Here is a 72,089-nt window from a genome sequence, read left to right as displayed (position 1 = left end):
AGCGACTCCCCTATTATAGGAGGGGGGGTCAAACTTAGTACAAGATACGTTGCGTGATAAAAGAAATGGGATGCTACAACCGACTAGCTTTATGACGTATGCTTGGGCCGATGTCGAGCTACTCAAATAGACATGATCGACCCCAGATGCATTCCTTGAGAGATTCTTGCGTTCATCGGGACTTCGGTTGACATTATCCTTGGTAGGGCATCGACAGATCTTGAAGGAAGTGACCGGCTCGAGATCCCGGGCCTTCGGGGTCACCCTCCGAAGCATTTTGTCAAGGAGAAATTGGCCTCCCAGATTTCACTACACACAAGTTTCTTCCTATCACTCAGAGGGAGAACTATAGGAGGCAGTTTGAGCGTCTCCAGTAGGGTTCTATGACTTTTACTTAGTACGAGACAAGATTTATTGACTTGGTCTGTCATGCTCTTCTTATACTTCCCATTGAGAGGGAGAGAGGGAGGAGGTTCATTGAGGGACTCATTCAGCCTATTCGATTGCAGATGGCTAAGGAGACAGGGAGCGAGATTTCTTTTCAGGAGGCGGCCAATGTGGCCAGGAGAGCTGAGATGGCCCTATTGCAGGGGAGTGGTCAAGGGTCTGACAAGAGGCCCCGTCATTCGGCAGGTTCAGTGGTGCCTCATCTGGAGGCAGGGATTCTTTTGGTAGGGGCCATCCTTCCAGGCCGTTTCATTCAGCGTTTCAGGCTTCTCATGGTGCTCCAGGTGGTCGTGGTTCTCATATGCAGTATTCTGATTAGCTTCCCTACAGTGCACCGCCAGCTCCTATTAGTGCACCACCGCTCCAGAGTTTTCAGAGTGATTATTCAGGCCGTCAAGGTCAGTAGTCTAAGTAGCCGAGGGCTTGTTATACTTGTGGCGATACGAGGCATATTGCTAGATTTTTCCCTCGAGCATCGAGCAGCTCTCAACACCAGGGTTCCTGTGCCATGGTTTAGGCACCGAGTGTTCCACCGCCCGCTCAGCCAGCTAGAGGTGGAGGTAGAGATTCTAGAGGAGGAGGTAGAGGTATTAGAGGTGGAGGGGCCGCTAGAGGTGGTGTCCAACCAGCAGGAGGCCGTCTTAGAGATGTAGTTCAAAGTGGTGGGGCCCAACCCTGATATTATGCTCTTCCAGCTAGGTCTGAGGCTGAGGCTTCTGATGCGGTTATCATAGGTACTGTTCTGGTTTGCAGTAGAGATGCTTCAGTTCTATTTGATCCAGGGTCTACATACTCCTATGTGTCATCTTATTTTGCACCGTATCTGGTCATGCCTAGTGATTCTTTGAGTGCTCCTGTATATATGTCTATACTGGTGGGTGATTCTATTGTGGTAGATCATGTTCATCGTTCATGTATAGTCATGATTGGGGGTCTTGAGACTCGAGTAGATTTGTTACTTTTGGACATGGTTGATTTTAATGTCATATTGGGGATGGATTGGTTATCACCTTACCACGCTATCTTGGATTCTCATGCCAAGACTATGACAGTAGCCTTGCCAGGTTTACCTCATTTAGAGTGGAGAGGGACTCCTGGTCATTCTACCCGTAGGGTTATCTCATATATGAAGGATCGGCGTATGGTCGAGAAGGGGTGTTTGGCTTATTTGGCATATGTTCGTGATACTAGTGTTGAGGTTCCTTTTATGGATTCTGTACATGTTGTTCATGAGTTTCTTAAGGTATTTCCTTCAAACCTACCGGGTGTGCCACCCGATAGGGATATTGACTTCTGCATTGATTTGGCTCCGGGCACTCAGCCCATTCTATCCCGCCATATCGTATGGCCCCGCCTGAGTTGAAGAAATTAAAGGAGCAGTTGCAAGACTTGCTTGATAAAGGCTTTATTAGACCTAGTGTCTCGCCTTGGGGTGCGCTGGTGTTGTTTGTTAAGAAGAAGGATGGATCGATGAGGATAGTGTATAAATTACCGGTAGTTGAACAAGGTTATGATCAAGAATAAGTATCCATTGCCGAGGATTGATGATTTGTTTGATCAGCTTCAAAGTGCCAAGGTATTTTCGAAGATTGACTTGAGATCTGGCTACCATCAGTTGAGGATTAGGGCATCTGATATCCCTAAGACAACTTTCCGCACTTGATACGGGTATTATGAGTTCTTGGCGATGTCATTCGTGTTGACCAATGCCCTAACAACTTTTATGGATTTGATGAACCGAGTGTTCAAGCCTTACTTGGATCCATTCGTGATAGTCTTCATTGATGATATTTTGATTTATTCCCGCAGTCGGGAGGAGCATGAGCAGCATCTGAGAGTTGTTCTTCAGACTTTGAGAGATAGTCAGTTGTATGCTAAGTTTTCAAAGTGTGAGTTCTGATTGAGTTTAGTTGCATTCTTGGGTCGGCGTTGTTTCAACAGAGGGTATTCAGGTGGATCCGAAGAAGATAGAGGCAGTCAAGAACCGGCCTAAACCTGAATCAACTATAGAGATCCGGAGTTTTTTGGGTTTGGCAGGCTATTACCGTCGGTTTGTGGAGGGGTTTTCATCTATTGCAGCCCCGATGACTAGGTTGACCCAGAAAGGTGCCCAGTTCAGGTGGTCGGACGAGTGTGAGGTGAGAATTCAGAAGCTAAAGACAGTTTTTACTACGACGCTGGTGTTGGTTTTGCCCATAGGTTCAGGGCTATATATAGTTTATTGTGACGCATCTCGTATTGGACTTGGTGCGTTGTTGATGCAGGATGGCAAGGTCATTGCTTATGCTTCACGACAGTTGAAGATTCTCGAGAAAAATTATCCAGTTCATGATTTGGAGTTAGCAACCATTGTTCACGCATTGAAGATTTGGAGGCACTATATATATGGCTTGTCATGTGAGGTGTTCACGGATCACAAGAGTCTACAGTAATTTTTCAAGCAGAAGGAGCTAAATTTGAGGCAGAGAAGGTGGTTGGAGCCATTGAAAGACTATGATATCACCATCTTATATTATCCGGGAAAGGCCAATGTGGTGGCCGATGCTTTGAGTAGAAAGGCAGCCAATATGGGCAGTCTTGCATATATTTCGATTGGTGAGAGATCGCTTGCTTTGGATGTTTAGGCTTTGGCCAATCAACGGTGTGGTAGGCGATGTAGGTCGCCGATTGGATGGTTTGAGCCGGGAGAGACTCGGTTGTTGGGTACGGATCTAGTACAGGATGCCTTGGACAAGGTCAGGATTATTCAGGATAGGCTTCGTACAGCTCAGTCCAGGCAAAAGAGTTATGCCGACCGCAAGGTTCGTGATGTGGCATTCATGGTCGGCGAGCGGGTGTTGCTTCGGGTATCGCCTATGAAGGGCGTGATGAGATTTGGGAATAGGGGCAAGCTTAGCCCTAGATTCATTGGCTTGTTTGAGATTCTTGATCGAGTGGGAGAGGTGGCTTACAGACTTGCATTGTCGCCGAGTTTATCAGCCGTGCATCCAGTGTTTCATGTGTCCATGCTTCGGGGCGATTCATCCCACGTGTTATATTTCAGCACTGTCTAGTTGGACAAGGACTTGTCCTATGAGGAGGAGCCGGTAGCTATTCTATACCTGCAGGTTCATCGGTTGAGATTAAAATTTTCCCTTCTGTTCGTGTTCAGTGGAGAGGTCAGCCTGTTAAGGCAGCAACCTGGGAGTCTAAGTCCGATATGCAGAGGCGATATCCCCATCTTTTCTCCGACTCAGGTACTTCTTTTCTATATCCGTTCGAGGACGAACGGTTGTTTTAGAGGTAGAGAATGTGATGACCCAAAAGGTCATCACTTGTTTTGCAAGTCGATTCTGTGTTTCGAGGCCTTAAAAACCTCTTCTTGTCTCACCTCGATTTTGCGTGCACAGTCCGGGCGCATTTCCGGAAAGCTTTTGAGTGAAATCTAAGTAAAATAAGGAAATTGGCTTTTAAAATTGAATAAAGATGACTTTGGTCAACATTCTTGGTAAACAAACCCGGACCCATGATCCAACGGTCTCGTAGGGTCGGTAGTAAAATTTGGGACTTGGTCATATGCCCGGAATCGAATTCCGAGGTCCCAAGCCCGAGAAATAAATTTTTAAAGAAAATTATTTTCTGGAAAATATAAGAGTATTTGGAAGTGAAAAGATGTTTGAAATTGATGGTATCGGGCCCGTATTTTGGTTTCGGAGCCCGGTACAAGTTTGAAATAATAATTAAGTTGAATCTGTGAAGTTTGGTAAGAATCGGAGTCCGTTTAGTATAAATCGGACCTTTATTTGAGAAAATTGGAAATTTTGATGTTCTTGAGTGATTTCATGAATTTGAGGCTTAATTCATAGTTGTTGATGCTATTTGAAGATTTGATCGCACGAGCAAGTCCGTATGATGTTTTTAGGTTAGGGTGTATGTTTGGTTTGGAGCCCCGAGGGCTCGGGTGAGTTTTGGATAGGCCACAGAGTGAAATTGGACTTAGGAATAAGTGTTGGTATCTAGTATTTGTGCCCAGGCCTATGATCTCGCAATTGCTAGATCAGGCTTCGCAATTGCGAAGTTCTCAGGCTTGGTAATTGTGACCCAGGCATCGCAAATGTGACCCAAGCCTGGGCATGCCCTTTTCGCAAATGCGAACCCATGGTGGGAATTGCGAAGCCCTCCTTTTCGCAAATGCGATGTTACCTTCGCAAACGGATTTTTCCTTGGTCGCAAATGCGACAGATTCTTCGCAATTGCGAAGATAGCAGGTTCCAAAGGGGTTCGCAATTGCGAACCCTGGTCGCAATTGCGACATCTGCGACCTGCTAAATCATAACTTAGCTGAATATTCTTCATTTTTCAAACTTTCTCAAAACCTAAACTCTCTTGGGCGATTTTCTAAAGAAAAGTTCTTCTCCAAATCAATTGTAAGTCATTTCTAACTTATTTTATTTAATCTATAATATCTTTTTACATGATTTCAACTCAAAATCAAGGGTTTTCATGGGGAAAATTAGGTGTTTTGGGTAGAACTTAGGATTTTCAAATTTTGGGGATTTGGACCTCGATTGAGGTCCAATTTCAAAATAAATTATATATTTGGGTTCGTAGGTAAATGGGTAATCGGGTTTTGGTTCGAACCTCGGGTTTTGACCATGTGGCCCGGGGTCGATTTTTGACTTTTTGGGAAAATCACTAGAAAACCTATTTTCATACATTAGAATTGATTCATTTAGCATTTATTGATATCGTTAAGTAAATTGTGACTAGATACAAGTGAATTGGTGGTGTAAACAATAGGTAAAGCAATAGTTGAGGCTTGAATTATGTTCGTGGCATCGAGGTAAGTGTTTGGTCTAACCTTAGCTTGAGGAATTAGGAGTTGTGTCTTAGTTGATATGTGTTAATTGTTGAGTACGACGTATAGGCATGTTGACTAGTATCTATACGTTGGTGTCAAGCATGCCCGTAAGTCTTATACTATGATTAATGTGACTCTATTTCGTATTGTTCATGCTTTATATGATGATTTCTATTGTTGAACAAGGCTTGTGGAAGTACTATTGGTAATTGGACATTGTAGAGCGTTGGCTCAAGTTGAGAATTAAGTTGTGAAGTAAATGTGGAAAAACGAAGAGGTTTATGATATTGTCTCCCTTGCTGGGATGTTATTATTCATGATATTGTTTCCCTTGCCGGGATATTGTTGTTATGATATTGTTCCCTTGCCGGAGTTTTATTGAAATATTATTGATTCCCTTGCCCAAATTGCTTTGTGATTGTTGTTTGAGTGAGGAAGAGTGTAAAACACGAAAGGTGATGCCGTATATAATTTTTGAGGATGTTAATGCATGAAGGGTGATGTTGTGCTAATATTATGAGGTAAAAGCACGAAAGGTGATGTCGTTCTGTACGATGTACAATGTTGTGGCATGATATGAGTGATAATGCACGAAGGATAATTCTGTGCCATGATTATGTGAGGTAAAAGCACGAAGGGTGATGCCATGTCGATTATATTGATTCTTATAGTGAGGACGAGAGTAAAAGCACGAAGGGTGATGTCATGCACTTGTCTTTGATTTCTGATTCTTGTTGATAATTGAATTATGGTGTTCTTTACATTTATCTGTTGTCGTTCTGTTGTTACTTGTTGTTCCCCGCAGCATGTTTCCCCCTCCCATCCTTAACTGTAAATTTTTGCCTTTACTTTTTTGATGTATATGATTTAACTGCACAGGTTTATTTCGTAGTCTTGTCCTAGTCTCGTCACTACTTCGCCAAGGTTAAGCTAGGCACTTACACGTGAGGTCGGTTGTGCTGATACTACACTCTGCACTGTGTGCAGATCCCGGTGCTGCAGCTTTTGGACCACAGTGAGATTGTTGCTTCAGTCCATCAGGCGACCCGAGGTAGTCCTGCAGGCGGCCGCAGGCCCTGACGTCTCCTTCTATCTTTCTATACTGTTTCTTCTATGTATTTCTGAAACAGTTTGTATTTATTTTTCGGACCCTTATTTATAGTACTCTTACACAGTCTGTGAAATTGTGACATCAGATCTGGGTAGCTTTTGGTTTCTGGATTTGTATCAGTACTAATATTAAATTGTTACATTTCATTCTCCGTTTTATTATTTCTGCTGATTTTGCAAATATTAATTCACAACTGCTAAAGGATTTAAAAATGGAAAAGGTAAATAATAATGGTTGGCTTGCCTAGCTTTCACTAGTAGGCGTCATCACGACTCCCGAAGGTGGAAAATTCGGGTCATGACAATAACTACGTGTTGTCCGTTCTTTTCCTTATACTTACTAGCTGGTATGAACTATATTAGGACACTTGCATAGGCATACACGTAGCTAAGCACCCTTATCTGATAAGAGGTTTTCTTGATATTGCTGAGTATAAACGCATACTCTTGTTTACTTGCCTTCCATGTGAGAATGGCTCTATTTGGCACGTGAGTCGTCGGTGCGGTTACGAGGTGTGAAGAGGGCACAGGATGCCACGTGTTAGGGTTCAGGTATTGAAACCCGTACTATATGATTATGAGATGAGGTGTCACAGGGTGACTTATATTCGAAAGATATTTATTTGAAAGGATTATATTCGAAAGGTATTTATTTTGAAAGAATTATGTTTGAAAGATATTTATTTGAAGGAAATATATTCGAAATATCTTTATTGGGAATGATTATATTCTAAAAATTTCTGTTCGAAAACTTATGGGTAAAAGATTTATACTTGAAGGATTTGACTAATTGATTGGAGTTTGTTAGCTAAGACATGATGTGAAAGTTATCGTAGTTGCTGAGTTAGTACTTGTCTTTATTGTATTTGTGATTTTAGATTTGGGTTGTATTTTCCGTTCACTCTTCTGTGTCCTTATTATGGTGTTCCGCGGTTACTTGTTGTTTCCTTTATTATTGCAATTACTGTATTGCTAGCCATATCGCGTAGTCTTTATGTAGAAATCATGCATTGTTGTCCCTATACTTATACTTGCTCAGTTTATTAGACCAGTAAGTGTCTTGACTGTTCCTCATCACTACTCCACCGAGGTTAGTCTTGATATTTACTGGGCACCGCTATAGTGTGTTCATACTACACTTCTGTACATTATTTGGTACAGATCCATGTATTGATCGTTAGTAGCTGTATGAATTCTTTCCAAGGAGACTCAAGGTAACCCTGTTGTTGCGTTCACAAGCTTCAGAGTCACCTTCCTATTTTGTATTCACACTGTTTTACTTATTTCCAAACAGTTGTATTTAAAAGTTGTAGCGAACTCTGTAGAGCTTATGACTTGTACCGCCGATTTTGGGAATTGTAAATTTTGTGGAGATTTCCCTTTCAAATAGATTATTCTGAAAATGTTAGGCTTACCTAGTCCCTAAGACTAGGTGCCATCACGATACCCAAGCGGAAGGAAAGTTGGGCCGTGACACAATACCAGCTGATCCATGTCAAGCCAGGGACTAAATACGATTTTGCAACACATGAATTATAAAGAAAAAATGGTAAAATAAGAATATTGCATTTCTTTCAAGGAAAAAATTAAATCAACACTTTTAGTCAAACATCTAAATGAAATATAAAATTAAAGTATATTTCAACAAAGTAATACCAAAAACTGTTGGGCAAAGATAATAAGAAAGTATGGAAAAAAATAAAATCTTACCAAATGTTGCTTGTGATGCGTTCTCACACTCTGATAAGCATTCAAATGGCTAATAGATTAGAAAGCAATATGGTGTTGTGCTACATGAGTTATGCAATAAACCAGACACAAAAATAACCACTTAGTAAACAACATACTCAATTTCTTCCCCTTTTTTGTCCATCTCCCTATTTATGGTACAAGATTCTTATTACTCCCTTCCTTTTAAGGTCCCCTTAGGAATTTTTTTCCATCAAATAGCAAAGAAGCATGCGTTTTGCAGAAGCAGATAAACATGGACTCTTATTAATGGTTCTCAAACTCCTTTGTAGGGTCACATGATTCACATCTAATTGATGACTCCAACATCATACAGAAAATTAATAAGAGTATCAGGGAATGCAAAACTTCTTACTTCTTTATGCCATTCCACTGCCAATACAGTTGATTATGTGTTAGTTGTGATTATCAGCGATCATTTTGATTGCGATATCCATTCCCTAGGTAATGCACAATAACTACTGATAATAATGGATAGGCACAACAAATACTCTTAGAATGTAACTATCATAGCAATTTGTAGTTCACGCCAGTATTTCAGGGAATACAACTTAATTAGCACAACAAATTCATACCTTCTACATATCTATCCATCTACACAATTTTCATAGAACTAACCTAGTTGTGAACAATTTTAATTGAGAATTTATCAGTGTATTTTAAATCCAAACACAAATTATCTTCTAAGAGAAGAACACTATAACTTCTCATGCATCCAAAGATTGTCAGGAAAAAAGTAGCCTCAGTAGATTCTACATTGAATTAATCATGTGTATTACACTGAGGTCAAAGCACAATGAGCAGTCATAAAAGAACCAGTGAAGATATATGTATGTGCCATGAAAAATGAATGAGAAATTCATCTAATTACATGCTTCACTTGGATTCATTCTTTAATTTTTTTCAACTATCAAAGATCGTATATCTTTTGACAGATGATGAGGTACATGTATAAATAGAGAACTGGACAATTCTCAAAGTTTAAATTTGAACATGAATAAAGATAGGTCTAGCGTTAGCTACATAAATTAAGTCAATGGTTCACAGATAGGAAAAAAATAAAGATAGAAGCATCAGAAAAATAATAATGCACCAACAAAAATAATAAGGAATTGAATACATCTGTTTCCTTGGTATTAAATTATATTATTATTTTTTCCAAAGACGTATTATATCAAGTATTGAGTTACAACTACCAGCTTTTATTTTTAGCTCACTATTTATGAAGTAACCTCAAAGTTTGAAGCAAATTACTCATTTGAACATGAAATTATTTCTTTGGACTCATAATAATATTGCAGAATGCGGTTCCAGAAAAACTTATGCATCCTAGCTAGCAAAAGAGAGAGAGTAAGTGGATTATGAGCTTTGGGTGAAAGTGGTTGAGACGGTGCAGAAAGTCAAAGTCTCTCCACAAAGGCTCCAATCTTAATCCAAAGTGCTAAATGAAAATAACATATTTTTAAAATATAATATATTAAAATCCAACAACCAAACATGATCTCAAAAGAATCGATTTCTTTAGCAAACCTGCATGAGTCAACAACAGGTGAAAGAAATTTAGTATAATAATAGTTTTTGAGAAACTATATGTATTAGAAAGCAACTACAAGAAAATCAGAAGGCCATGATCAAAAAAAAAAAAAAGAGCAACTACAAACTTAATTATATTATATCTCCACATTCAAAGGTATTTTATCTTTCTTTGAATAACTCTTAGCAAGAATCTAATTTTTCGGCACATATAACATTGATGCACAAATAACCAAACTTCTCTTTATCAATCTTCAAAATTCAAAAATACAAAAAGTTAGCTTTTAAAATATTCTTCCTCTTATGTTGTCTTGCCATAATTAAAATTTACTTTTCTGGATCATTTGCATCCAACTTTACTGAAGCAACTAAAGATTTTTAAAATCTTACGGGGCAATTAATATGCCTTTAAGATTCTCGGAGTGATGTATACTTACAACTACCATAAATCGTTACTCCATCTAGCTATCCCAAAAACTATGCCTATAAATAAGAAAATAGATAGAAAGTTTAAAAAGCAATCAATAAAATTACAGACACGAAAGCACATAAATCGATTTCCAAAAAAAACACAGATTAAAACCTATAAAAGCAAAAGCACAATATAAAATCAGTCCTAATTATTGTTTACTTCGATTCTTATTTCATTTTTTCACGAAAAGGGATATCGACTATGATCGTACAACATTAAATTTAAAAAGAGGTAAATCAATGTAAATAACTTATCATACCTTTCATTTCACAAACACTATGCTCGAAACAAAGGGTTGAACCCAGATCTTTTAGTCATGGATTCCTATCTTGAAGTTCCAATGTAATATGCAAGCTGAATCTATAAGCATTCACAAAGAAAATAAAGGACCGAACAATAGAAAAGTTACACAGAGTAAATAACAAAGAGAAAATAGGCGTAAATGGCATTGTAATCATCGGAGAAGATGAAATCTGGAACACTTTAGAGAGAGGTGGAATAGAAAAGCAAGATGGTACAGTGGCTGTTCATACCAGACATTTACGTAGTTTACGCGATATGATCTATTTTGAACTTCTGAAAATAGAAGCACCATTCATGTCTTCTAAATCTTAAGAGAAGAAGACGAATGGGATATAACCACCCAAGTCTCTATTTACAGTAAAGCAACAAAATTGCATTTGGTCGTTTAAGATATAAGATAACCTTACTTGAAACCTCCTCAAAATCTCCAATAAACATTTTTGTCATGTTTGAGTCTACAGAATGTGAATTCCTGAAGTCTATTCAACAAAAACTAACTACAAATCCATCTCGTAGTTTTATTTATATATATATATATATATATATATATATATATATATATATATATTTATGGGTCCAGTTCTAATAATATATTGAAAATCTCCAATAGGAGAGAGCACAAGACTGGGATAGCCGAATAGAAAAGCTCACTTTGAGAAGGTTATAAGGTCTGGTCTTTCTTCAGCATTAAGAAATTATTCTTAATTAATATGAGAAATCAAAACCATTTACTAAAAACGAAAGAAACAAAAACACCCCAATCAAATTTTTTTGCCACAAAACATAGAGGTAAGCAGATGATGTGTTTATTGGATACGGTTTATGACCTTTTAAATACAAGGGCTTAAGAATAGTATTTTTGTCACGATCCGAATTTTCTACCGTCGGGGCCGTGATAGCGCCTAACATTGTACTCACTAGGCAAGCCAACTTTACAGAATATTCACCTTTTTCCTTTTAATAATTAAAACTTAACAAAAGTAAATCAACGAAAATAAATGCGGAAGAACACAGTTTAAAAGATTATCTTTATGCTAAAAAAGAAAACCGAAATAAAATCCACCCAGAACTGGTGTCACAGCTCATGAACCGTCTATGAATACTACAAATAATGGTCTGAACGAAAAGTTTACATCTGTCTCGAAAGTAGATAAAATAGAAATGAAGCAGGATAGAAGAGGACGCCAGGGCCTGCGGACGCCTGCACGACTACTTTGGGTCTCCGGAATGCAGCAACAACAACCAACCTCTTGATCAACCACTAGCTCCGAAATCTGCACATGAAGTGCAGAGTGCAGTATCAATACAACCGACCCCATGTACTGGTAAGTGTCGAGCCTAACCTCGGCGAGGTAGTGACGAGACTACGGCGGGGCATCACAACATATACAACCTGCAACAGTTTATACTAAAGCGAAAAGGAAATACAGAATGAAACATAACAGAAACCTGCATTAAATGAATACAGACACCAGCCGTTCTACCAGTACTCAGCTATAACCAATCCTTAAGGAGTTTCAACATCTTAGTAATGAACTTCAATATAAATGAATGCTAAAACAATAACTGATGTGGCGTGCATCTCAATCCCACCATATAAACAATAACAATATCAATATTCACCCTTATTGCTTCTTGTTACGGCATGCAACCCGATACCACCAAACAATCACATTTACCCTTATATATATATATATATATATCAGCACCAATCACAAGAATAAAAACAAGTATTTCACAAGTTAACTCAAATCCTCCAGAACACTTATACCTCAATCCACACAATGGAATATCACTACGATTATGAAACTTCATAAGTGTAAACTACTCAGCGAGACCAACCAAGGTGTACCATAAGGCTCCAATAAACCAATATATGCCAAAAAGATAATAAAACGAAACCATGAAACAAGTAAATACTTCAATAAAAAGAATAACAGTTAATATTAAGCAATTAGACGTGAAAACATTTAGGAGCAAGTAGCAATTAAGGCAAGAGAGCAATTTATAGGGAAATAGGGAAGAGAACAAGCTAAAATGATAATTTGGTGGCGCATAGGTACTTATCACCACACCTATATGCCACACACATGGAATTTCATATAGCAAATAAGTCGGGGATCCCTAATCCCTCAAGTCAAGGTTAGACCAAATACTTACCTCAAGCCAACGGGTATTTCAAAGCTCAATCACCACTTTACCCCTCGATTACATCACCAATTCACTCGTATCTAGTCATAATTAACTCAATAACATCAATAAATGCTAAATAACTCAACTTCAATGCATAATTATAGGTTTTCTACCATTTTCTCCAAAAAGTCAAAAATTCAACCCCGGACCCGCTTGGTCCAAACTCGAAATTCGGACTAAAATTTGATTACCCATTCACTTTCGAGCCCGGATATACAATTGGCTTTGGAATCTGACCTCAAATTGAGATCTAAATCCCCAATTTATAAAAATCTCTAATTCTACCCAAACCCCCAATTTTTACCATAGAAATCTTAGATATTTTATTGGAAATTCATGAAATATGATGGAAAAGTGAAAGAAAGTGGGTTAGGATCACTTACCAAAGTTTTAGGGAAGATTTGTCTTGGGAGAATCACCTCTAGGGTTTTAGGATTTGAGAGATGTGAAAAATGGGTGAAAATCTTGTCTAAGTCCCAACTTAATAGCTGCAGATGTCGCAATTGTGACTGGAGCTTTGCAATTGTGAAGCTCGCAAATTGCGATCAGGGACATCCGCAAATGCGATAAAAGGATCGCATTTGCGATCACACCCCTTCCCAGACTTCCTTTACAATTGCGAAGATTTGTTCGCATTTGCGAACTCTGCTGGCCCATGCCTTCTTCATAATTGCAATGAGGCCCTCGCAATTGCCATGCCTGATATGCTCACATTTGTGAAGTCTGATCTCGCAATTGCGAGATCAGAGGCCTACAACAGAACTGAATACCTACAACATTTTCTCCAAGTCCAAAACACTCCGCAGCCTATTCAAAACTCACCTGAGCCCTCGGGGCTCCAAACCAAACATGCACAAAAGTCTTAAAATATCATATGAACTTGCTCGCGCGATCAAATCTCCAAAATAATATCTAGAACTATGAATTCAACACCAAAACTCATGAAATTTTCAAGATAGTTTAAAATTTCTAACTTTTCAACCAAAGATCCGAATTACATCAAATCACCTCCGTTTTCCACCAAATTTCACATATACAACTTAAATACTATATCAAACCTGTACTGGGATCCGAAATTTAAAATACGGGCCCGACACCAATGAAATCACACACTATTCTATTTCTAAAATTTCTTATATTTTCCAGCAAATAATTTTTTTCAAAACTTCATTTCTCGAGCTAGTGACCTCAAAATTCGATTCCGAGCATATGCCCAAGTCTCATATTTTACTACGGACCATTCGGGACCGTCGGAATACGTGTCCGATTCCGTTTACCCAAAATATTGACCGAAGTCAACTAAAATTATCTTTTTAAGCCAAAAATGATTATTTCTTAAATTTTTACACAAAAGCTTTCCGGTATTGCGCCCGAACTGCGCATGCAAATCGAGGAGAAATAAAAGGAGGTTTTTGAGGCCTCAAGACACAGAAATGAATTCTAAAACAATAGATGACCTTTTGGGTCATCACAATTTTACCTTAGCTGAGATCTTCAGTACTAAAGTTATCCCCGATTATTACATCTTGGATTACTAAAATCAAAAACCAGATGAAGATAGATGTACGCAAAGCAAACACAGAGGGAAAAACCACAACGAAGAACGAAGAATATGGAAAGAATAGAGAGGAAGGAGCAAGGAACAATACAATCAATAGAACTCACCGGAAATGTTTAAGTCGGAGCAAAGCAACACTAAATCCTAAACGGTGAAAGAGAGAGAGAGATGAAAGAGAGAGAAAAGGAGATGGAACCGAAGAAAATAGATAAGACGCGGCTTTTCAGCTTCGAAGTAGTAGTTACGTTTTCTTAGATATTGTAAAAAGTCAACAATGCCCCCAACTATAAAATTAATGACACTAAGCACACATGTCAAAACTCTAGTTTTTTATAATAACTAGGTAAGGATAGCCCGTGCCAGCACATGCCCAATATATTAGATTTTTAGCCTTTTCTTTTTCAATTGCAGCAATGATAGTAAACAAATTGAAATAGATAATCATAATCAAAAGAGTTTTCCATACAACATGAGCATTTTTTTATTTTTTTATTTACAATATGTGAAGAAGGACATAAGAACGATGCCTTTTAACAACCAATCAAGAGCCTCATTTACTGCATCTTTTTAGCTTGCTACTTAATGGAAGACTGTCATGGTGCGCATTCCGTCGAACTCTGTTGTTTCTTACTAGTTTGTTATTAGATTGCTTTGTCTTTTAGGTTAATATTGCATATACTGATCACAAGTCATTCCGACTTCTGGCCCATTGGTGTGAGTAGGCAGAGGATTGTTCATTATATTATGAGCCTCTTCGTCCCGAAGAACGATTCTTCCAGCTTCAATCAAGTCTTCAACTGCCCTTTTGAGGGTCCAACAGTCCTTCGTACTGTGTCCCACTGCTCTAGAGTGGTATTCACATCTAGCATTAGCTCGGTGTGAGGGTTACTCAGGGTTCGGCTGGTTCGAGGCTACTGGCTGCATAGACCTAACCTGATTAACTTTTGGAACAAGCTTGAATACGATTCACCGATAGGGATGAATTGATTCTTTTTTAGGGGATCTCTTGGGCGAGGATTGTATTGGGGAACATTTGGTTAGGGATTGTATGGAGCTTGATAAGGATGTGCATTTCTAGGAGGTGGAGTTCGGTTTTGTATATAATGTTGTGGTTGTGTGTAAGGTTGCGCGTTCATCACCGCATAGGAAGGCGGTGCCACGACATAAGGAGCATCTTGATGGGGATAATAGTGTTGTGAGACCTTAAGAAACATATATGATTGGTTGAATATCCTGCGGGCCCCCTACGAGCTCGAAGCCATCATGTCCCCCTACGGAGGTTCAGTAAAGGAGTACGGGTTACATATGTTATTTCTAGTTGAAACTGTGGACCCTAAAGGTGAACGTTGGAGGCTCAACATACGGCCGTGGTATAGTTAGTTGTGATGTGGTGTAGACTGGTGTTGCAGAGAACATTTCTGGCAGTGCCTTTGAAGCCGACGCCTGGGGCGAACCACAAAAAATATTTCGGGAAAGTTAGGCGGCATTGAGGGTATCAACATGGGATGAGCGTATTGGGCATAGGGATGTTGATAGCCCCACCTGACCTCGGGATCAACTTAGGAAACTCAGGGATTGCACTTGGCGGTTCCCTACGATTAGACTAGGCGTCCCACATTTTTATCATGCGGAGACGCAACATCCTATTCTCTTCAATAATTGCTGATTCTGGTTGTGGAATAGCCGATGTCGGGCTATTCTAAGGATCAATATTTGGTAGATGACTGTCGGAAGCCATATGAACCTTACCTTTAGATCTTCTGAAGTATGGATGAGAAGCCATATTACCAACAAAACCTACCACCTGAACATAACCTAATTAATTTGCACACACTATAACCATATTAGTTTTGAGACATTTAACATAAAAAAAAATCGCATGTTGGGATGCAATGCATCTAACAGTTAAACGCTTCTACCATGTGTTTGAATGGTTGTGTGTTTCATCCTTGCCATTAAATGTCCCTTTTCACTCTGTACCTCTTTTCTTTCATTACCACTCTGTTAGTTTTTTATCACCCTTTTCTTTCTTTTCCACTCAATTTTTCTTTCTTTCTTTTTTTTCGATTTATTTTTCACTCAATTTATTTAAATGATCGAATCCGATGGGGATTGCCTATGTATCATGACGCCACATGAATGAGATCATTACGTAGTTCAAGAAACAAATAGCTCCTAATCATGGAAAAATAATTTGGATTTTGAATTTTGAATTTTTATTATTGTTTTTCGAAAGAAAGACTACTAATAATTCTTTTTCTTTTGTTATGAACTTTGAAATTTCAAAAGTAAAAAGAAAAATATTTTGTTTGAATTTCCATTTGTTTTCTCTTTTTCTAAAGAAGAAAAAAAATATTTTTTGGATTTTGAATTTTGCCTCTGAATTTTTTGAAAGGGGGACTTTTAAGAAAATAGTATTTTTTTTACTTTACAAAAGTACTTCTAAAGAAAAGAGAAAATATTTTTAGACTTCAATTTTTTCAATTTTTTATGACATTTAAGAAAGAAAGACTTCTAAAGAAGAAAAAGAATATTTTTAGATTTTTGTTTCTGATTTTTGTTTTGGATTTTTGGAAAAAATAATTTAAAATAAAGGAAACCTTATTTTGGATTTTGATTTTTGATTGATTTTTAATTTATTTTTCGTATGAAAAACTTCGGAAAGAAGAAAAATATCTTTTGGGTTTTAAAATTCCTTTTTTTTAATTTTCTAAGGAAAGACCTCTAAAGAAGGAATAAAATGCCGAAAAATATTAGTATTACATTAGTGTCACAAATCAATTTAGGATCATGACCGGCGCTTAAGAGCAAGTGCTCCCAATGAAGCCTCTTCGGTAATTTACAGAAAATTGAGCAGAGTTTTTCCTATTTTAGGACTATCCAAAAAAAACATGTCTTAGAAATCAACAACACAACCAACCAATATACACCAAAACAAGTCATAATCCTCATTCACGAAGTATTTCCAACACAATAATTCCAACTTCATCTCCAAGTATACGATGGGAAGTCTAATACGAGTCACATGTCTATATCAATAAAAGAATACTTATGACACTCATAAAATGACTATGGAGCGACTCTAAGAGTTCATAAGGAAAGACGATAACAAATAAATAAACTTTTCACTCACGCGAACAAGTACGGGGCTCGCCAGGAACTATCATCTCGTGTGAACACCTAATTTTTGCCCCACAGAGGAATTTACTTCTAAAAATAGTCCAAAATAATTTTTATTGTTGTTATAGAATTTTAGGAGTTTTCTTTTATTTGTTTTGCATGTATTCGCATTGTTTATGCATGTTAGAAATATCGTAAATCACAAAAAATCATATAAAATATTCAAATCTTAATTTTATTAGCATTTTAAATTTTAAATTGTATTTTTTAAGATTTAGTTACATATTAAGTGCATAATTAATACATGAAATCAAAAAAAAAAAAGTACACATCAATCACTCTTGTTGCATTTTTAGATTCAATTAGTTAAATAGGTTATTTTTGCAAAATTAATTTGAAATTGAATATTTTAATTAATGGTTTAATTTTGAAATACAAAGAAAGAAGTAAAGGAGCTAACAAAATCAACCTAGTCGCCTCTCCTCCTCCTTCACTCTCTTATCTGCATCCACCAGTTAAGTCAGGTAGCGAACAAAATCTGAAGGGCTCGGGAGGAAATCCAAGTCGCGAGCATCGTCGTTTGATCCCTTCATCAACTTTTTCACAATCTACTAATACAGAAGGGACACAACGAACTGAAACGACACTCTTCTTAGGCGGCAAACTTGGTTCTCTTTCGCTACTGCTAGGTACCCTTCTTTCTCTTTGACTTTGTTCCTCTTGATTTCTACCCTTATACTCCAAAATTCATCCTTATGCTAAAAGCCCTAATTTCTTTTATTCCCTTAGGATACACTCCAAAATTCATCCTTATGCTAAAAGTCCTAATTTCTTTTATTCCTTTATTACGTGATTTTTTCTGTTTGACATAACTTTTTGGATTGGTTTGAAATTAAGGCTTGATGTAAAAGTTGTTCAAACACTTCATATTCTTCATAAAAAATTGACCAATTATTGGACTTCCTACTGATGTGCTTAATAGAATCAAAAGGTATGTGGTTCCTATTTCTCTTCTTCTGATTTTTTCCTGTACAATAACACATCTGAATAATCCCCAGATAGTCTTTGTATTTAATGTTTGTTGAAGAAGCAGTCAACAAGAAAGACTGATTTTTTGTCAATTAAGTCATTAAAAAACAGAATTGAAAAGACAATTTCTTCATAGGGAAGATCAAAGTGGTGGTTGAAATTGGATTCTGAATTTGGTTTCCCCTTCTTCATTCCAACTTGAGCCTGGAAATTTTGGTTATTTTATGAAGGTCATTTTGGTAGTTGTTATGTTGTGAATTGTCTCTTTTGTCAGTTCATAAACTTGGTAAATTTCATTGCTTAAGATTTTTATGCTACAGAGATAGTTTTTAGAAGCTCGGATATGCTCATATTAGTGAAGTTCTGTCTGATGTAACTAAGTGCTAGCTACTCTGCTCGTAATTTCGTAATATCAGCCTGACATGTTTTATGTTTAATAAAACCTTATCTTATCAATAAATAAAAAGTTTCAACGACTCTGCTTATAATAGGGTTTTAGTATAGGGCGAACGTGTCAAAATTGAATCTTGGGCAGTGAAGTTTATGTATGGGGTGAAGTTTATATATTGAGAGAAGTTTGAAAAACCGAGTGCAGTATTTAGATTGGAGTTGTAATACTAATATAAAAAGTAGAAAGTATTAATATGTTGATTTACCAGTAAAAGGAGAACTACATATAGAACATAGTCAATGCAATGAAAAATTAGTTTGAAGCAGAGAATATATTGCATTGTCTAAGATGAAAGACCTAAAAAGACTTTGACTAAAGTGAGGTCATTTTTAGGACACAAACACAATTGAATTTTTCGGATAATATTCATTATTAAGCTATCTAAGAGAAGGGAATATGTAGGAAAATAGATTAGTAATAATGAGTCAGAAAACAAACTAAAAGTTTATAGTAACAAATTGAACGACTTAAGACAATCATAAATTTCTATGATAACCGTTTTATTGTCGATTTGGGATATCATATTTTTATAACAGTTTCATGGTGATGAATTTGTCTTTCGTAGAATGAACAGGCTAAAATGCAAGAAAACAACAACTATATTAAATAACTGAAATAACATTTAGTCTATATATAGACTATATGTATAATAATATAAGCAACAACAACGGACCAGTATAATCCCACAAGTGGAGTCTGGGGAGGGTAATATGTACGCAGACCTTACCCCTACCCCGAGGGGCAGAGAGGCTGTTTCCAGGAGACCCTCAGCTCAAGAAAGCAACAAGAGACGATATATTAGTACCATCAATAGAATCATAATAAAATAACAGCAATATAAGAAATATGAAATATGTGGAAAGTATAAGAATAGCCAGTAGATAAAGCCCTGCATAAGTAGATGACCAGTAGCATCCTAAGACTAACTTCTAACTGGCTAGTCTCATTCTAGTACGCTGTAGAAATATTCACAACTTCCCCCTAACCTACAACTTTGATGCTCGACCTCCACAATTTCCTGTCAAGGGCCATGTCCTCAGTAATCCTAAGTCGCGCCATGTCCTGCCTGATCACCTCTCCCCAATACTTCTTAGGTTGCCCTCTACCTCTCCTCGTGCCCACCACAGCCAGTCGCTCACACCTCCTCACCGGTGCATCAGTGCTCCTCCTCTGAATGTGCCTGAACCATCTGAGTCTTGCTTCCCGTATCTTGTCCTCCATGGGGGCCACTCCCACCTTCTCTCGAATATCTTCATTCCTAATTTTATCCATCCTTGTATGCCCGCATATCCACCTCAACGTCCTCATCTCTGCTACTTTTATCTTCTGGATGTGTGAGTTCTTAACCGGCCAACACTCAGTCCCATACAACATGGTAGGCCTAACCACTGCTCTATAAAACTTACCTTTTAGTAACGGTGACACTTTTTTGTCACGCAGAACTCCCGACGCTAACCTCCACTTCATCCACCTTACCCCTATACGGTGTGTGACATCCTTGTCGATCTCCCCGATCCCCTAAATAACCGACCCAAGGTACTTGAAACTACCCCTCTTGGGAATGACTTGAGAGTCAAGCCTCACGTCCACTCCCGCTTCCGTCGGCTCGACCCCAAATTTGCACTCGAGGTATTTCGTCTTCGTACTGCTCAACTTGAAACCTTTAGACTCAAGGGCATGTCTCCAAACCTCTAGCCTCTCGTTGACGCCGCCTCGTGTCTCGTCAATTAGAACTATGTCATCAGCAAATAGCATGCACCATGGCACCTCCCCTTGAATATGATGAGTTAGTACATCCATCACCAGGGCAAATAGGAATGGGCTCAACGCAGACCCTTGGTGCAACTTCGTAACAACCGAAAAATGCTTGGAGTCTCCTCCTACTATCCTAACCACAGTCTTAGCTCCATCATACATGTCTTTAATCACCCTAATCCAGGCAACCGGAACCCCTTTAGCCTCTAAGCAGCTCCATAAGACCTCACTAGGAACCCTGTCGTACGCTTTCTCCAGATCAATAAACACCATGTGGAGATACTTCTTCCTATCCCTGTATTGTTCCATGTTGTCACACCTCCTTTTTACCTATACCCCCGGAAGGGAGTATATAAGAGAGTTTTTCCGATTATAGTGACAATCGAAATGGGATTATTTCATTTTAAAAATTCAAAGTCGCCACATGGGATAATTATGGTGTCCCAACTAACCGATTCAAATCCCGATTCGAGGAAAGATCGACTCTGTATCACAGTCTGCGAACACAGAAATCCGGGTAAGGAATTCTGTTAATTCAGGAGAAGGTGTTAGGCATTCCCGAATTTCGTGGTTCTAGCACGGTCGCTCAACTGTTATAATTGGCCTATTATCTGATTTTAATACATGTTTTAGCCTATGGTTCAATTTTAACTTTATTAACCACTTTTAATTATTTTTTAGGAAGATTGCAACGTTATTAAAAACACGCCTTGAACCACGTCACATAAATGCACCCGCGGTCCTCGACATATTTTATCTAACATTGTTGAGATTCGAATTTGGGTCACATAAATGCGCACCCGAGATTAGGAAGGTAAGTTATTAAAATAACGCGCCTAAAGCAACTACGCACTTCAACTTTGCGAGGGCCATGGGAAATTCGCTAAATGGCACGCCTCGATTTCTAAGGATAAAACATTAATTAAATGAGGACCATGCAATTGAGATTTGTTTGGCATGACACACCTCGATTTATTTTTAAAGGGAATTCAAACTAAACTTTGGAGGGCCATAGCTATTTGTGTTGTTTAATGTGGCACACCTCCAATCTACTTTTAAAAATCTAATTAATTAATTAAGGAAAAACTTATGGGAATTCTAATTACTTTTTAACTAAGGGTTCTACCCTACAAGTTTACTAAATGGCATTGTATTAGAGAATTAAAGGCCCAAAGAGAAACTACTTCAATCATACCACTGAACAGACCCCTTTTTAAAAATGTCCTCCAGCTTTGGGCTCAAGCTAAGCCCAATTCCTGATGAAGAAAGGCGCCCAGGGGTCATACCCTTCAGCTGGGCCTGTGCTAAGCTCGATTTCTAGGCTCCAAATTATTATGCGAATCCAGAATGCCAATCAACTAATACCAACATGGAACATGAAGTCGAATTAGCAGGTTAATCCATGGTTTAAAATAATTGGCACAAATTAATTAAACTAATGATCTAATTTTATTTTTAGCAAGCAATTGAATCAGGTCTGCTATATGAAATGAACACAATACAAGCTATTGGGCTCAGCAGACAAGCCCAATGCATCTAGCGTGCCATCTTCTCTTGTAAATGGCCCAGAAATCTAAGGCTTCATGAACCAAAGACTTGCAGAACCAAAATTGGAAATCAGGACTCAATGTCGAGTCCTATCCAACACAAAAGCCTCCATAAGCTATTAGCTCACCAAACACTTCTATCATTAAGTACACTGATAACAAGCAACAGAGGTTCATGCTTGTATTTAATCTCCAAACTAATCCCACAAACAAACATAGGAAATTTAAGCTCACTTAGATCATTTAAAAGGCAGTTTTGACTAAGTACAATACTGCAATGCTTTCCAAATTACAAAGCAGGACCCTGGACAACACTTCAATATGACAAATTCTGATTTCAAACTATAGGAACATTAAACTGACACCCTCAAGCAATCTTCCACTACAACATGTCTAACAGTTCACTCATACACTAGAGTTCAAACATTATTACAATGCCAACATTCCAAATTTAAACACCTATCCTCAATAACTAACACCACCTTAAGCCAGAAACATGAGCAAACAAACCAACATATGCAAAAGAACTAAATTAGTAATGAACTGGGGAATTTAATAACATAAGATAGCAGAAACTAGCAGTAATTACAGCAAGAACTAGTGTTTCCATTTAAATTCCAACTCAAGTTTCCAGATCTTTACACAGATTCAGTCAGGCTTCAATTCCATGACAGTTTCAAAGACATACCTGGAATTTGCAAAGGAAAAAGAAGTGAAGGATCAGCAGTAAATAGTAGCAGAATACAGCCCCAGATTCAATCAATCGAATAATGAAATTAGCCCAGGGAAACCAATGGAACAGTGACCAACCAGCAGAACTTAAACCAAAACTCTTTCCATGACCCAAATTCAATCCATTTCAAATCCCAGATGAGAAGCTATGATTTTTCAGAAGTTTTGTTCACCAAATGAAATCAGAAGACTCCTAAATGAGCAGAGTTTGACCAGTTTTCTGAACAAATAATGTAATGGATTCAGAATTTTCCAAAGGCACTCAGCCGTTTCAGTTTTCAATCTTTTTTTTTCTTCCAAAAATCTCCTCCCATGAATTCCAAGTTATGATGCCTTTATAGGCAAGGCATTAGGGCAGCCTTAAAGAATTCACATTTGCACTTAAAACCCTCTGGAATTTTTGTTTTTTGCTTAGGAGTCCTTTATTTAAATTTCAGAGCTTCAAATTAGTCCCCCTCCCCAGTTTCCTAGAAGCTTCCTATTTAGTTACTAAAATATTCCCTACTTAGATTTCCTAGACTACCCTTAAAACCCCGGTTATTTACCCCTCAATTGTTAACTTGGGTTAAGTTAACCCAAAGTCCAACTAAACTAGCCCCTTTAACTAGGTCAGTGGTGACCATAGTTACTTATGAGGGCTTGAGTACTTAGAACTGACCAAACGAAACCAGAGAAAGAACAAATCCAAAACTTGAGGGTAAACACAAGCACCTCTGATTTTAGGCATGAGTTAATTTTAACTAATCAAACTCAGAATTGACTATTATAGATCATCAATTAAACAAAGAAAATGAAACAAATGAAATTAAACAAATAAAACAAAAAATACTACATTGTAAAAGATCAGTGAGAAAAAAGAGGGGAAAATTAGAAATTTAAACTCTAAAACCTAAGCAAAAATGGGCAGACAAAATCGGGGCACAAATATTAGCAATTTGCGAAGAAAAACCAAACATGAAGGGAAGCAAGTATGAAGAAACAAATTAACCTAAAAGGGAATAAGTTGGGTTCAAACTAGTTTCAGTAGGAAGAAAGCTCAACTACACGAAGAGGAAACGACGAAGAAGAACAGGAGGTGAAATATCAAGAACAAACAAACGACTAAGAGAAACTCACCGATTCAGGGCTCGTACCTGACTGACCTTCCAATTTAAACCGCGAAATAATGTCAATCACCTGTTCTTTGTCAAGAACAGGCAAATAACATTGTTTCATGATAAGATCGGCATTGAACACTCATAAGAAATTGGAGCATTAACCTTGCATGCACTGGTCGGGATTTGGCTTCTAGGGCTTGAGCTCAGATTCAATATTCGAAGAGTTTCAGCCATATTCGAGGGGAATGGAGTAAGGATTTGGGAAGAGAGGGTCTTGGTGGTCATGGGGTGTTATTTTGGGAGTGATTGAAGGTGGCGCCGCCATACTAAAGCGGTGGGAAAAAGGGGCGGCTGCTAGGGTTTCGAGGGTGGTCTCTGAAGAGACGAGGGTGAGAGAGACGATGAGAGTGGGGTGAGAGTTATTCGGACAGTTATATAGTAAACCCACCCCACTTCAGGACCGTTTGATTAAGCAAATTCAACGGTCTTGATCGCCTGTTGCTGAAACGGGGTCGTTTTGGATCGTTTGGTGGGGGACCTGGTTGGACACGACTTATGGCTTGGGCTGGGGCGGGTTTTGGGGAAAACGGATTGGGCCTGGGCTATTCAATTGCCAAAACCCAAAAAAAAGCCTTCTTTCTCTTCCTTTCCCTTTAATTCCTCTTTTTCTTTTCATTTCTTTTATAATAAAATTAAAAATAAACCTAAATTAATTCCTAATCACAATATCCTATCAAATTGAATTAATTAACTTTAACTAATAATTACCACAATTAATTAAAACTAAATTAAAGGAAAACTACTAAAATTCAAAACTAAAGTTAAAAGTGAAAAAATAAACTAATTTTTGTGATTTTTCCATTTCTGTAAGACAACTAATTTGCTAATTAGTCTAACAAGATGTAAAATTAAATCCTAAATGCAAATGCAACATTATTTTTTTTGTATTTTTCATTAATTAAACAAAATTAAGACGCGCAGAGAAATGCAAATAATTAACGAAAAATGCTACAAAAATCTACGAAATTGCAAATAAAGGGAGAAAATTATTTTCTTGGATCTGTGGGAGTAATTTATATAGGGCAAAAATCACGTGCTCACAGCTGCCCCTCTTTGCTCGGAAACACAAAGAGTTTTCGTGCAAAGATAAAGTGAGCGGATACGAGCGATTTTTGCCCGTTTGAATGCTCCTTGGGAAGCATTTTTGAACGATTTGACCGCACCCTGCTTCCAAGGTTGCCTACATATCCTTGGCTATAAAGGAATCAGGTCAGTGTAGTTCGGGAAGTTTTGGTAGCTGGGACTACCATGAAGTTGTGATTTCACTATTGTTGTTGCTGCTGCTACTGATTACTGAACTCCTTATTACACCGTGACAAAATAAAAGAAGCTAGACTAAACTATGATCTAAACGTTACAAAAATCCTATCTATATCCTCAATCTTAATCTTGCGATTCATGTTGCCTTGTTGACTTGTATTCTCCAGGTGAAGTCCCTTTGTTGTCGACTCGAATTGTAATCTGAGATGCTTTCCCTTTTCTCCAGGTGGACGCCTGATTGCTGAACTTGAATCGTCTTCCTCCGAATATTGCTGCTTTCCCTTCGTTCTCCAGGTGGGCTCCTGATTACCAATACTTTGAGTTACTTTGTTCTCCAGGTGGGATCCTGATTACCGACGCTTAAATTGTTTCCCTTCCTTAAAACTGGTGTTGTTCTCCCTTACTCTCCGGGTGGGCGCCTGATTGCCAAAACTTTATCTGTATTCCCTTGCTTTCTAGGTGGGCGCCTGATTACCAAAACCTTAGTTGTATTCCCTTGCTCTCCAGGTGGGCGCCTGATTGCCAAAATTTTAACTGTATTCCCTTGCTTTCCAAGTGGGCGCCTGATTACCAAAACCTTAGTTGTATTCCCTTGCTCTCCAGGTGGGCACCTGATTGCCAAAACTTTAACTGTATTCTCTTGCTTTCCAGGTGGGCGTCTGATTACCTAAAACCTTAGCTATATTCCCTTGCTCTCCAAGTGGGCGCCTGATTGCCAAACCTTTAACTGTATTCCCTTGCTTTCCAGGTGGGCGCCTGATTGCCAAAACTTGAACTGTATTCCCTTGCTCTCCAGGTGGGCGCCTGATTGCCAAAACTTTAACTGTATTCCCTTTCTTTCTAGGTGGGCGCCTGATTACCTAAAACCTTAACTGTATTCCCTTTCTCTCCAGGTGGACGCCTGATTGCCAAAACTTCAACCATATTCCCTTGCTCTCCAGGTGAGCGCCTGACTGCCGAAACTTGATCTGTACTCCCTTACTCTCCAGGTGGGCGCCTGATTGCCAATACAGTCTCCAGGTAGGCGCCTGATTGCCCAAACTTCAATTGTACTCCCTTACTTTCCAGATGGGCGCCTGATTGCTGAAACTTCAACTATATTCCCTTGCTCTCCAGGTGGGCGCCTGATTGCCAAAAATTTAACTGTATTCCCTTTCTTTCTAGGTGGGCGCCTGATTACCTAAAACCTTAGCTGTATTCCCTTTCTCTCCAGGTGGACGCCTGATTGCCAAAACTTCAACCGTATTCCCTTGCTCTCCAGGTGAGCGCCTGACTGCCGAAACTTGATCTGTACTCCCTTACTCTCCAGGTGGGCGCCTGATTGCCAATACTTGAACTGTATTCCCTTGCTCTCCAGGTAGGCGCCTGATTGCCCAAACTTCAATTGTACTCCCTTGCTTTCCAGGTGGGCGCCTGATTGCCGAAACTTCAACTATATTCCCTTGCTCTCCAGGTGGGCGCCTGATTAATGAAACTTTAATTGTATTCCCTTGCTCTCCAGGTGGGCGCCTGATTGCCAAAACTTTAATTGTACTCCCTTGCTCTCTAGGTGGGCGCCTGATTGCCAAAACTTCAACTGTATTCCCTTGCTCTCCAGGTGGGCGCCTGATTTCCGAAACTTGAACTGTATTCCCTTGCTCTCCAGGTGGGAGCCTGATTGCCAAAACTTTAATTGTATTCCCTTGCTCCCCAGGTGGGCGTCTGATGCCAAAACTTTAATTGTTCATCTGAAACTGCTTACAATTAAAGTTTTCCTTACAACAAAACAAACAAAACAAAAGAAATTTTCCTACCCCAGTTTGGTGCTGGGCGCATCTATGAGTGTTAATTGAATCATGTCACCAAATATCTCTATGAATTTGAAAGCTAAATCCCATTATCCAGGAGGGTCCTGAGAACTCCTAGTTAAATGACAGCTTTACATCTAAATTATATCTTCTAAAGGTATGACTCCCACTAAACCTTGTTATCTAAGAGGGTCTTAAAACTACATCCCATTATCCAGGAGGGTCCTGAAAATCGAAAATCAAGTCTTATCTTAAGAGTGACAACTTTTACGGCTGAATTATACTACCCTACAGTAGAACTTACGCTAAATCTTGTTATCTAATGGAAATCTTAAAGCTAAGTCCCATTATTCAGGAGGGTCCTGGAAGCTCTTAATTGAATTCTATCTCAAACATGAAAAAATTGAAGCCAATTTATATTCCTTTGGGGTACATTTATGCTAGATTTTGCTACTCATGATTGTTTTGAATTTTAGACTAGGTCCCATTTTCCAGGAGGGTCCTGAGAATTTATGATCAAACCTGTCTGGTGCTTGTTTTCCTTTACAGAGGGGTTTTCCAAAACAAACAAAATTTCCTGCCCCTATTTCAATCAAAGAAAAATCTTGTCAGTTTAAAATGTGGTGGTTAGTTTGTGGCATTCTTGCTGAAGGTGGCCTCTCCGCTGCCATGCTCTGCTTTGACTGGCTTCCCCAAACTGGCCAAAAACCGTTTGACTTTCTGACTGACTTTCACCCACATGACCTTGGATAACCCGAGTGTTCTATACCCAACTGTTGTGTTGCATCTCTGACCTATCTATCTGCACCTCTGCATCTCCCACGAAATTACTAAACCATTTCACCGATGGAACTTCTGCTAACCTTTTATATCCCATTTCACATAATACTATCTCTAACAATGCTTTGGTCGCGCTGTGCTTTTGTGCAATTTTGGAAGTTGGTAGAGAGATTTGAAATCCTTTCTTATTCGCTTAAACAGAACTGACATTGGAAACATCTTAGAGAAATAAACCCAGAAGAAATGAAATGCAATGACTTTGAGAGTTAGGGATAAGAAAAATCCAAAACTGGAAGACTGTCTGAAATGGAAAAAGAAAAGAAACTTATCTGGGTGGAGCAGTCGGCACCAATGATCATGACATGCATTTCGGATTAATCGGCCCAGTCTGTCCAACCAATCAACTTTCAGTTGTCGTACTTTATGCCCCAAGATCTTCAAAACCCAATTTTTTCACCAAAACCTTGTCCTTGTTCGGCCTGCGGTGCCCCGAAAGATTTTCACCAACAAACCTCTCTCATTTGTTCATCTCTCAACTCACTTTCGCCTTAAGGTGCCCGTGAAGGTTTTCACCAATAAGACTCTTATTTTGATTTCTCTCAGCTTTCATCACCTTATGGTGCCCGCGAGGGTTTTCACCAATAAGATTCTCATTTTCATTTCCTTCGTTTGGACCGAAGTGTTGCCCCTGATATGAATCGCCTCCACTTGCTCGACTTGGCATCTCTCGAAGATTGATCGGAAGGTCTTTCTTTGGACCGTAATGTGGGTTTGGATGGGATTAGAAATAAGGGTATCAAAAGGCTCAAAACAATTCAAATGGCTTCAAGATTACAACTTTCGGAATCAGATTTCTTACAACAACCACAACTTTTGCCCCAGTTTTTTTGCTTGGGGACTTTTGAATTTTTACTTTGATGGGACCGAACCGTGAGGCTACCTACGTATCCTTAAAAGGAATCAGGTCGAACGTAGTTCATGACATAGAAATTGCTTTGTTGTTGTGATTTTCTCTTTTCTTTTTCTTTCTTTTTTCTCTTTTTGTTGTTCTCTCTTTTTCTTTTCTTTACTTCTTTTTTTTTCCTTCTCTTTTCTTTCTTTTCCTTTACTTATCTTTTGCGACTGCGTTTCTGAACTTTGCTACTGATTCCAAAAGAGGGGTATGAAAGAAAATAAATAAGGCTCAAAAGGGGTAACAAAGGATAAAGTGTTTAGATTGCAGAACAAAATGCCTTCGTCATTCCAATCTTCAGAACATGCCAAGTGCAAACAAATACAATTTAAACCAAAGAAATCATACATAATATCTTTTGACTGCATTAGAATTGATAGCCATGTCTACACATTTGCCTTCTATATCTGTTAAATACAAAGTACCATTGGACAACACTCTCGTTACGGTGAACGACCCCTGCCAATTTGGGGCGAACTTGCCTTTTGCTTCAGCCTGATGTGGAAGGATACGTTTCAATATTTGTTGACCCACTTCAAATTTCCGTGGACGCACCTTCTTGTTATATGCTCTTGCCATTCTCTGTTAATACAACTGGCCATGACACACTGCTGCCAATCTTTTCTCATTGATCAAACTCAATTACTCCAGGCGGGTTTTGACCCACTCATCATCATCAATTTTGGCTTCAGCGACAATTCGAAGGGATGAGATTTCAACTTCCGCGGGTATCACTGCTTCAGTGCCATATACCAACAAATAAGGAGTTGCCCCTACTGAAGTGCGAACAGTAGTGCGATAACCCAACAATGCAAAGGGCAACTTTTCATGCCACTGCCTGGAACCCTCCACCATTTTCCGAAGTATCTTTTTTATGTTCTTGTTGGCTGCCTCGACTGCTCCGTTCGCCTTGAGACGGTATGGGGTGGAATTGCGATGCGTAATCTTAAACTGTTGACATACCTCTTTTATCAAGTGACTATTGAGATTAGCACCATTATCTGTGATGATTACCTTTTGTATCCCGAACCGACAAATGATATTTGAGTGAACAAAATATACCACTGCTTTCTTGGTCACAGACTTGAAAGTTTTTTCTTCAACCCACTTGGTGAAATAATCAATGGCTACTAGAATGAACCTGTGCCCATTGGATGCTGCTAGCTCAATCGGTCCAATGACATCCATGCCCCAAGCAACAAAAGGCCATAGTGCAGACATTGTGTGCAATTCAGATGGCGGAGAATGAATCAAATCTCCGTGTACTTGGCATTCATGACATTTACGCACAAAACTGATACAATCTCGCTCCATGGTGAGCCAATAATAACCTGCTCGGAGAATCTTCTTTGCCAGAACGTACCCACTCATATGCGGTCCACAGACTCCAGAATGTACTTCGGTCATGATAGCTGTGGCATGTCTAGCATCTATGCATCTTAACAATCCAAGATCTGGAGTTCTTTTGTACAAAACTCCTCCACTGAAGAAAAATCCACTTGCCAAATGACGAATTGTTCTCTTTTGATCACCTGTGGCTTGTACCGGATATACTCTTATTCTGATGTACTCCCTGATGTCGTGGAACCATGGCTCACCATCAAGTTCTTGTTCCACTATGTTACAGTAAGCGTGCTGATCATGGACCTGAATATGCAAAGGGTTAATATAAGCCTTATCTGGGTGATGTAACATTGACGCCAGAGAGCCAAAGCATCGACAACCTCATTATGGATCCTTGGAATATGCCTGAACTATACTGATCGAAACCGCTGACAAAGATCATGCAAACATTGTCGATATGGTATGAGTTTCAAATCCCGTATTTCCCATTCTCCCTGAATTTAGTGCACCAGAAGGTCCGAGTCTCCCAAGCCCAAGACTTCCTGGACACCCATGTTGGCAGCTAACCTCAAACCTAAAATTCATGCCTCGTACTCAGCCATGTTGTTAGTACAATAGAAACGAAGCTGAGATGTAACAGGGTAGTGATGCCCTGTTTCATAAATAAGTACAGCTCCTATCCCAACGCCTTTCATGTTAGCAGCTCTATCAAAGAAAAGTTCCCAAACTGGCTCTTCAACTTGTTCCAACTCATCAATGTGCATTACCTCTTCACCAGGGAAGTAAGTCTTCAAAGGCTCATATTCTTCATCCACTGGATTCTCGGCCAATGACTGGGCTTTCATCGCAGTCCGAGTCATATAGACGATGTCAAATTCTGTTAGCAAGATCTGCCACTTTGCGAGACTCCCTATAGGCATAGGATTCTGAAAGATATACTTTAGCGGATCCAAATGAGAGATGAGGTAAGTAGTGTAAGATGACAAATAATGCTTCAACTTCTGTGCTACCCAAGTTAGGGCGCAACATGTCCTTTCTAGGTGAGTGTACTTAACCTCATAAGATGTGAACTTCTTGCTGAGATAATAGATGGCCTGCTCCTTCCTGCCGGTGATGTCATGCTGACCCAACACACAACCAAATGAATTTTCCAGGACCGCCAAATACAGAATCAAAGGTCTCCCCGGTTCTAGTGGCACCAACACATGTGGGTTTGACAAGTACCCCTTTTATCTTATCAAATGCTTCTTGACACTCATCTGTCCACTTTACTGTAACATCCTTCTTCAATAGTTTGAAGATAGGCTCACAAGTTGTCGTAAGCAGAGCAATAAACCTGCTGATGTAGTTCAACCTCCCTAATAAACTCATCACTTCAGTCTTGTTCCTTGGGGGTGGAAATTCTTGGATAACTTTGATCTTTGACGGGTCCAATTCAATACCTCGACGACTGACTATGAATCCCAACAGTTTTCCAGACGGCACCCCGAATGCACACTTTGTAGGATTGAGCTTAAGATTGTACTTGCGAAGCCTTTGGAAAAACTTTCTCAAATCTCTGACATGGTCAGACTGCTTTCTAGACTTTATGATTACATCATCCACATAAACCTCGATCTCCGTGTGTATCATGTCATGGAATATGATCGTCATTGCCCTCATGTAAGTTGCCCCATCATTTTTCAAACTGAAGGGCATGACCCGGTAGCAGTATGTTCCCCATGGCGTGATGAATGCCGTTTTTTCTGCATCCTCCTCATCCATTAGTATCTGATGATAGCTCGCATAGCAATCCACAAAAGACCCAATCTCATGTTTGGCAAAATTATCAATCAAAATGTGGATGTTTGGTAGTGGGAAGTTGTCCTTTGGACTTGCCTTGTTGAGATCACGGTAATCAACACACACGCTGGTCTTACCATCCTTCTTTGGCACAGGCACAACATTGGCTAACCAAATGGGATACCGCGTGACTCGAATGACTTTTGCATCGAACTGCTTTGTGACCTCTTCTTTGATCTTCACACTCATGTCGGTTTTGAACTTCCTCAACTTCTGTTTGACGGGAGGAAATGCCAGGTCAGTGGGCAATTTGTGAATCACCAAGTCAGTGCGTAGACCCTACATGTCATCATATGACCATGCAAAAATATCTTTGTACTCAAACAATGCTTTAATCATCTCTTCCCTGAGTTGCGGTTCAAGATGGACACTTATCTTAGTTTCTCTGGTATTATCTGGGTACCCTAAATTGATTGCTTCGGTATCACTTAGGATGGGCTTGGGTGTTTCTTCAAAATGGCTTAATTATGTAGTAATCTCTTCAAAGGCCTCATCCTCATCGTATTCTGATTCATAATTACACTCTATTTCTTGAATTATTAATTTAGAATTACATTGGCTTTTAAGACTGGGACGAAGATTCCTCATGCATGTCATGTCATTGAAATCAGCATAAAAAGAACTGTACAAGGAAGAAAAAAAAACAAAAATAAAACTATCAGGAATGATGAAAAAAGGAAATTGCATTTCATTAAATTTAAAGGATAACAAGGTTTATACATCCAAACAGACGGAACATAGAATCTGAATTACAACTATGGAATAATCCAGATAAACTGAAAGAAAATCAAAGCAAACTACCAAAACTCCTTCCGGGTAGGGAGAGGAGTAGCTTCCCAATTGTTGAGCTTTGCAATGGGCTCGACAAATTGTACATCCACCTTGCTGGAACCTTCTCCAACTTCCACCATATTTACATCGTCGAACAACCTTTCAAACCTTTCAATCAACTCTTTATCAAGACCAACCACAAAACTAGGAACTATTGTTACTGGGCGCTTCTTGGTGCCAGGCTTGACAAACGATCTAGAGAGACGTGGGACCGGCTTTGGGAGGACCCATGCCCTCTGTTTCAATTTTCTAGCTCTTTTCACGTCTGCGGCTGTGGGCTTGAATCCCAAACCAAATGTATCCAAGTTTTTAGGGAGAGACACCGACTATACTATACCTTGCAGAGATGCACCCAAACCCTTACCAGGTACAAAACCATTTTTCAACATTTCAAAAGCCACCATGACTGATGCGGCAGTTACCCTCGACATTGGAACGCATTTCCTTTCTGGAATTTTCTCGATTGATATTGTGTCGAAAACCCGATAGACCCAAGGTCCCTTGTCGTCTTCAACCTTAATGAACGGAACAATGGCATCACTGGGAACACACAAATTATTTTCGCCGTGCACAACAATTTCCTGTCTATCCCATTCAAACTTGACCATTTGATGCAGAGTAGACGGGACTGCTTTGGCAGCATGAATCCACGGTCGACCTGACAGCAGATTGTAGGAAACAACCACATCCAGCACCTGGAATTCCATGGTGAATTCAATTAGTCCTATTGTCAACTCAAGGATTATATCACCAACTGAATCTTTCCCTCCACCGTCAAATCCCCGCATGTAGATACTGTTCTTGTGAATCCTTTCATCATCCACTTTCAACTTGTTCAAAGTGGAGAGAGGGCAAATGTTCACACTAGAACCATTGTCAACCAATACTCGAGTAACCACGGAATCTTCGCATTTCACTGTAAGATAGAGGGCTCTATTGTGCTCAGTACCCTCCACGGACAACTCATCATCAGAAAAAGTGACTGTTTACCTCAAATATCTTGTTGGCAATCTTTTCCAAATGGTTTTTCTGAGATTTTGTCAGGAACGTGGGCCTCATTCAAGATTTTCATCAATGCCCGTCAATGCTCGTCTGAATGGATTAACAATGACAACAGTGAAATCTGAGCAGGCGTCTTCCTCAACTGCTCCACAATGGAATAGTCTTGCACCTTCATCTTTCTCAAAAATTCTTCTGCCTCTTCTTCGGTCACAGCTTTCTTCACTAGCACTGGGTTATCTTGGAGGTTTTAGCTTTTCTTAACTCCTCGGGGGCAAAGCATCTCCCCGACCGAGTCAATGCATGGGTCTTATAGACTTCTTCTTTTCCTTTGTAAGTCATTGTCACCCGTTCATAATTCCACGGGATAGCCTTGCCATTGACTATTGATAACTGGGCTACAGTTTTGATAATAACCGGATCTGTGCGGGCACCTTCCACAATTACAACAGGCTTGTTCGCCACTCTTAGCACAACCACTTTTGCTTTTTCTTGTTTTACTGCAACATCACTTGAGGACCCCTTCTTGACTACCGCAGATGGCTCACTGTTTGTCCCGTTCAACTTGATCACTAATATCTTACTTGTTAATTTTTCAACCGGCTTTACCTCACTGGACCGGATCATCATGACGGTCTGCGAAGGCTTTTTGGGCTCCCCTTCTTTATGCACTATCTCGATCATGTTTGTCTCTTGATGGGTCGGAAATGGGTTCTGGTTGATATTGGGTGCCTCCACAGCTTGGACTTCAATCCGATTTGTATCAATGAGCTCTTGGATAACATTTTTCAATTGCCAGCATTTCTCTGTGTCGTGCCCTAGAGCACCAGAACAATATTCGCAACTTACAGAATAATCAAGATTTCTCGAGGGAGGATTTGGAAATTTTGACTCGATCAGCCTCAGCATATCCAATTGTCTCAGCCTTTGGAACAAACTAGTATAGGACTCTCCCAATGGAGTGAAGGTTTTCTTCTTCTACAACCTCTCGTTCTTAAATGCTTGATTGGGCCGAAAAACTGGTCTAGTAGGGTTTTGGTAGGCTCGTGGGGGTGGGTAGGCATTTTGTGGAGCTGGGTAGGTATTTTGTGGGGTTGGCGCACGCCATTGTGCGTAGGCAGGGGGATGTATGCTTGGGCATGGTGGACAGAAAAATGGGGGTCTGGTGGTGGGTAGTAGTGTTGGGGTGGATCATACGGGGTATGGGGGTAGGTTTGGTGGTGAGGTCGAGGATGATTATAGTGGTGAGGAGACCCCTAGGTCCGAACCAAGCTCCTTAATCAATTGTTGCTACATTCTCTTTCTTCTTCTTTCCAAGCACTCCCCCAGTTCCGCTTTGAATGGCCTGGGTGGTTGCCTTAATAGCCGAATAGCTCATGATTTTGTTTGACTTAAGTCCCTTTTCTACAATACCGCTCATTTTCACCACTTCATTGAAGGACTTGCCTATAGCTGATACCAGATGACCGTAGTAAGTATGTTCTAAGGCCTGTAGAAAATAATCCACCATTTCACTTTCTTTCATTGGAGGGTCAACCCTTGCTGCCTGTTCTCTCCACCGAAAACCATACCCCTGAAGCTTTCATTGTGCTTTTTCTCAGTCTTTGTCAAAGACAACCCATCCAGAATAATCTCGAGATTGTACTGGAAGTTACAAGCGAATGCTTGGGCTAGATCATCCCATGTATACCATCTTCCGTGATCCTGTCGAGTGTACCACTCCAGCGCCGAACCACTCAAACTCTAATTGAAATATGCCATTAGCAACTCGTCTTTCCCTCCAGCTCCCCTCATTTTCCTACAGAAACCTCTCAAGTGCGTCACTGGGTCTCCATGCCCATCATACAAATCAAACTTGGGCATCTTAAATCCCACTGGTAGCTGAACATCTGGGAATAAACATAGATCTTTGTAAGCCACGCTTACCTGACCTCCCAACCCCTGCATATTCCTGAAGGACTGTTCCAAGCTCTTAACTTTCCTAAACATCTCCTCTAGTTCAGGATTTTTAGATGGTTTCTCAGTTTCCACAGGGAGATCAAAACGAGGAGTGTTGGAATAGGGTTCTGGATCTTTGAAAATGGGCTCCGGGGGGTAATATTGGTTATCATGGGCCTGGAATAGGGCTCGCTAGAGGATTGGTGGAGTGTAGTGGGTGGGGGTGCCACGAAAACAGGAGTGGCTGGTGGAGGAGGGTATGGAACTGGTTTGGGTGGTGGAGCTTGTGGTGTTTGGGAAGTAGTGCCCTAATAGTGGTGGTCAATGGAAAAGCCCGGGGATGAATCGGCCGTGAGAGGTTCCTAGGACTGAGCCAATGGCGGGACAAAGGCAGGGTTGGTGGGGTAAAGTGGTGGCAGGTTCCCTTTTACCCATGCTTGGTACATCTCGGCCATCTTGTTGTTTCAGCTTATACATCTCTTATTTCAAATTAACATCCGACTCTTCCCCTCTCTCGAAGGATCGATAACACTCGCATCAAGTTCCTGGTTATCCATGATCGACTTATTTTTGGACCGGGTGTTGTATGAGTGAGTTGCCAGAATGCCAACAAACTAACCGCCATCCTGTACTGATTATCAACAACAAACTTGTTAGCAGTTAGAGCTTAATAGATAGGCAACCGCACATTTGGGAGAATGTAATGCACCTAAGCCGTTAACCATTTCTATAATGCATTTGATCGGTTTCTTGCGTCATCCCGACTTTTCTCTTATTTCTATTTGCAACTTCTCTTTTCTCTCTCTTTTTTTCTTCCTTCTTTTTTTTTTGCTTGGTTTCTCGTTGTTCTTTATTCTCTCATTTCTCTTTCTTCTCACAGTTTCTCATTTTCTCTTTCTTTTCTTTTTCTTTTCTCTCTCTTTTTCTCTTTTGGTTATGATCGAATCCTATGGAGATTGCCTACATATTATGACCCCGCATGAATCAAATCTTTGCGTAGTTTTGGGGGATAAGTGTAAAAATAAATAACAAAAATATTTTGGGATTTTAAATTTTTTCATAAAATAAACGTTTTGATTACAAAGATTCAAAAACCAACAGACTCGAAAAAGAAACTAACAGACTCCAATGGAAAGATGAAAATACAGACTCGAAAACAGACTAACAGACTCCAAGATGAAAATACAGACTAACAGACTCTAATGAAAATCATGAATACATCAATGCCTCAACTGCTCCTGGGGCCCGCAAGACATCATTCGGTCTCGCCACGGGCCTATGCGCCAAATCCCCTTGGAGATGGTAGAGATCTTCCATTATCTGGCGGACAAAGATCATCACAGTGGAGAAGAACATGGATCTAGTCATGTCCTCGCACTTACTGCATTTCATTGTGATGTAGTCGGCGATCCTTCTGACCCTTTCTCTTATGACGCCCTTTTCTTGCAACAAACGCCCAATCTGTTGGGCCCTAGCTTCCAAAGTTTGTTCAGCTATATGATTCTGTTCTTGAAGTTGTTGCAGATCTCTTTCTAACTATGCCATCGCTGCATAACAGTGTTCTCTTTCTGCCTTAAAAATCTTTTGCTTGCTTGATCATTTTGTTCCCAAAGATGGTGACCCTTTTCTTCAACCCCACAACCTCATTGTCATATTTTCCTTTTAACGCTTTAACCAAGCACTCTCGTTCTTCCGCATTCTTAGCCAATTTTGTTCGAGCCCTTGCTAATTCACCCTCCGCCTTGTTCAAATCAAAACCATACTCACTCACCTTCTGCCTAAGGTTCTTTATAAGCTTTTCATCTTTTGCACTTCTGGCGGGATTTTCAGCTGCTATTTTCACTTCCCGAATCTGGGCTCGAAGGGCTTCATTCTCCTTGGCTAGCTTTTTCTTCTCACCCTCATCTGCGGTGGCTTGCAAACCATTATTGAATTGAAGGTCCTTGACTTGCTTTTCCATCTTGCTTATGGTAGCCCTATATTCATTTTCTTTGGCCAACCAATCCCATTGCGCTTGTGACGCCTCGACAAATTCTTGAAGATGGAGTCTTTTGGCCGGCCTTCCAAACTCAATTTACCTTTTATACCAAGCAGGTACCCTGATGAAACTTCACCTTTGGATAGATCGCGCACGCAGGTATTTGCCGTCAGGTACTGACACTCGCTCCAAATCTGGCGGACTGCTGCTTCATGAAACTGACCATCAAGACCAATCTCGACTACCTGAGCACTAAGGTCTTCATTTTTTGGAACTATTTGACATCTCCCCAACTGTCTCAAAACCCGGTAGGGGCATAAGGCTGGATACTTTTGAAACCCATCAGGAGGAAGTGAGGTCCGGTAGCTGGTATGTATACGATTTCATCTATAGGAAGCCACCCGAACGTCTATTCTATTTGGTCTGCAGTGATGGAACGGAGATGTGATAACCATTCTGTGACCCTTTCTGGCAGGATAAACCCGTCGACCCTTGTATAAAATTCTTTTATGCAGTTTTTCTCTGTCGACCCATAGCTCATGTATTGAGGACGATGACATAGATGTTCAATCATCCACATCTATAGCAATAAGTTGCACCCTTCAAAAAAGTTTCCTCCGGCTTTGTAGGCTGTGAGAGCGCGGAAGATTTCAGACACTATCATGGGTGCGAGGGTGCTTTTGACCTGAGTAAGCAAAGTGCTGACGACCCCAGCTATCCGTATATCGATATTTCCATCTTTCCTAGGAAACACCAGAAGACCCAAGAATACCACCATAAAAGTAAAGCACCTGTGTTCTTCCCATTTGAGGCGATTCCCTTTGCTACAAGTTTTGCTTTCTGTATTATTAAACCCTCCTATGTGTCTGTATTGCTAGTATATAAACTGCGGAGTAGAAAAACTAGCTGCCAAATCTGGGCTGTGGATCCCCCTGCTTATCTTTAAGGAATCTAGGAACCTGTGCACAACGACGACTCTTGGAGCAATCAGATATTTGTGTCTCATAGAAACCTCAGTGCTCCCAATATACCCGGCTATTTCTTCCAAAGTTGGGGTGAATTCAAAATCTGAGAAATGAAACACGTTGTGGGCCGGGTCCCAGAATGTAACCAACGCCTTTATGATGTCTCCTCTAGGCCTGATCTTCAATAACCCGGTGAGACCTTCCAAGTATAGATTGACTTTATCTTGCGCTGATTTACCCAGATCTTTCCACCACATACACAGCTCCAAAGGGATCTTGTTCATGACTGTTATTGGCAAATTTTGACTTGTGCTCATTCTGTACATTTATTAGGGTGATTAAGCAAAATCATGACTCATTTGACTCAAGAAAAGTTAATATTTTTTTTCAAATTGTCATTTCAAAAATAAAAACCGGCTTTGCAAATACGGCCTTTCAGCACTTCCGGGGAGAAGATTTTAATGTGCTTGCTAACCGGCCAAAAATTCGAAAAAGAGACCAAAGTTGGTTGTTCTTGCAACAACAGTCTTCCAGCGTCCTTTTGGGGATATTCGGCTATTTTAGACAAAAATGGCATTACCCTGCTTATTTAAAATAAAAATAAATTTTTTGTTCTTTTTGGGCTATTTTTGCAAAAGGGAAGTTGGACCCGATGGGGGTTGCCTACGTATCCCACATTCGGTAAGAATCAAACTGGCGTAGTTCGGCCAATTTTGACGAAACAAAACCAACTATTTTCAAAAAACCTTTTTTTTCGAAATTTCGGCAGAGTTTCAGTATATTTAGGACATTGGTTTTTCAAAAACAGACAATTATCTCTCTCAGCCCTCACATTGACTTTCCTTCTCTCAACTTTTCCCCTATAAGCCGGTCAACATGCAAATCTGAAGCAAATGAATGCACAAGTAGCAAGTAAGATGCATCAGGATAGTCTTTTCATTTCGGGTACACCTGTCCTAGACAGACCCAACCCCTGTGTTGAGTCTCCAAAGTCAAATGTACATGATGCAAACAAACACTCCTACTAGGGGTTCGACATGAGGCTGAGTTATTTCTAGGTTCAAAACCTGGGTATTTGTTCTAGACTTGTGTACCCGAGCGGACAACTCGAGCCGAGGAGGGGGCTACGTACATGAAACCAAAAGGCCATCCGGCTTAGTAACTTGTCCGAGCCTCTTTCTTATTTCAAGATATGACACTAACAGAATAGGGAGTCACGACCAGCGTGCACATCCCCGAAGATGAGAAGAGAAGGGTTTCGGAACAGTTTATATACAGTTCACATAGTATCAAAGCGGTAAAAGCAACATTTAGCACATTAGGCCCAAACATGTAATAAAATCAGATAATAGATAAAGCCAAATATAACAATTAATCTAAGCTCGAATTTTGAACCCTGAACCAGAGATTCTGGGTTCGGTCCCTAGCAGAGTCGCTAGAGCTGTCACACCTCCTTTTTACCTATACCCCCGGAAGGGAGTATATAAGAGAGTTTTTCCGATTATAGTGACAATCGAAATGGGATTATTTCATTTTAAAAATTCAAAGTCGCCACATGGGATAATTATGGTGTCCTAACTAACCGATTCAAATCCCGATTCGAGGAAAGATCGACTCTGTATCACAGTCTGCGAACACAGAAATCCGGGTAAGGAATTCTGTTAATTCAGGAGAAGGTGTTAGGCATTCCCGAATTTCGTGGTTCTAGCACGGTCGCTCAACTGTTATAATTGGCCTATTATCTGATTTTAATACATGTTTTAGCCTATGGTTCAATTTTAACTTTATTAACCACTTTTAATTATTTTTTAGGAAGATTGCAACGTTATTAAAAACACGCCTTGAACCACGTCACATAAATGCACCCGCGGTCCTCGACATATTTTATCTAACATTGTTGAGATTTGGATTTGGGTCACATAAATGTGCACCCGAGTTTAGGAAGGTAAATTATTAAAATAACGCGCCTAAAGCAACTACGCACTTCAACTTTGCGAGTGCCATGGGAAATTCGCTAAATGGCACGCCTTGATTTCTAAGGATAAAACATTAATTAAACGAGGACCATGCAATTGAGATTTGTTTGGCACAGCACACCTCGATTTATTTTAAAGGGAATTAAAACTAAACTTTGGAGGGCCATAGCTATTTGTGTTGTCTAATATGGCACACCTACAATCTACTTTTAAAAATCTAATTAATTAATTAAGGGAAAACTTATGGGAATTCTAATTATTTTTTAACTAAAGGTTCTACCCTACAAGTTTACTAAAACGCATTGTATTAGAGAATTAAAGGACCAAAAGGAAACTACTTCAATCATACCATTGAACATACCCCTTTTTAAAAATGTCCTCCAGCTTTGGGCTCAAGCTAAGCCCAATTCCTGATGAAGAAAGGCGCCCAAGGGTCATACCCTTCAGTTGGGTCTGTGCTAAGCCCGGTTTCTAGGCTCCAAATTATTATGCTGATCCAGAATGCCAATCAACTAATACCAACATGGAACATGAAGTCGAATTAGCAGGTTAATCCATGGTTTAAAACAATTGGCACAAATTAATTAAACTAAAGTGTTGATTTTATTTTTAGCAAGCAATTGAATCAGGTCTGCTATATGAAATGAACAACAATACAAGCTATTGGGCTCAGCAGACAAGCCCAATGCATCCAACGTGCCATCTTCTTTTGTAAATGGCCCAGAAATCTAAGGCTTCATGAACCAAAGACTTGCAAAACCAAAATTGGAAATCAGGACTCAATGTCGAGTCCTATCCAACACAAAAGCCTCCACAAGCTATTAGCTCACCAAACACTTCTATCATCAAGTGCACTGATAACAAGCAACAGAGGTTCATGCTTGTATTTAATCTCCAAACTAATCCCACAAACAAACATAGGAAATTTAAGCTCACTTAGATCATTTAAAAAGGCAGTTTTGACTAAGTACAATACTGCAATGCTTTTCAAATTACAAAGCAGGACCCTGGACAACACTTCAATATGACAAATTCTAATTTCAAACTATAGGAACACTAAACTGACACCCTCAAGCAATCTTCTACTACAACATGTCTAACAGTTCATTCATACAATAGAGTTCAAACATTATTACAATGCTGACATTCCGAATTTAAACACCTATCCTAAGAAACCAACACCACCTTAAGCCACTAACATGAACAAACAAACCAACATATGCAAGAGAACTAAATTACTACAGAACTGGGGAATTTAATAACATAAGATAGCAGAAACTAGCAGTAATTACAGCAAGAACTAGTGTTTCCATTTAAATTCCAACTCAAGTTTCCAGATCTTTACACAGATTCAGTCAAGCTTCAATTCCATGACAGTTTCAAAGGCATACCTGGAATTTGCAAAGGAAAAAGAAGTGAAGGATCAGCAGTAAATAGTAGCAGAATACAGCCCCAGATTCAATCAGTCGAACAATGAAATTAGCCTAGAGAAACTAATGGAACAGTGACCAACCAGCAGAACTTAAACCAAAACTCTTTCCAAGACCCAAATTCAATCCATTTCAAATCCCAAAATGAGAAGCTATGATTTTTCAGAAGTTTTGTTCACCAAATCAAATCAGAAGACTCCTAAATGAGCAGAGTTTGAGCAGTTTTCTAAACAAATAATGTAATGGATTCAGAATTTTCCAAAGGGACTCAGCTGTTTCAGTTTTCAGTCTTTCTTTTTTCTTCCAAAAACCTCCTCCCATGAATGCCAAGTTATGATGCCTTTATAGGCAAGGCATTAGGGCAGCCTTAAAGAATTCACATTTGTACTTAAAACCTTCTGGAATTTTTGTTTTTTGCTTAGGAGTCCTTTATTTAAATTTCAGAGCTTAAAATCAGTCCCCCTCCCCAGCTTCCTAGAAGCTTCCTATTCAGTTACTAAAATATTCCCTACTTAGATTTCCTAGACTACCCTTAAAACCCCGGTTATTTACCCCTCAATTGTTAACTTGGGTTAAGTTAACCTAAAGTCCAACTAAACCAGCCCTTTTAACTAGGTCAGTGGTAACCATAGTTACTTATAAGGGGTTGAGTACTTAGAACTAACCAAACGAAACCAGAGAAAGAACAAATCCAAAACTTGAGGGTAAACACAAGCACCTCTGATTTTAGGCATGAGTTAATTTTTACTAATCAAACTCAGAATTGACTATTATAGATCATCAATTAAACAAAGAAAATGAAACAAATGAAATTAAACAAATAAAATAGAAAATACTACATTGTAAAAGATCAGTGAGAAAAAGGAGGGGAAAATTAGAAATTTAAACCCTAAAACCTAAGCAAAAATGGGCAGACAAAATCGGGGCACAGATATTAGCAATTTGCGAAGAAAAACCAAACATGAAGGGAAGCAAGTATGAAGAAACAAATTAACCTAAAAGGGAAGAAGCTGGGTTCAAACTAGTTTCAGTAGGAAGAAAGCTCAACTACACGGAGAGGAAATGACGAAGAAGAACAGGAGGTGAAATATCAAGAACAAACAAACGACTAAGAGAAACTCACCGATTCAGGGCTCGAACCTGACTGACCTTCCAATTTAAATCACGAAATAATGTCAATAACCTGTTCTTTGTCAAGAACAGGCAAATAACATTGTTTCGTGATAAGATCGGCATTGAACACTCATAAGAAACTGGAGCATTAACCTTGCATGCACTGGTCGGGATTTGGCTTCTAGGGCTTGAGCTCAGATTCAATATTCGAAGAGTTTCAGCCATATTCGAGGGGAATGGAGTAAGGATTTGGGAAGATGGGGTTTTGGTGGTCATGGGGTGTTATTTTGGGAGTGATTGGAGGTGGCGCCGCCACCCTAAAGCGGTGGGAAAAAGGGGTGGCTGCTAGGGTTTTGGGGGTGGTCTCTGAAGAGACGAGGGTGAGAGAGACGATGAGAGGGGGGTGAGAGTGATTCGGATATTTATATACTAAACCCACCCCAATTCAGGACCGTTTGATTAAGCAAATTCAACGGTCTTGATCGCATGCTGCTGAAACGGGGTCGTTTTGGATCGTTTGGTGGGGGACCGGGTTGGACACGGGTTATGGCTTGGTTTGGGGCGGGTTCTGGGGAAAACGGACTGGGCCTGAGCAATTCAATTGCCAAAACCCAAAAATTAGCCTTCTTTTCAATCTCTTCCTTTCCCTTTAATTCCTCTTTTTCTTTTCATTTCTTTAAAATAAACCTAAATTAATTCCTAATCACAATATCCTATCAAATTGAATTAATTAACTTTAACTAATAATTACCACAATTAATTAAAAACCAAATTAAAGGAAAACTACTAAAATTCAAAACTAAAGTTAAAAGTGCAAAAATAAACTAATTTTTGTAATTTTCCCATTTCTATAGGACAACTAATTTGCTAATTAGTCTAACAAGATGTAAAATTAAATCCTAAATGCAAATGCAATATTATTTTTTTTTTGTATTTTTCATTAATTAAACAAAATTAACACGCGCAGACAAATGCAAACAATTAACGAAAAATGCTACAAAAATCTACGAAATTGCAAATAAAGGGAGAAAATTATTTTCTTGGATCTATGAGAGTAATTCATATAGGGCAAAAATCACGTGCTCACACATGTCACGACCCAAAATCCCACCATAAATGTCATGATGGCACTTAGTCTCTAAGACTAAGTAAGCCATTTGTAATAACAATTCAAGTCATTTTTTTAATAATCAAAACCAACAACGGAAATAAAGATACAACCTCCCAAGACTGGTAGTACTGAGTCACAAACTCTAACTGAATACATGAAATAATTTGAAGGAAATTAAATATACACTACTGCTCAAATAATAATTGACAATACGATAAAAGGAAAAGACTCCAAGGGACTGCGATGACCAAGCAGCTCTACCTTGAATCCTTGCGATCACACTCTAACTCTGTCCGAGTCCTATATCTCCAATACTTGGCTCTGTACATAAAAAATGTACAGAATTATAGTATGAGTACACCACAGCGGTACCCAGTAAGTATCAAGACTAACCTCGGTGGAGTAGTGACGAGGTACAGTCAAGACACTCACTAGTCTAATAACCTGTTCAATATAGCGTAAAAAAATAATACGAAACAAATAACAATGATGGAAACAATAATCAACCAGTGATATAAACAACAGGGCAACAAGAACACCATATATATATATCAGTAAATAATGAATACAAGTACGACCAATTAATCAAATTCTTCAAATATTAATCTTTCGCCTATAAATCTTCCCAATAGTAATCTTTAGGATATAATATTTTTCGATAAATATATTTCGAACATACTTCCTTCAAATAAATATCTTTCTCATAATTCTTCCAAACAAATATCTTCCCAATATAATTCTTCCAAATAAATATCTTTCGAATAAAAATTCTTTCAAATAATATTTTTCGAATATAATTCTTTCAAATAAAAGTCACTATGGGACACCTCATTTCAAATCATAAATACGGGTCTCATCCCATTTTCATATTTCCATGGCACTTCGTGCCAATATTTCTATCACAACTGTATGGACAACTCACGTGCCAATATCGTCATCATTTACTCACGGCACCTCGTGCTCATATTTCATATCACAACAACACGGAAAATTCACGTGCCAATATAATTTTAATTATATAACCACGACACCTCGTGCCCATATTTCATATCATAACTGCACGGACAATTTACATGCCAATAATAAATTCATCATATTTTTTCCGGCACCTCGTGCCCATATCATAATCCGCCCGACAATATTCACAGGCTCATAATTTCAACATATATCTTACTATTATCAAATTTACTGAATTTATAAAATAAATTGCACAATATGTAAAAGAACTCACAAGGAATTCACAACACGACATAAATATTACCAGCCCAATATCCCCCATCATCACATAACAATTACCAACACAATACCCCGCATCATCACATATCATCCCTGACAATAGCCACCCTTATCTCTCCTATAGCCACCCTTATCACTCCTATAATAGCCTCTCTTATCGCTCCGTATAATAGCCACCCTTATCACTCCGCCCAGACAATATCCCAACACACATAACCACAGTGAAATGCCACCCTTATACCCACGTAATATCAATAATGGAATGCCACTCTTATGTCCTCATAATAATAACTCAAATTACACAATGATTTACACAGAATATTATCACAATAACACCATACCACAATTCATATCACAAATTGTCCATAGGCCACAATCAATTCCAAAGATACAACAAAATCAATTAATTTTACAACAAAAATCCCAAGGCTCCACACAAGGTATATAAAACCTCAAAACAACAAGGATGGAAAAATAATTCATCATAGGACAACACCTTCTTTAATCCAAATTTTCGATAATTATATTAATGCCTATTCTTACCTTATTTAATTAATTATTTGTGGATGGAAAATCCATAATAAAATTATTTCTAGGAAATATCAAATCACCAAACACATGGAATTCACATAAAATCCAAGTAGCAATCACACCAAATTATCATATAAATACAAACTTGACAAACAAAGAATGAGGCATGACAATCAAGGATTTTCTAAGTGTCAACTATTCCCAATTAAATACATATGGGCATCTACGAATTTTAACCGCTATAATTTGCACATATAAACCAATTACGTACTCGTCACCTCGCGTACATGGTTTTCAATCGCACAATTTTCACATAAGACTCAATGCCTAAGGGAAAATTCCTCCACACAAGGTTAGGCAAGATACACCTTTTTGAAGTTAGGCCGATATTCCAAAATAGCCTTCTTGCTTGAATTGACCTCCGGACGGCTCAAATCTATCCAAATTAAGTGTATAACTTCATTAAAATTCATCGGAAACCATTCCGGATAATATAACGTCGACTTAAAATTTTATTCTAAAAAGTCAACCAAAAGTCGACGCGGGACCCGCCTCTTGGAACCCGACAAAATTTTAATGAAATCCGAACACCCATTCCGATACGAGTTCAACCATACAAAAATTATCGAATTCCGACATCGGATTGGCTTTCAAATCTTAAATTTTCGTTTTTGAAGATTTTACAAAAATCCCAATTTCTTACACCTAAATCCGAAATAATTGATGAATATGGACATGGATTTATGAAATATAATCACTTTCGGATATAGAACAATTACCCAAGTCGAAGTCGTGAAAACCCTCTTTGGAATCGCCTAAATCCGAGACTTAAAACTCAAAAATGAGTAAAAATGGCTAACTCTCGTGTTTAAGAATTTGTCCAGGCAAGTTGCATTTGTCAATTGAGACTTATAAATCGCATTTGAGACATACGATTTAGCCTCTGTCCCAGAAAAAACATGCATTACCAGCCTTCAGTAAATCGATCATAACTTTCTGTACAAATATCCAAATGATGAACGGTTTAACTTTCTGGAAACTAGACACCAAGAGCTACAACTTTGATGTGTTGTTCATTACCCGGTTCCTTATAGATAGCGAGATATAATCTCCCAAAATAGCCTACTCGCATCAGAAATGTCTGGAAAATTTTCAAAACAGCTTGATCAGCCCTTATTCAATTGATCATAACTTTCTGTATAAATGTCCAAATGATTAATAATCTAACTTTCTGGAAACTAGGATGCAAGGGCTACAACTTTCATGTTTTGTAAATTTTCATATTTCTTACAGATTTCGAGATACAAGCTTCCGAAGTAGGCTCCACGATTGCACAGTGCTGTCCAAAGCTTCTGCAGCAGAAAATTTCAGCAGCTTGTTTTTTTGTCCAAAATCCATCCCGTTAACCTTCCGAAATCTACCTGAGGCTCTCGGGACCTTAACCAATTATACCAACATGCCCCAAAATACAATACGAACTTAATCGAGGCTTTAAACCACGTCAAACAACGCCGAAATTATGAATCGCGCATTGAATTGAATTATGAGTTTTCAATTCTTGCAACTTCTACTTTTTGCTCCGAAACATATCAAATCAACCCGGAATGACTTCAAATTTTTCACACAAGTCATAAATAACATAATGGATCTGTTCCAATTTTCATAATCGAATTATGACCCCGATATCAAAAAGTCAACTCTCGGTCAAACTTTCCAAAAATCTTCTATTTTCCAACTTTCGCCAAAATGCGTCAAATTGTCCTACGGACTTTCAAATCCAAATCCGAACATGCTCCTAAGTCCAAAACACCATACGAAACTATTGAAATCATCAAAATTCCATTCCGGGGTCGTTTGCTCAGAAGTCAAATCTCCGGTCAAACTTAAGAAATCTTTAGCCTTAGATTTCTAGATTCCGTTAAATGGCGATAATTTGAGCTAGGGACATCTGAATTCGATTTCGGGCATATGACCAAGTCCCAAATCACGATACGGAACTACCTGAATGGTCAAAACTCGGATACGGATTCGTTTGCTCAAAATGTTGACCGAAGTCAACTCAGTTGAGTTTTAAAGCTCTAATTCACATTTTAATCCATTTTTCACATAAAAACTTTCCGAAAAATTATACGGACTGCGCATGCAAGCCGAAAAATAATTAATAGCGCTTTTCAAGGTCTTAAAACACCGAGATGACTATTTAATTTAAAGATGGCATTTTGGGTCATCACATTCCACTATCCTCCTAATAAGGTGGATAACTTCTATGGTAGATCGCCCCGGCATGAACCCGAACTGGTTGTCTGAAATGGACACCATCCTTCACACTCTCATTTCTACCACTCTCTCCCAAACTTTCATGGTATGACTCAGTAATTTGATACCCCTATAGTTGTTACAGCTCTGGATATTGCCTTTCTTCTTATACAACTGAACCATTGTACTCCACCACCACTCTTCAGGCATCCTATTAGTATTGAATATAACATTAAACAACCTAGTAAGCCATTCCAAGCCTACTCTACCCACACACCTCCAAAGTTCAATCGGAATTTCGTCTGGATATTGAATTTTAGTTGGTTTGAGTGGTGGTTTATTTTTGGTTATTGTGAAACTAGTGGATTTATTCTCTCTTTGGTCAATTTGTTTGTTTGGATAAAGCAGATAGGTGAAGAATGCTTAATCAGGAATATTTAATTTACCAGAGAAAGAACAAAGCAATGTTCTTTTATTCTTTGATCTGCCATAGGTAGTTCCTTCTTCTTTGCTCATTTCACTTATTTCTGCTAGCCATGTGTTTTTTCCTTCCTCCTACTGTTGAGATGACTGTACCTTTACTGTTTGATATGGTACTGTTGTGTGGTTAATTTTTTTTTGTTTAATTGATACATGTGCGTGAAAAAGTTAGCTGGCTTATGGTTGTTTGTTTATTGTGTCAGAAAAATCTCTAGATTCAGTAGGTTTCATATTTTATGATCCATTTGACTGTTGCAATTGTAAATCTGCAAAGTCAGGGGAGTATTTTAATGAATTCTTGGCCTATAGAATGTTGACATGAACATCTGAAAGTGTGATAAAATATAGGTGATGCTTTTCCTTTATTTATTTTTTCCATTAGACGCCTAGTATATTTATGTTTCTGATCAAGTTTATTGAGTGAGGATCCCCTAACATGCACTAGAGGACATTGGAGTCTTAGATTTTACATTGATTCACCGTTTGATGTCAGGAAGTGAATACAATTCTATCTATGGATATCATGTGCATGTAATGTGTTTCGTTTTCAATTTGATCTAAGCAAATAGTTTGACAAGATGGATAAACTCTCTTCTTGAAGTGAATCATACTAATCTGATACAAAAAAGATTGTGTCACAATAAATGCATGAAATTTTTGATGTATTTAAATAAAATAATGCTTTACTACCGACTTTGGCATAACATGGTGATCATTGATGCGCTGATGTTCTACCAAGAAACGTTTAACACGTATTATATCTTGCAATTTATATTGGTGGTGGTATGATTAGGTAGAGGATGTTATCTTAGGAGCGGTGGGAAGATAGTTTAGGGGGCAGGGGCGAGGATGGGCTGAGCTTGGGCTGGGGCTGGTTAGAGGATTAATTTAGTCATCCATTCTTTTAAACTTCAGTTTAATTTTTTTAACAGATTTTTCATGCTATTTGGGGATAAAAGCTGATGTGTATTGTAAATTTTCTTCTACAAAAATTTGAACTGTTCTTTTCAATTAGATGGATCATTTGATTAATGTTGTTGTTATGGATGCATTATCAAATATTTACTTGTGTGGTTGAGATGGTGGTTTAGTGATTTGACTTTTGGTTAATAATCTTATTGTGACATAAATAAAGGCTAATTAGCCTTAAGTCCTTCCATAGCATTCTAAACAGACTTAAAATGTCAAATTTCTACTTCTTCCCTTTATGAATTATTCATTCCTAAGTAATTACTAAAACATGAAGATGAGTTCCTTTAGAATGTTTGAATTCAAGTTTGAAGAATGTTGCATAGGCTGAGATGCTTGAAGATATGCCCGCATTAGATTTAGTTGATCTTAGAAGAATGGGTTTGCAAAATGCTTGGCCTATATGAACTAGAACTTTCTTTGTGAAATAATGTTCGTTTAAAGGGCTTTGAGAATTCAGAATAATTTGAATGTCTCTTTCATTGTATTTTTTTTGAAGTAAATCAAATGTCTTGATCCCAGTTTTGCTCTCCCATGAAATTGTATCCCTATTGTAATATTAAGATTCAATGACTAATGTTTACACTTTTTTTTCCTGACTTCAATTAATATGTTCACCTAGCCTTTGCTAACTTCCTTTGATTAGGACAATGCTAATTACTAATCAACTAATTTAAAGAAATGGCAGAGATGAGGTTACTGGTGTTCAACTGAGCATGCACAGAGTCATTCATGTTAATAAAATTCTTGGAAAGAGCTAGGCTATATGTAAGTATGAGAGTTGAAGGTGTTGGTTTATGTTTAGTCAACAATGGCATGCCAATTGGAAGAGTTGGTGGAAGAGTTTGAAATTGATAGATTCAGTGGACGCAACAACTTCAATATCTGGAAGATCCAGATGATGGCGTTACTGCGGAGGGAAGGTTCAATCCATGCTATTGACGGAAAGTATCCTAAGGATATATCAACTCCCGACAAGGAGAAGATTGAAGGGGATGCATTGAGTGCAATCCAACTATCCCTTGCACCTAACGTGCTTTGTGAAGTGAGTACGGGTACCGAAGAGACGGCCAAACAGTTATGGGAAAAGCTAGAAGGGCTATACCAAGACCGATCAGTGACAACAAGGATGTTGTTACAACGGCGTCTTCACACATTTAAGATGGGGTCAGGTACTTCGTTACAAGATCATTTAGATGTGTTCAATAAACTTGTCATGGACTTACAGATTGCAGGAATTAAAAAGGAGGAGGAGACGCTTGCATGTGCTTTGCTATTTTCATTGACTTCAGGATATCGTGATATTGAGAATTCAATGATGTATAGCAAGGAGCCTATCAAGCTTGAGCAAGTGCGGTAGGCACTTAACTCTAGTGATGTGCGGAGGCACATTGAAGGAGATAGAGATGACCAGGCAAGTGGGCTCTTTGTGAGAGGCCGGACTAGCCAACAGGGAAAGAGCAAATCAAAGCACAGATTAAAGTCTCGTGTGAACAAGAAGAATACAGAGTGTTGGGGTTATGGCAAGAAGGGGCACTTTGAACGAGACTGCCCAATGTCAAAGTCCAAGGAAAAGGCGAGTGCATCCACAGTTGAACAGGTACATAATTTTGATAATGATTATGTACTAACAACATCGTGTAATAATAATAGTAGTTATGGAAACAAATGGGTGTTAGACTCTGCTTGCACTCTGCATATGACGTTCTGAAAAGACTGGTTTAGCAGTTATGAGAAAAGTGGAGGAACCGTAGTAATGGGCAATAATGCAACTTGTGCAATAGTTGGCATTGGCTCAGTTCGGGTTCGCTTCCATGATGGAGTCGTGAGGACTATTACACAAGTCCGTCATGTTCCTGATCTGAAGAAGAATTTGATCTCCCTGAGTACTCTGGATGAACAAGGCTACAGGTACATGAGCGAAGCAGAAACTATAAAGGTGACTAAAGGTTCTTTAGTCATGCTGAAAGGCAAGCTGGAGAACGGCCTTTACACATTGGCCGGAAGCACCATTGTTGGCTCTGCAAATGCATCTACAGTGCAGTTATCTAATGATGACAAGGCAATACTATGGCACATGAGACTGGGTCATATGAGCGCACGTGGACTGGAGATGTTGAGCAATCATAACCTTTTGGAAGGTGAGAAGATCAGCACACTTGACTTTTGTGAGCACTGCGTTCTAAGAAAGCAAAAGAAGGTCAGCTTCAGCACTGGCAAACACAAGACAAGAGGAGTGCTAGACTACATCCATTCAGATTTATGGGGTCCCTCTAAACTTTCATCGAAGGGCAAAAAGAGGTATCTTCTCACTTTTATTGATGATTTCTCACGAAAGGTTTGGGTGCATTTTTTGAAGGCAAAAAAGTGATGCTTTTGAAGCATTTAAAGAGTGGAAGATTTTGGTTGAAAATCAAATGGAGCGGAAAATCAAGTATCTTCGCACAGACAATGGCTTAGAGTTTTGCAATGAAGAGTTTAATGAATTCTGCAAGGTTCATGGGATCTCAAGACATAGGACTGTCAGGCATACCCCACAGCAGAATGGAGTTGCCGAGAGAATGAACAGAACTCTTCTTGAAAAGGCTTGTTGTATGCTCCTACAAGCCAAAATGTCCAAAGTATTTTGGGCTGAAGCAGTTCACACTGCTGCTCATATTGTCAATCGATCTCCAACATCGGCAATTGACTTTAAGACTCCGAATGAGGTATGGTCAGGTGAACCCTCTAACTATTCATACTTACGAGTATTTGGGTGTCCAGCTTATTATCACGTTAATGAAGGAAAGCTTGAACCAAGGGCTAAGAAGGTCATATTCGTAGGGTATGTGGATGGAGTAAAAGGGTACACACTTTGGTGTTTGTCTTTACTCAAATTTATAATTAGTAGATATGTCACCTTTGATGAATCCTCTATGCTTGATCCCCGTAAAGTTTTCGTGGAGTTTTCAGGAAACAAAAACGACGAGCAGGTGGAGCTTCCGGTAGAGCTTGCCAAGGAAAAGGATCAAGAGACTCAGGTTAAAGATGAGTCAGAAGATGTAGACCTTGAAGAACTTGTTGTCAATGAACCATACACAATTGCAAATGGGAGGGAGAAGAGGCAGACACGAGAACCGGAATGCCTTATAGATCAAGCAAACTTGATTGCATATGCGTTCGTAGCTGCACAAGAAGAGATTAAGGATCTGGAGCCCTCCTCGTATATTGAAGCAACTTCTTGCAAGGATGTTGTACAATGGCGGTTAGCCATGACTGAAGAGATGGAATCTCTTCACAAGAATCAGACATGGGTCTTAGTGAAAAGACAAAAGGGGAAGAGGACAGTTGGATGCAAGTGGGTCTACCGAAAGAAAGAGGGAATTCCTGAAGTGGAAGATGCTAGGTTCAAGGCGAGATTGGTTGCAAAAGGATTCAGTCAGAAGGAGGGAATTGACTACAATGAGATTTTCTCTCCAGTCGTGAAGCATAGCTCAATTCGCGTGCTACTAGCATTGGTTGCCCAATTTGACTTGGAGCTTCAACAGCTTGATGTCAAAACTGCTTTCTTACACGGTGATCTAGAAGAGACAATCTATATGGATCAGCCTGAAGGTTTCCTAGCTGAGGGAAAAGAAGATCACGTATGCCAACTAAAGAAGTCTTTGTATGGTTTGAAGCAATCCCCTAGACAGTGGTACAAAAGGTTTGATGCATTCATGACTACACATGAATTCTCAAGGATTGCATTTAATAGTTGTGTGTATCACAAGAAGATGTCTGGTAACTCAATGATTTATTTACTGTTGTATGTTGATGATATGCTTATTGCTGCTAACAATATTACAGAGATAAATGCTTTGAAGAAACTGTTGAGTAAGGAATTTGACATGAAGGATTTAGGAGCTGCAAAGAAAATCCTTGGTATGGAGATTTCAAGAGAAAACGGCGTTGTACATCTTTCTCAGAAGAGGTATATTGAAAGGGTTCTCAAGAGATTCAATATGCATACGTGCAAGCCTGTAAGTACACCATTAGCTCCTCATTTTAAACTTTCAGAGTTACAAATGCCTCAGTCCGAGGATGAGGTGGAGCAAATGTCAAAGATTCCTTATGCCAGTGCAGTTGGTAGCATTATGTATGCTATGGTATGCACACGTTCAGATATTGCTCAATCTGTAAGTGTGGTAAGTAGATACATGTCCAGCCCAGAAAAGAGGCATTGGGAAGTTGTCAAGTGGATATTGAGATATCTCAAAGAAGCTTCTGGTGTTGGTCTGACCTTTCGAAAAAGTGGTGGAGGTATTTCAATTCTCGGTTATGTAGATTCTGACTATGCAGGAGATCTTGACAGAAGAAGGTCCACAACTGGATACATCTTTACCCTCGTTGGCATTGCCGCTAGTTGGAAGTCGACTCTGCAGTCGATTGCCGCTTTGTCTACGACAGAAGCAAAATACATGGCAGCAGCGGAGGCGGTGAAGGAAGCTATATGGTTGAAAGGTTTAGTAGCGGAATTGAGTTTGGTTCAGCTGGAATCAACTCTTAGATGTGATAGTTAGAGTGCTATTCATCTAATGAAAAATCAGAGATTTCATGAGCGCACTAAACACATTGATGTCAGATTTCATTTTATTCGAGATGTTGTTGAAGAGGGAACTATCAAGGTCGTGAAGGTTATCACAGATGATAATGCTGCAAATATGTTGACCAAGATAGTCCCACTCGCTAAGTTTGCACACTGCAAGGACTTGGCGGGGGTGTGCATCAACTGATGCAACTCCGAAGAGAACAGTTGTTAGGTGGAGGTGGTATGTTCAACAATGGTTTGATTCTTCTTGTTTCTTACAACGGGGTTGCCCAGTAAGCTTAGAAGTTTTGGCCAAAGTTGTTCACACGCACGCTCGAAACGCAAACCAAGGTGGAGATTGAAAGTGTTGGTTTATGTTTAGTCAACAATGGCATGCCAATTGGAAGAATTGGTGGAAAGAGTTGGTGTGGATGCTAGGAGGAAGCTTCCTCCTTTGATGTCACCCATGACATCAAGAAGAGGTAGTTTGATGTCACCAATGACATCAAGAGGAGGTCTTTACCTCTATAAATAGATACACTCCTTCATTTGTAGAAACCATCCCAAAAATAATACAACACATTGTAGTGAGTAGAGAGTTAAGAGAGAAATTCTCTTAAGTGTAATTGGGAAGTCTCCCCTTCCTTTGTTAATATTAAAAAGGCAACTGTTCTCTGGTGGACGTAGGATTATTTTGATCTGAACCACGTTAAATCTTGTGTTCTTTCTTTTACGTTTCCGCTAACAAGAGTTTTGCCTTTTATGAGGTAAAAATATTAATGTAACATTATTGAAACTTTATCTTTTCTTTGTATTGCAGGCTGCTGGTTAAATCAACCAAAAGTTCGTCTAATGCTTTCTTGCACCTGCAACTCACATACATACCGATCGACAAGGTATAAATTTAATTTGTGAGACAATACTTTTCTTTCTATTATCTGTATGCGATACGGGATATGTTTTGCGCGAAGCGAAAAATAGTTAATAGTTGTAAAAGAGTATAGTATACCTGCTAAATTTTGTAACTTTTATTGGTTTATAATTATTATTGGCTTAGCCTTGAATAGAAGTACGTAGACGAGGTACTTTATATAAGATTTGTCGTTGCCTTTCGAACATATATGTCAAGTATGAAGTAGGCAGAGAACGTTGCAATTAACTTTTTCACAATTCAAAATGGAGAGCAGAAAATGTTAAGCATGCTTGCATGAAATACCATCTTCTTTGAAGTGTTTTCCAAGAAGCTACTCATTTTTCAAGGTTCCATGCTATTATCAAACTCCGGTAACTTGTTTGGTATTAGGATAGAGAATTTATTGATACTAATAACTACTACACATGTAAAGAACTGTTATTGCATGATGTTTATTTACTAGCTACTACGAATAGGAAAAATAAAAATTAAACTACTCAATCATCTTTAACCATGGATTCATCAAGTGGTATATTTTTCCATCAGGGTGCTCAAAGAAGTCTGTCACTTCCAAGTGGGTGATGTCAAATTTATTGTCATAGACAAAATTAGCTTCAGGGCCTTTATTTTTTAGAGATGCTTGATAAAGCTCAACCAAATGTCTTGGTGTACGACAAAATATTTGCCCAATGCCCTTTTTCACGGCAATGATAGCATTAAGTTTCTGAACCATTTGCCTTTGGATTCTCATCTTTTTTTTTCCACTTTTGGTGGTTATTTTTCTTTGGGGGATGATTAACACCAAGAAATTCTTCCTTGTCACGGCCACGACCACGAATAGGGCCACGGCCTTTTCCACACTTAGCATAGTGGGAATACACCTCATCCACTTCACGCAATGGTGTAGACCCACTGGGTCGATTATCGTGATTTCTCATGAGCAAGTCATTGTTTCGTTCAGCCACAAGGAGAAGAGAAATCAACTCAGAATACTTCTTGAAACCTTTCTCTCGGTACTGCTATTCCAAGACCATATTGGAGGCATGAAACGTTGTGAACGTTTTTCAAGCATATCATAGTTAGTGATACTATCTCCACAGAGTTTCAATTTAGAAGTAATTATAAACATTGCAGAATTATATTCAGAAACAGACTTAAAGTCTTGGAACCTTAGATGAGCCCAATCATATCGTCTTTGTGAAAGAGTGATCAACTTTAAGTTGTCATATCTTTCGTTTAAGCCATTCCACAGAACAAGTGGATAGATATTCTATTTTCAACCCTTCATCTAGGTGATGGCCCAAGAAAATAAGGCCTTAGCACAGTCTTGGGTAGATGCTTTATTTTTATATTTAATGGCGTCTCCAAGACCGATTGCATCTAAATGGATTTCAGCATTCAAGGACAACGATGGATTTCAGCATTCAAGGACAACGAACTTTCTTTTTATAATATCCGTCATAATTAAAATAGGAGAAAAATTATACTTTAGTCTTCTCAAAGAGCTTCTTGAGACCGTAGAGTCTCGTGCTGGTAACGTGTAATAAAATAATAAAGAAGAATATTGCAAAGAAAGATAGAGAGAATTCTTATTACTTTGACATGAATTACAATGGAAAATGACCCATCTATTTATAGGGAAAGAGTGACTTAGCCACCAAGTAAAATCTCTCTAAAATATAGACAACAACAACAACAACCCAGTAAAATCCCACAAGTGAGGTCTGGATAAGGTAGCATGTACACAGACCTTACCCCTACCCCGAAGGAGTAGGGAAGTTGTTTCAAACTCTCTAAAATACAGACATTCACCTTAAATAAAACTTTATTTATAACATTATCTAATTTTTGTATGATTAAAGTAAAACCAAAAGGATGGCTTCACTAATCTCTTTGACTACCTCCACTCAAATTCAAAACGAAAAACAGAAAGCTATTTTCTATAACAAAGCATAGTTATGTAGCCTAACTCTTTCTAAAAACCCCACTCAGAAAGTTTAACCAGAAAAGACAAATTGGAGTACAAATTAAGACCCTTATCTAGTAAGGGGAAAAAATTAGTAGAAGTGTAAACTGACTAGGTCACCGGTGTAGCAGCCAAGAACCCAACCCAAACGATTTCAACCTGGCTTTTCCCTTGCTTCAACAAAGATTAAAACGGGAAAAACTTACAAAGCTTTCAAGATAAGAAAAAAGGAGTTGGAAGGTAGGAAAAGAGTTCAATACATCCACCAAACCATCCTAATGTACTAAAAGGCATTTTCTTTTCTCGTTACAGTTTTAACTTTTAATTCAATTTAATAGAGAAATACCCTTTTCTAATCCTTATTACTGTAACTCGAATTGCTCCATTAGGTTAAATCCTGTCCTAGTTAGTGTAAACAGTAGGTCCTTTGAGTTAAATGTTATTATGTCATGGACTAGAATGTTTTTTGTATAGGTTTCAAACTTAGAAATGAAAAGAAACAAAAAGAAAGAAATATGCTTTAATTATATTAAGAGTGTAAGCCGGAGTGAAGAAAATATTCCATTTATGTATTGAAAGATTACTTGGTTGATAAATTTCTTTGTTATGAACCTCAGTTGCTATTTCTTTTCTTCGTTTGTCTGAACAGATTATTGTCATGCTCTATTTATGTAGCTGATGCTCTTTGGTGTTGGAACGGCAAGTTCATTTTGTTTCAAAGGAGTATATATTAACTCTACTATTATAGTTGGTAATATTTTCAGTAGAAGAAGTTTCAGTACAATGAAAGAAGTTGGAACTGATAATGCCTCGAGTTTGCTTACATCAGAGTCTGTGGGAGAGGCTCCTGTTCTACGTCCTGTGTCTGTCAGAGCAAAATGTTCTTCAAATGTTCAATCAACCCCAGAAATCGAAAAGAAGTATGTCCATGGTGTCTATGATGCCATTGCTCCCCATTTCAGTTCCACTCGGTTTGCAAAGTGGCCTAAAGTGTCAGCTTTCTTGAACTCATTATCTCCTAGTTCACTCATCTTAGATGCTGGATGTGGAAATGGGAAATACTTGGGGTTAAATCCTGATTGTTTCTTTATTGGCTGTGACATTAGTGCTGCTCTTATTAATATATGTGCAGATAGAGGACATGAAGTTTTGGTTGCAGACGCTGTGAACCTACCATATAGGACTGGGTATGGTGATGCAGCGATTTCTATTGCTGTGTTGCATCACTTAAGTACTGAAGATAGGAGGAGGAAAGCGGTGGAGGAGCTCGTCCGTGTTGTTAAAAAGGGTGGGTGTATTTTAATTACTGTCTGGGCCAGGGAACAAGAAGATACGTCGTTAGTTGAAAAATGGACACCACTTAACCAAAGGTATATAGCAGAATGGATAGGACCAGGAAGTCCTCGAGTTCGCAACCCTTCATCACCTCGCACCCTTGAAAGCATCCCAGAAGCAGAGGAAAATAGTGTTGGGGAGCAGTTGAAAGACCTACATGCAAAGTCTTCAAAAGTAAAATCAGCTGAAGTTATGGACTCAACCTCTCAGGATAAAGGTCGTTCTTTGCTTACTGGATCTGGAAAAAGTTATGCAGAGCAACAGGAATTCTTTGTTCCTTGGCACTTACCTTATCATCAAGCTGAAGTAAGTGGGGCTTCAGCTGTTGCCTTAGCTAGTGGTTTGGCAAAGAAAGATGATAAGAAGGGCTCTATGGTGTATAATAGATATTACCACGTTTTTAGTGAAGGTGAACTTGAAAGGTAATTCCTTTTCTATTTTATATAAGAAAAGTAAAGAATTTACCCTAATTTTCTTGTTTGACTGATTTCATTCTGTCAAGTCGCTATATGTATTATCATGGTTGTTAAATTTTATAATCTATAACATGATGACTGACTGTCGTTACGCTTCTAAGCAATTGTTCCATTATGTTTTTTTTTTTTGTGGCTAGGAAAGTGTAAACAGTTTGTGTCATTCTTTGAGTAGAAATTTAATGTACAATCAATGCTCTGGCAATAATATGTTCATAGAGTTTGAATCTCTTAAAAACATATGATATTTGGGAGGTCACATGTGAGCTTTTGAAATTGTATTGACCTCCAAAGAGCAATGAGTTTTAGAGTTCTGATTATCTCATTATAGGCGATGCTAGGAGTCTCTTTCATCCTCATTCAGAAGTAATTTTGACGTGTTACTGTTCTCTCCCAATAAACTGAAGTGCATGCATATAGATGAATGAATGAAACAAAACAAATACAGTTGATCAGTTTTTCTTGATAAGTAAAAATGGGTTCTTTTTCCCTTATTGCAGGGCTTGTGCTTGTTTGTCTCTGAGTCATTTCTGAAGTTCTTTTATTGCTTCTTTCATAACCCCTTCCCCATGGACTGAAGGGAAAGGCTTTTGAGTATTTGGGGTGGGGAGTGGCAAGATGAGGCAGTACTTCTCTGTTATTTAGTTTCGCAAAATTAGAAGTTTGACCAATTTGTAACAATGAGCTGCACTAATTGACATGTTCTGTTCTTCGATAGGTTGGTGTCTGGTCTGGATAATGCCATTCTCGTTGATAGATTCTATGACAAATCAAATTGGTGCATCATTCTTGAGAAAACATCGTGATAGTGTTGAACTTTTCAAATGATTCTTGCACTTCCATTTGGCGAAGTCAAATCTATTACCTGAAGACAATAACCATAGTTGTGAAAGGGTGATATTGTCTTGATGCAAGGATTGTATTCTACAGATTATGGAGGTTATCAACAGAAACATGTCTAGTTTTTCATTCTCCGCTGCTCGCTCGGTTGTTGCCTGTATCTCTCATTCTGGATTCCTGGTGTTATCACATGCCTGATGTGGTTATGCATGACAGTATCTTGTAAAATGTAATTCTTTTTTAAAGATTTTGGGTGACAGGCCTGAGAACAAGGGGTTTGATATTCCAATTGTTACTTCAGTTTTAGGAGATAACATTCTCTTGAATAAATTTATGGCTGTGTTTTTAAGGGAATTGAATGCATTTCACAACACTTAGCTGAGTTCATTACTGACCATAAAAACCATCCCTCAAGTTTACGGGTTGGACTAAACTCACTCCTAAAATATTACAGTAATCATAAAATGTTCTTCAAGTAAGCAATCTAGCACTTTAGACTTTTTGTCCAACTATTAAAGTTTATACATGTATTTATCTTTTGACATTTTTCAGTCCAGGCAATTTTGCATTCTGCTTTTATCTATCTTCCCATAAGCAAATGAGAAGTCGTAGTGTTATTTTGGTTTTAGGCTTTTTTCAAATACATAACATTATTAGTCACCTCTTCAAAAGTAAGCAAAGAAAGATGCAACCAAGAGAGTGGTTTAGTAAACTAGTTCTCTTCAAGTTCTGGAAACTATTTTTCCCATCTCGGCTTCTAATTCTTCAATTATCTTCTCCTATTCCATTCTTAGACTCAGATTTTTGTTTTACAGTTTGAGTGGATCAATTAGCTGTCATTTTCCTTTAACATGTTGTTTTGGACGAATATTATTTATTCCATTTAACCTTTCATTTTTCCTTTTAACTTTTTCCTTTTTCTTTTCTAGTTTTTATACCAACTAACTCTGCACCTAGAAAGAAAGGGTAAATAAAGAAGAAGAAAATATCATAGAGGATTTGGATTGATCTGAATACCACTTTCTTAAAATGGACAAGTTATTTGGAGACCACCATGTTAGATTCTAAACTTTTTTTTGTATATGTATGAAAATTTACAAAGGGCATGATTTCTCTTGGCTCTTCACTTCTTGATTCGCCTCTGACTATTAAAGCAGATATAAATAACATCACATAACTATGTTTTGTATGAAACGACAGAGAAGAGAAATCGATGCATATAAATAATTACCAAATTGAATACATAAATAACATCGCATGCTAATTGCTAGATATTATTTGGATACATTTTGGTACAAATGTAGACTCATAGAATGAGTGCCAAATGATACGCTACTTACATCCATGGAACAACAACAACAAAATGTACTCAAATGACGGATGAAAGTATCATATCGTCCATTATAATCAGGAGCTAAGTTCAAGAGGTGTTTTACGTATTAAAACGTGTTTGCTCCATGCTACCACAAATTTGAGTTTAAACCCCTCTACATTACTACAAGATACCACATATATCTTCCAGAGCATGTAATTTCACCTACTTCATCTTCCTCTAGAAATTGCTCCATTTTTTTGCATTTTTGTTGCAACTTCCTCTATCTGTAGGACCCTTTGCATCTCCTTCTATGAATGTTCATTTGTTTTCTCCTCAAGTTTATCTGCTGCAGAATCTATATATCTGCATTTAGGTGATCAATATCATCTTTCACATCGTAAGAGAGGAAAATCTGGGCCGCACTTACAGTTTTTACGAGTAATAAGTACTGTAGTACATTTCTCAATATCTACACGTATAATCTTAGTGGTTTACAACATATCCTAGGGTGCAATATTGTTAAAATTGGAGAAGTGTCAGCATCATGTAATATGTCTTTCTTTTTGGTTTCTCATTCCTACATTTTGCCAAATCAGTGTCGTTCCCAACAGGTTGACGTACCTATATATGAGTAGCGAATAAAGGGGCTTACTTTATGAGTAATTCGTTTCCAGTGAAGAATGATTAGCAGAAACAAAGGAAGCTTTGTTCGCGTCATGCATCTTTCCCGTTTAAACACTTTTAGGAAGGGAAAGGAGGCAGGTGAGAAAGAGAGTGGTACCTGTATATATGCTCGTCTACACCAGCGATGATCATATTCAACTCTTGCTGCTTCCATGCAAGAGGTACACACGTTTGCTTTAACGCTTCTATGCAAGAGGCACACACGTTTGCTTTTTACCAAGTTGATGACTTCTAAGGCCATTTCCTCGTAACCAAGATTAATTTTCTTAGCCCAATTGAACAATTTCTTATAACCAGTCTAATGATTCTAGTTCTTTATCTTTCCTACAAATACGATTGTTTAAGTTTGATGGATTTGTCTTTTTATTAGTCCACCTAAATTTACCTGCTTTCGCATAAAAAGAAATTTAATTTCCCCTGCGATTACTCTTTACATTTCTCTCTTAAAACTTCCTATTCTTTTGTGAACTAAACTTCTTTTTTTTGGTCATTGAGCAATCCTCTTTTAAGAAATTTTTTCTTTCATTATGAAGAATTTTTGTAATACAATTTTTAAAGGTATTTTTGCAATATAATTTGTGGAGAAAATAACTCCTTAATCCTTTCACAAGCATAGTGCCAACAATACTTCAAAATTACAATAACTGGGAGATATATTATCACTTGATTTCACTTAGTAAGATGGAGTAGTTGTTAAGATGGTTTATTTAAATTTGATATAAGTTTCTTATCGGAATGTTTCTTGCTCAAGTATAGTCTCACATTTTCAAATAAGTTAAAAGGCCACCAAGTACACTTGATACAAATTGGGATTCATGCTATAAACTTACAAAGATCTACATAGATAGTAAAGGTTACATGAAAGTCTGAAATCATCATCACTTTCTTATTATTTTTAAATTGACATATTTCGCCATTGATATTTTATATCCCATGTTCTTCACAGTACAGAGGACTTCATAATTATCCCAACACACAAAGATACAAACATATAGATTGTCTTTAAACCAGATCAACACAAGTGCTCTCGTTCATTTGTAAATGCCCCAACTTTTAAAACTGATCAACACTTAACAACACCTAATGGTAAACACAAAAATCAAAAACTTCCTCTACTGTTTAGTCACTAATCAAATATTCTCTATGTAAAAATGGAAAACTTCCTAAATTCCATTACAGAAAGTACTTTGATAGAACTACAATTTGACAACGAAAATATTTGAATGATGGCATGCACAACCAGTAGAAACAAATGTCCTATATGGATATTAACATATTCACCACCTTTCTATTATTATTATCTCACAATATTACTTTGGTTAGAATAAGATGGGTATTTCAAGAAAGCATTTCTTCATAAACTAAATTCTGACGATATAATATATTAAGAAGAAATATGAAAAAATGAGACCATGAAAAGTTGATAGTGTTGTATACGGTTAAAATCGGGCCTACCCGATTTTACTATTTGATCGAGACCAGTAGTTGCATCGAGGGTCAGCCTCGTAGTGGAGCAGATCAAAGTGACGAAGACAAGGTACCGAGTTCGAGAATCGAGGTGCCTGTCGAAATCGAGAACAAACAGGGCAGACTTCGAGCAAAGCGCAATAACAGAAAAGCGAGATATCCGTGATTGGTCGAAGATCATGGCGAAAATCTCGGAACGGATCAAATCAAAGGCAGTTGTTTAGGCTAATCATAGGATTTACTTTTGTAATTAGAATTTTACCATAGATAGGATTCCTCTACTATAAAAAGAGGGTCCTAATCATTTTGTAAGCACCTTACACTCTGAGAATCAAAGCAATATAACGCCTTTTCTATAGTTTATATTCTTGTTCACCAGCTTGTTATATTTTAACTGTTCTTATACAAATTAGTTCAAGGGTATTCAAGCTCGAGGGCTGAATTATGTTCAAACACTAATTTACTTTATACACCAGACTGAACACACCAAGCTCTTTTCGTCATTGTCAGTTACATTTATTGGTAAATATCACACAATCCAAATTTTAGTAGTAACCAAAAGATTGTCTATTAGCAGGAAGATGTGATGACCCAAAAGGTCATCACTTGTTTTAAAAGTGAATTCTGCATTCCGAGGCCTTAAAAACCTCTTTTAGCATCACCTCCATTTGCGTGCGCAGTCCAGGCGCGTAGCCAGAAAGCCTATATGTGAAAATCTATGAAAAACGATAAATTTTGACTATAAAATGAATTAATTTGACTTCGGTCAACGTTTTGGGTAAACGGACCCGGATCCGTGATTTGATAGTCCCGGAGGGTCCGTAAGAAAATATGGGACTTGGGCATATGCCCGGAATCGAATTCCGTGGTCCCAAGCCCGAGAAATGAACTTTTGAAAGAAATTATTTTCTGAAAAAATATAAAGGTTTTTGAAAGTGAAATGTCATGTGAAACCTGCGGTATCGGGCCCGTATTATGATTCCGGAGCCTGGTACAGGTTCAATATGATTTATATGTACTTTAGGTAAAGTTTGGTAAGAAACAAAATTCATTTGACGTGATTCGGACCTTAAATGCAAAATTGGATGTTTAAAGAAGTTCTGAGAAATTTCATTGATCTTGAAGTTTAATTCGATGTTCATGATATTATTTTGGTGATTTGATTACAGGAATAAGTCCGTAGGATGTTTTTGAGGTTGGGTGTATATTTGGTTTGGAGCCCCGAGGGCTCGGGTGAGTTTTGGATAGGCCACGGGGTGCATTTTGAACTTAAAATTGCAGGATTTTTGCTAGTATGATCAGGCCTGCAGGCTTCGCGGCTCGCAAATGCGAGGGCTTGGTCGCAAATGCGAACCAGCCCAGGCCTGCCCTTCCTCGCAAATGCGAGATGTTCCTCGCAATTCCGACCTCGCAAATGCGATGTATGCTGGAAATGCTTGAAGTCGCAAATGCGACATTTCTGATCGCAAATGTGAAAGCCTAAATTTCCTGAAGAGTTCGCAAATGCGAGCCCTGTTTCGCCATTCCCAAGCCAGCAGAGGTCGGGGTTCGCAATTGCGAACCCCTGTTCGCAATTCCCATATCTGCGACCTGCAACTTTTATACTTAGACGAATTTTAACCCAGTTTTCATATCCTCTCAAAACATAAACACACTAGGGCGATTTTTCAAAGGCTTCTTCTCCAAATCAATTGTAAGTCGTTTTTAACTAGTTTTCTTCCATCATTAACATCTTTTAACATGATTTCAATTGAAAATCAATGATTTTCATGGGAGAAATTGGGTGTTTTGGGTAGAACATAGGGTTTCAAAAATTAGGGATTTGGACCTCGATTTGAGGTCCGATTTCAAAACAAATTATATATTAGGGTTCGTGGGGGAATGGGTAATCGGGTTTTGGTTCGAACCTCGGGTTTTGACCATGTGGGCCCGGGGGCGATTTTTGACTTTTTGGGTAAAACTTTGGAAAACTCATTTCCATGCATTAGAATTGATTCATTTAGCGTTTATTGATGTAATTAAGTAACTTGTGACTAAATATGAGCGAATTGGTGGCGGAATCAAGGGGTAAAGCTATAATGGAATCGTGAATTGTGTTCGTGGTATCGAGGTAAGTGTTTGGTCTAACCTTAGCTTGAGGGATTAGGAGTTGAGTCCTATTTGTTGTGTGGTAGTTGTTGAGTACGACGTATAAGCATGGTGACGAGTATCTATACGTTGGTGTCTAGCATGCCCGTGAGTCTTTATATTGTGATTATCGTGACTTCGCTGTATCTTTCATGCCTTGGTGATGGTTCTTATTTGTTGTATAAAGTTTGTGGAAAGGAATTGTGACCTATGAACCTTTAGAGCATTGGCTCGAGTTGTGAAATGAATTGTGAAGTAAAAGTGAGAAAGAGAAGAGATCATTATGTTGTAACCCTTGCCGGGTTATTGTTGCTTTATTTGTTATCTCCCTTGCCGGGATGTTGATATTATTGATGTTGTTCCCTTGCCAGGACTAAATTGTTGAATTGTTGTTCCCTTGCCGGGATTCTTATTATGATTTCACTTATTCCCTTAACCTATTGTTTGTGATTGTTGTTTGGGTGAGGAAGAGAGTTAAAGCACGAAGGGTGATGTCGTGCATTGTTTTTGTGAGGAAAGAGTGTAAAGCACGAAGGGTGATGTCATGCCGCACGATGTACCATTCCGTGCCGATTATATTGATTATATGGTGAGGAAAAAGAGTAAAAGCACGAAGGGTGATGCCGTGCATGTTTTCATTATATAGCTGCTTTGGTGAGGATGAGAGTAAAAGCACGAAGGGTGATGTCGTGCATTTATTGCTTTCTATTTCTTTGGTTGATATCTGAGATTTATTGCTTCTTCCATTTACCTGTTGTCTTTCTGTTCGGAATTAACATCTTCCCCACAGCATGCTCCCCCTCCCATACTTGACTGGTTATTTATGTATTTCTTTTCCGCTGCATAGGTTTATTTGGTAGTCTGGTCCTAGCCTTGTCACTACTTCGCCGAGGTTAGGCTAGACACTTACCAGCACATGTGGTCGGTTGTGCTGATACTACACTCTACACTATGTGCAGATCCCGGAGCATCTCTTGGACTGTAGTTTGGAGGCTACCTTCAGTCCACGCGGAGATCCAAGGTAGTGGGCCTTATGGAGAGTGTCACCCGGGCAGGGTTGCTTCCTGTAGCACCAGCCGTCTCTCAGGACGGAGGAGGAGCCCAGACTCCTGCTACTCGCACTCCGGAGTAGGTAGCTCCCCAGTTCCAGACTCCAACAGTTCAGCCAGTTGGAGCAGTTCAGCCGGGTGTGGTAGCTCAGACCGGTGATGGGGCGGCTATGTCTGCCGATGCTTTGTGGAGATTGGATAGGTTTACCAAGCTCTTCACTACTACTTTCAGCGGTGCATCTACTGAGGATCCCCAGGATTATCTAGATAGCTGTCATGAGGTACTCAGGAACATGGGGATAGTTGAGACCAATGGGGTCGATTTTGCTACTTTTCGCTTGTCTGGATCCGCTAAGACTTGGTGGAGAGATTACTGCTTTGCTAGACCAGCCGGATCGTCAGCCTTGACTTGGGAGCAGTTTACTCAGCTATTTTTGGAGAAGTTTCTCCCCATCACTCAGAGAGAGGCCTATCGTAGGCAGTTTGAGCGTCTCCAACAGGGTTCTATGACTGCTACCCAGTATGAGACCAGATTCATCGACTAGGCTCGTCATACTCTTATCATACTTCCCACCGAGAGAGAGGGTGAGGAGGTTCATTGATGGACTTATTCAGCCGATTCATCTTCAGATGGATAGGGACACTGGTAGTGAGATATCTTTCCCGGAGGCGGCCAATGTGGCCCGGAGAGTGGAGATGGTTCTGTCGCAGGGAGGTGGTCATAAGTCGGACAAGAGGCCCCGTCATTCAGGAAGATTCAGTGGTACCTCGTCTGGAGGTAGGGATTCGTATGGTAGAGGCCATTCTCCTAGGCCCTTCCAGTCGGCACTTCAGGTTTCTCACGGTGCTTCAGGTGGCCGTGGTCCTCAGATGCAGTATTCTGATTAGCAGTCCTATAGTGCACCACCTGCTCCTATTAGTGCACCGCCGCTTCAAAGTTTTCGGGATGGTCATTCAGGTCGTCAGGGCCAGCAGTCTCAGTAGCCGAGGGCTTGCTACACTTGTGGTGATATGGGTCACATTGCTAGGTTTTGCCCTCGAGCACCGAGTAACTCTCAGCATCAGGGTTCCCGTGCCATGGTTCAGGCACTAGGTGTTCCGCAGCCCGCCCAGCCAGCTAGAGGTGGGGGTAGACGTGCTAGTGGAGGTAGAGGTATTAAAGGTGGAGCTCAGGCCGTTAGAGGTGGAGGCCAGCCAACAGCAGGCCGTCCCAGAAATGTAGTTCAGGGTGGTAGGGCCCAACCCCGATGTTATGCTCTTCTAGCCAGACCCGAGGCAGAGGCTTCCGATGCAGTTATCACAGGTACAGTTCTGGTTTGTGATAGAGATGCTTCAGTGTTATTTAATCTAGGGTCTACATACTCGTATGTGTCATCTTATTTTGCACCGCATCTGGTCATGCCTAGTGATTCTCTGAGTGCCCCTGTTTATGTGTCTATACCGGTGGGTGATTCTATTGTGGTAGATCGAGTCTATCGTTCATGTATAGTTGTGATTGGAGGTTTTGAGACTCGTGTAGATTTGCTTCTTCTAGACATGGTTGATTTTGATATCATGTTAGGGATGGACTGGTTGTCACCTTACCACGCTATCTTGGACTGTCATGCCAAGACTGTGACCTTAGCCTTGCCAGGTTTACCTCGTTTAGAGTGGAGAGGGACTCCTGGTCATTCTACCCGTAGTGTTATCTCTTATGTGAAGGCTTGTCGTATGGTCGAGAAAGGGTGCTTGGCCTATTTGGCATTTGTTCGTGATTCTAGTGCCGAGGTTCCTTCTATTGATTTTGTACCCTTTGTTTGTGAGTTTCCTGAGGTTTTTCCTTCAAACCTTCCGGGTATGCCACCCGACAGGGATATTGACTTTTGCATTGATTTGGCTCCGGGCACTCAGCCCATTTCTATTCCGCCGTATCGTATGGCCCCGCCTGAGTTGAAAGAGTTGAAGGAGCAGTTGCAAGACTTGCTTAAGAAGGGTTTCATTAGGCCGAGTGTTTCACCTTGGGGTGCGCCAATGTTGTTTGTTAAGAAGAAGGACGGATCGATGAGAATATGTATTGATTACCGATAGTTGAACAAGGTTACAATCAAGAATAAGTATCCATTGCCAAGGATTGATGATTTGTTTGATCAACTTCAGGGTGCCAAGGTATTTTCGAAGATTGACTTGAGATCTAGCTACCATCAGTTGAGTATTAGCGCATCCGATGTCCCTAAGATAACTTTTTGCACTCGGTACGGGCATTATGAGTTCTTGGTGATGTCATTCGGGGTGGCAAATGCCCCAGAAGCCTTTATGGATTTGATGAACCGAGTGTTCATGCCTTTTTTGGATTCGTTCGTAATAGTCTTCATTGATGATATTTTGATTTATTCCCGCAGTCGGGAGGAGCACGAGCAGCATCTTAGAGTGGTTCTTCAGACCTTGAGGGATAGTCAGTTATATGCTAAGTTCTCGAAGTGTGAGTTCTGGTTGAGTTCAGTTTCATCTATCGCAGCCCCGATGATCAGGTTGACCCAGAAAGGTGCCCAGTTCAGATGGTCGGACGAGTGTGAGGCGAGCTTTCAGAAGCTCAAGACAATTCTGACTACGACACTGGTGTTGGTTTTGCCCACAGGTTCAGGGCCTTATACTGTCTATTTTTGATGCATTTCGTATTGGACTTGGTGCAGTGTTGATGCAGGATGGCAAGGTCATTGCCTATGCTTCGCGGCAGTTGAAGATTCATGAGAAGAACTATCTGGTTCATGATTTGGAACTGGCAGCCATTGTTCACGTGTTGAAGATTTGGAGGCATTATCTGTATGGCGGGGCATGTGAGGTGTTCATGGATCACAAGTCTTCAGTATTTGTTCAAGTAAAAGGAGTTGAATTTGAGGCAGAGAAGGTGGTTGGAGTTGTTGAAAGACTATGATATCACCATCTTATATCATCCGGGAAAGGCCAATGTGGTGGCCGATGCTTTGAGTAGGAAGTCAGCCAGTATAGGCAGTCTTTCTTATATTTCGTTCGGTGAGAAACCGCTTGCTTTAGATGTTCAGGATTTGGCCAATCAGTTCGTGAGGTTGGATGTTTTTGAGCCCAATCGTGCGTTAGCTTGCACGCTCGCTCGTTCTTCTTTATTGGAGCGTATTCGTGATTGGCAGTATGATGATCCCCATTTGTGTGTTCTTAGAGACACGATGCAGCACAGAGGTTCAAGCAAGTTACCTTAGGTGATGATGGAGTTTTGAGATTGCATGGTCGAGTTTGTGTGCCTAATGTGGATGGGCTTCGAGAGTTGATTTTAGATGAGGCCCATAGCTCCCGGTACTCTATTCATCCGGGCGCCGCGAAGATGTATTAGGATCTGTGGCAGCATTATTGGTGGCGGAGAATGAAGAAGGATATCGTTGCATATGTGGCTCGGTGTTTGAATTTTCAGCAGGTTAAGTACGAGCATCAGAGGCCTGGTGGTTTGTTCCAGAAGATTGAGATTCTTGAGTGGAAGTGGGAGCGTATCACTATGGACTTCGTTGTTGGGCTCCAACGGACACAGAGGAAGTTCGATGCAGTGTGGGTTATTGTTGATAGGCTGACCAAGTCAGCGCATTTCATTCTTGTGGCAGTTTCCTACTCTTCCGAGAGGTTAGCTGAGATCTATATCCGGGAGATTGTTCGTCTTCATGGTGTGCCCGAGTCTATCATTTTGGATCGAGGTACGCAGTTTACATCCCATTTCTGGAGAGCAGTTCAGCGAGAATTGGGCACACGGGTTGAGTTGAGCACAACGTTTCATCCTCAGATGGACGAGCAGTCCGAGCGGACTATTCAGATTTTGGAGGATATGCTCCGAGCTTGTGTTATTGACTTTGGAGGCTCATGGGATCAGTTTTTGCCTTTAGCAGAGTTTGACTACAACAACAACTACCAGTCGAGTATTTAGATGGCTCCATATGAGGGTTTATATGGTAGGCGGTGTCGGTCTTCGGTTGGATGGTTTGAGCCGGGAGAGGCTCGGTTATTGGGTACGGATCTGGTTCAGGATGCCTTGGACAAGGTCAAGATCATTCAAGATAGGCTTCGTACAGCTTAGTCCAGGCAAAAGAGTTATGCCGACCGTAAGGTTCGTGATTTGGCATTCATGGTCGGGGAGCGGGTATTGCTTCGAGGGTCGCCTATGAAGGGCGTGGTGAGATTTGGGAAGAAGGGCAAGCTTAGCCCTAGGTTCATTGGCCCGTTTGAGATTGTTGATCGAGTGAGAGAGGTGGCTTATAGACTTGCATTGCCGCCGAGCTTATCAGCCGTGCATCCAGTGTTTCATGTATCAATGCTTCAGAAATATCACGACGATCCATCCCACGTGTTAGATTTCAGCACTGTCTAGTTGGACAAAGACTTGTCTTATGAGAAGGAGTCGGTAGCTATTCTAGACCGGCAGGTTCGTTAGTTGAGATCGAAGAGTTTTCCTTCTGTTCGTGTTCAATGGAGAGGTCAGCCTGCTAAGGCATCGACCTGGGAGTCCGAGCCCAATATGCGGAGCCGTCATTACTCGTTTTAAAAATGAATTCTGCATTTCGAGGCCTTAAAAACTCTTTTAGCATCACCTCGATTTGCATGCGCATTCCGGGCACATAGCCGGAAAGCCTATATGTGAAAATCTATGAAAAATGATAAATTTTGACTATAAAATGAATTAATTTGACTTCGGTCAACGTTTTGGTAAATGGACCCGGACCCGTGATTTAACGGTCCCGGAGGGTCCGTAGAAAAAATATGGGACTTGGGCGTATGCCCGGAATCGAATTCCGAGGTCCCAAGCCCGAGAAAGAAATTTTTGAAAGAAATTGTTTTCTGAAAAATATAAAGGTTTTTGAAAGTGAAATGTTATTTGAAACCTGTGGTATCGGGACCGCATTATGGTTCCAGAGCCCAGTACAGGTTCAATATGATTTATATGTGTTGTCGGTAAAGTTTGGTAAGAAACGGAATCCATTTGACATGATTCGGACCATAAATGCAAAATTTGATGTTTAAAGAAGTTTTGACAAATTTCATTGATCTTGAGGTTTAATTCGATGTTCATGATGTTATTTTGGTGATTTGATTGCACGAATAAGTCCGTATGATGTTTTTGAGGTTGGGTGTATATTTGGTTTGGAGCCCCAAAGGCTCGGGTGAGTTTTGGATAGGCCATGGGGTGTATTTTGAATTTAGAAAATTACAGGATTTTTGCTGGCATGATCAGGCCTGCAGGCTTCGCATTTGCAAAGCCTGGCTTACAAATGCGGTATCGCAAATGCGAGATGTTCCTCGCAATTCCGACCTCGCAAATGCGAGGGTGCCTTCGCAAATGCGATGTATGCTGGAAATGCTTGAAGTCGCAAATGCCAAAGCCCAAATTTCCTGAAGGGTTCGCAAATGCGAGCCCTGTTTCACAATTCCCAAGCCAGCAAAGGTCGGGGTTCACAATTGCGAACCCCTATTCACAATTCCCACATCTGGGACCTGCAACTTTTATACTTAGACGAATTTTAACCCATTTTTCATATCCTCTCAAAACATAAACACACTAGGGCGATTTTTCAAAGGCTTCTTCTTCTCTAAATCAATTGTAAGTC

At 39.3% G+C, this 72,089-nt stretch overlaps 1 protein-coding gene across 15 annotated transcripts; it reads left to right on the top strand.

Annotated features, from left to right (window-relative positions):
• The first annotated feature begins 17,772 nt into the window (after positions 1-17,772).
• Positions 17,773-60,223, top strand: LOC107777356 (tRNA (carboxymethyluridine(34)-5-O)-methyltransferase-like). Of its 15 annotated transcripts, XM_075254402.1 has the most exons (6): positions 17,779-18,014; positions 25,483-25,550; positions 48,734-48,818; positions 55,144-55,219; positions 57,878-58,959; positions 59,729-60,223. In XM_075254402.1, the coding sequence occupies exons 3-6, from the start codon at positions 48,745-48,747 to the stop codon at positions 59,814-59,816; spliced, it is 1,320 nt and encodes a 439-aa protein (XP_075110503.1). In that variant the 5' UTR covers positions 17,779-18,014; positions 25,483-25,550; positions 48,734-48,744; the 3' UTR covers positions 59,817-60,223. The 15 variants fall into 15 exon arrangements, with proteins under 15 accessions (XP_075110523.1, XP_075110503.1, XP_075110505.1 ...); XM_075254404.1 differs by lacking the exon at positions 25,483-25,550; XM_075254425.1 differs by lacking the exon at positions 48,734-48,818 and having other exon boundaries at positions 17,780-18,014; positions 57,951-58,959.
• The last annotated feature ends 11,866 nt before the right edge of the window (positions 60,224-72,089 follow it).

Source organism: Nicotiana tabacum, chromosome 1, assembly GCF_000715075.1.
Source record: "Nicotiana tabacum cultivar K326 chromosome 1, ASM71507v2, whole genome shotgun sequence".
Lineage (NCBI taxonomy): Eukaryota > Viridiplantae > Streptophyta > Magnoliopsida > Solanales > Solanaceae > Nicotiana > Nicotiana tabacum.
Note: the sequence above shows the minus strand (reverse complement) of the source record. Positions and strands in the feature narration are given on the sequence as shown.

Coding starts and splice junctions, on each gene's coding strand:
- LOC107777356 (XM_075254398.1), top strand. CDS start 51,295: ATGGCAAGAAGGGGCACTTTGAACGAGACTGCCCAATGTCAAAGTCCA. Junction 51,375..55,143: donor GTGCATCCACAGTTGAACAG/GTACATAATTTT, acceptor TTTGTATTGCAG/GCTGCTGGTTAAATCAACCA. Junction 58,960..59,728: donor AGTGAAGGTGAACTTGAAAG/GTAATTCCTTTT, acceptor GTTCTTCGATAG/GTTGGTGTCTGGTCTGGATA.